A 72089-nucleotide genomic window follows, 5' to 3' on the forward strand; every position below is an offset into this window, starting at 1 on the left:
ATTTGAACATGTCAAGGAACTCGCAGTCAGTGACTAATTTAGAAATATTTCGTACGTATGTCGAATGTGGAATGTTAACAGCGTCCTTTCAGAGCTATACTACTGGCCATTAAAACTGCTACACCAAGAAGAAATGCAGATGATAAACGGATATCCATTGGACAAATATATTATACTAGAACAGAAATGTGATTACATTTTCACGTAATTTGGGTGCATAGATCCTGAAAAATCGGTACCCTGATCAACCACCTCTGGCCGTAATAACGGCTTTGATACGCCTGGGCATTGAGTCAAACAGAACTTGGATGGCGTGTACAGGTACAGCTTCCCATGCAGCTTCAACACGATACCACAGTTCATCGAGAGTAGTGACTGGGGTATTGTAACGAGCCAGTTGCTCGGCCGCCATTGACCAAACGTTTTCAATTGGCGAGAGATCTGGAGAATGTGCTGGCCAGGACAGCAGTCGAACATTTTCTGTATCCACAAAGGCCCGTACAGGACCTGCAACATGCGCTCGTGCATTATCCTGCTGAAATGTAGGATTTCGCAAGAATCGAATGAAGGGTAGAGCCACGGGTCGTAACTTATCTGAAATGTAACGTCCACTGTTCAAAGTACCGTTAATGCGAACAAGAGGTGACCGATACGTGTAATCAATGGCACCCATACCATCACGCCGGGTGATACGCCAGTATGGCGATGACGAATACGCGCTTCCAATGTGCATTCACCGCGATGTCGCCAAACACGGATGCGACTATCATGGTGCTGTAAACAGAACCTGGATTCATCCGACAAAATGACGTTTTGCCATTCGTGCACCCAGGTTCGTCGTTGAGTACACCATCGCAGGCACTCCTGTATGTGATGCAGCGTCAAGGGTAACCGCAGCCATGGTCTCCGAGCTGATAGTCCCTGCTGCTGCAAACGTCGTCGAACTGTTCGTGCAGACGGTTGTTGCCTTGCAAACGTCCCCATCTGGTGACTCAGGGATCGAGACGTGGCTGCACGATCCGTTACAGCCATGCGGATAAGATGTCTGTCATCGCGACTGCTAGTGATACGAGGCCGGCTTCCGTATAAATCTCCTGAACCCACCGATTCTATATTCTGCTAACAGTCATTGAATCTCGACCAACGCGAGCAGCAATGTCGCGATACGATAAACTGCAAACGCGATAGGCTACAATCCGACCTTTATCAAAGTCAGAAACGCGATGATACGCATTTCTCCTCCTTACACGAGGCATCACAACAACGTTTCACCAGGCAACGCCGGTCAGCTTCTGTTTGTGTATGAGAAATCAGTTGGAAACTTTCCTCATGTCACCACGTTGTAGGTGTGAATGCTCTGAAAAGCTGATCATTTGCAAATCACAGCATCTTCTTCCTGTCGGTTAAATTTCGCGTCTGTAGCACGTCATCTTCACGGTGTAGCATTTTTAATAGCCAGTAGTGAATTTCCAAGTCCGTGACCTCTGTCAGCTCTCGCCGCTGCAGCGTACTGTGGGACCATCAGATTTGGCGGCAGCAGCCGCTGACGTGGCTTAGCTGTTGTCCCCTGTGTGCGGGGCGGGACACAGCCGGCCTGAGCAGCGGTCGGTGGCGGTGTGTGCTGTTCAGTGCTGCGCCGTGCTGGCCACGCAACCCGCCATTCATCACGCCGCCGCTTCCGGTAATTACGAGCGCTACCGCAGCGCGGCGTCGATGAGGAAGGTGGCGTGGGGTCGGACAGGGTAGCGTAGCATGGGATAGGATGGAATAGGATAGGACTGGATAGCAGGGCGAGGCCAGCCACTGTTGCCGACGCGGAGCGTCGTTAAAATTTCACGGTTCCGGGACATCCGCGTGTCGGCTCGGCGCTCGTTACGTCGCCCCGAGCAGTAGGCTGTGGAGGGTCGGTGGGGTGGGGTAGAGAGGAGGGAGGGGTAGGGGGAGGGGGGAACTCACGCGTCGGCGTCGTTCCCGTACTCATCTATCGAGAGGTTTGCGATGCGTGCCCGCACATACACACTTGAGGGTGCGTATCGTTCCACAATCAACGATGGCTCTCGAAATAATGGCCTCATCTGTCTTCTGAATATAGGGGTAAAGTGCGTTATAGCATAAGGTGAGAATGATAATTTCTGAAAATGATGTTAGGTAAGACAGTTGTGCGTACATAATGCTCGTAGTACGCTGAAGCGCCAAAGAAACTGATATAGACATGTGTTTTCAAATACAGAGACGTATAAACAGACAGAATATCGCACTGTAGCGCCTGTAAAACAACAAGTGTCTGGTGCAGATGTTAGATCGGTTACTGCTGTTACAATGACAGATTATCAAGATTTACGTGGGTTTGAACTTGGTCTTATGGTCGACGCACGAGAGATCGGACACAGCATCTCCGAAGTAACGATGAAGTGGGCATTTTCCCCTACGACCATTTCACGAATGTACCGTGAATATTAGGAATCCGGTAAAACATCAGATCTACATCGCTGCGGCCGGAAAAAAAATCCTTCAAGAACGGGACCAACGACGAATGAAGACAATCGTCCGAAGTGACAGAAGTGCAACCCTTCCGAAAATTGCTGCACATTTCAATGCTGGGCCTTCAACATGTGTCAGCGTGCGAACCATTCAACGAAACATCAACGATATGGGCTTTAGGAGCCGAAGGCACACTCGTGTACACTAGATGACTGCACGACACAAGGCTTTACGCCTCGCCTGGGCTAGTCAACACCGACAATGACTGGAAACATGTCGCCTGAGTCTCGTTTCAAATTGCATCGAGCTGATGCACGTGTACGGGTATGGATCCTGAATGCCAGAATGGGAGTGTTCAAGCTGGTGAAGGTTCTGTAATGGTGTGAGGCGTGCGCAGTTGGAGTTATATTGGACCCCTGATACGTCTAGATACGACTCTGAGAGGTGAAACGTACGTAAACATCCTGTCTGATCACGTGCATCAATTCATGTCCACTGTGCATTCCGACAGACTTGGGCAATTCCAACAGGACAATGCGACACACCGTACGCCCAGAATTGCTTTAGAGCGGCTCCAGGAACACTCTTCTGAGTTTAGACACTTCCGCTGGCCACCAAATTACACAGTCGTGTACAGTATTGATCATGAAACTTCCTGGCAGATTAAAACTGTGTGCCCGACCGAGACTCGAACTCGGGACCTTTGCCTTTCGCGGGCAAGTGCTCTACCAACTGAGCTACCGAAGCACGACTCACGTCCGGTACTCACAGCTTTACTTCTGCCAGTACCTCGTCTCCTACCTCTATGTTTAATAGTCATTCCAGGTTTGTTTTTCACATTGACAGTGACAGGACGACCTTCAACAATTCGTTTCAATATAGAAGCATACGGACGCCAACGTAACCAATCAAACTCCTCGAATAATATTACGTGATGGATACGGGCATCATAGCCACCAAATCCGAATTCGGAACAGAAGGGCATATACATATGCTGCTTCCGAGACAAGACTTTCTCAATCAAAGTGGATTTGCCAATGTTTGTGTCTCCATACAGGTAGAGCTGTTTCATACGTACCACTTTGGACCGAAAGGCTTCATTATACCACCGGACCACGCGACCCGCCCAACCATTATACGTAAGATGGCACTCGGTTAAGCTACGTGCTACACACTTCTTAGCCTGAAACGATTCAAAGTATTTTTCTATAAAACGAACACGTGACCAATTATTTACAAGAAAAGGATCGGTATAGGAATATAATCAGTGCGCTCGGCCCAACGGCGGATACGTACATTAAATGAAAATGCCGATTCATTACAGTTCGTTATTGGTACAGCATCCGACTTTGTTATATAAATTAATGCATTCTTTCTACTTTTGCATTTCTGAACATCAAACACGCCATTTATAGACCCAAACATAAATTCTAAACCTGTACGCACTTCCGACAACAATTTACTTTCAGCCAATTTAAGATACGCATGAATATGCGACGAATTACCTTTCGCAAAAAGTTCTTCTGCAACACAATATTCCAAAATATTCCAAATAGACAGAACAGTGTTGATGAAATGTTGCTTGCCACCAACAGAACCAGAATCAACTGTAATATCCTTTCTTTCAGGAGTGCTAGTTCTGCAAGTTTCGCAGGAGAGCTTCTGTAAAGTTTGGAAGGTAGGAGACGAGGTACTGGCAGAAGTAAAGCTGTGAGTACCGGACGTGAGTCGTGCTTCGGTAGCTCAGTTGGTAGAGCACTTGCCCGCGAATGGCAAAGGTCCCGAGTTCGAGTCTCGGTCAGGCACACAGTTTTAATCTGCCAGGAAGTTTCATATCAGCGCACACTCCGCTGCAGAGTGAAAATCTCATTCTGGAGTATTGAGCATATCTGGGATGCCTTGTAACGTGCTGTTCAGAAGAGAGCTCCACACCTTCGTACTCTATGAGAGGGGAGCAATATCCGGATCGGTGGATTGGAAGGAACGGTCCAACACCCTGGCCACCCCGCTCTCCAGACATTAGGCCCACTGACTTTCTTCTGCGGCTACATCAAGGACAGTGTCTTCGCTGCACCAGTTGCTGACGTCGACGAACTGAAGACTCGGATACAAGCTGTTGGGGGTACTGTGACGGAATAACTTCTACGAGACAAAACGTGGCGGGAACTGGAATACCGGCTCGACATGCTCCGAGGTACCAAGGGAACACACGTTGAGGTTTACTGACGTAAGTGGTCTTAAAAAAAAAGCTAGTAACACTAACCTATGTAACGGCATCAAATGTAACTTATTATCTCAAATGGTTATTCTGTTATAAATTTTTATAATCAGGGCAAAAACTGAATCACACACATGCGGAAAGGTGCGGGAGTGGTCATTCCGTCCTTCTACCATCGTTTTTGACATGCGTCTAAACATGCAAGACTGTATAGGGTGAAGCTGTCGCATGCATTTAAGCTGATGCCAACTACCCTGGTTACACTATGGCGCGTAATCACATGATTTCGTATATAGGCCTGCATTTGGCGAGCAGAAAACACCGGGGGTTCTATCAGTAAGTCAGCTGCTCCGGGAGAGTTAAACTCAATTTTGATTCTTTTCCGGATCCAGCCCACCAACGACGTTTCCTGTACGTCCTTCCACATATATATATATATACATAAAGGGCCAATGTCACTGTGTTGAAACGGTTATTTTTATTCACTAAGTAAGCTGACCAACCGAGAACGGCACTGTTTGAATCACGAGACGGTGTAACAATGGAAGAACTTTGCAAGTGTAGATTCCGATTCAGGGATGGGTCTACTGCTGCGGAGCTCTCTAATGGCGAAGACTTATCTACGCACTACTGCGATAAGCTGGCTACTGCCCTTCTTTGGTTTTCGTACTACTCTACGGCGAGTGCTGCTCGTTTGTCGCTCTTCTGTTATACCTCATGCTCCAAGGTCCGTCTCTGTACGTCACCAGAAGCACCGTTGCCGGATGAGTTCATGGTGTCATAACTGGGATACTCACTGAGAACTTCTATGGCCTCCACGACCACTGAGTGTGTGTGTGAAATAACGCAAGGCTCCCGACAAAGCTGCCCGGTAGCCGCCTTCGCCGTACGCCCCACACTCCACGCTTAGAATAAGTTTACGTAGCTCCTTCGCCAACTATTGCACCCTGTTCCCATATCGCAACAACAAGAATTTAGGTCTTCCTCATACACGTAGCACAAACACAAGCAACGGTGTGACACTAGTTACGGAAATTGAAGTAAACAACGCTTCGCGACTACAAGGAGTTAACGTCTCAGGGTCTTGGCACAGAATGTGAGTCAGAATTTTGCCATATACACTCATAAGCCTAAACCAGTGCCCTGCGCGACGCTCGATGCTACTTGGTTGCGTTACAGGCACGTGACGTGGTAGCAAAGGTATGTAAGCGGAGCAGACGTGGACGGCGCTATCACCCTAGCGAAAATGTGAGCTGCAAATGGGGAAATCCATTGAGATAAGTGACTTTAACAAAGGGGAGATTATTGTTAGGCAGATCCTGTGAACGAATATCTCGAAACGGCGAAACCATCGAATTTCATGTGCTAGTATCGTGAGCATCTACGGAAAGAGGTAGGAGGACGGTGGAACTACCACTAGGAGCTAAACCGCTGTTCACAATCTTGTCTCCTTTGTAATGTCGGATAGATCTTGATCTGTGGCAACTCTGCCGAAAGAGCATAATGCTGGTGCACGCACAAGTGTTTCAGAGCACACCGTTCATCGTACACGGTTGAGCATGGAGCTCCGCAACAGACCGCCCCTACCTGTTCACCTGTTGACCCAACGACATCATCAAATAGGTGGGTCACTCCAAAAGAAATGCACACTATTTTTTTATAAATCCATCTTTTATTCTACATGTTTGAAAGTTTTACAGTGTGTACATACATCCTTTAGGAACAATATTTTCATTTCTCCACATAATTTGCATCCCTCTCAACTGCCTTACGCCATCTTGGAACTAGCGCCTGTATATCCGCAAGGTAAAATTCTGGACAACCTGTTGGAGCCACTGTTTGGCAGCGTGCACTAGGGAGTCATCATCTTCAAACCTTGTTCCACGAAGAGAGTCTTTCAGTTTCGCAAAGCGACGATAGTCACATGAAGCCAGGTCAGGACTGTAAGGCGGGTGTTTCAGTGTTGTCCATCCGAGTTTTGTGATCGCTTCCATGGTTTCTTGACTTACATGTGGCCGTGTACTGTCGTGCAACGGCAAAACATGTGTTTTTGCGGATGCGGTCGAACACGACTCAGTTGAGCTTGAAGTTTCTTCAGTGTCGTCACATATGCATCAGAATTTAGGGTGGTTCCACTTGACATGATGTCCACAAGCAAGAGTCCTTCGGAATCGAAAAACACCGTAGCCATAACTTTTCCAGCAGAAGGTGTAGTTTTGAATTTTTTTTTCTTGGGTGAATTTGCATGATGTCACTCCATTGATTGCCTCTTCGTCTGTGGTGAAAAATGATGGAGCCATGTTTCATCACCTGTCACAATTCTTCCAAGAAATTCATCTCCACCATTCTCGTACTGTTCCAAAAGTTCGCTGCATACCGTTTCTCTTGTTTCTTTGTGAGCCACTGTCAACATCCTGGGAACCCACCTGGTACAAATCTTTTTTAACGCCAGCACTTTCAGTATGCTGCAAACACTTCTTTCCCCTCCCAACGTAGCATGACAATTCGTTCACTGTGATGCGTCTGTGAGCAGTCACCAATTCGTTAACTCTCTGCACATTGTCTGTAGTGTGTGCAGTACGAGGCCTGCCGCTGCGAGGACAATCCTCAATATTGTTGTGCCCGCTTTCATCACGTAACCTGCTTGCCCACCGACTAATTGTACTGTGATCGACAGCAGCATCTCCATGCACCTTTTGCAACCTCTTGTGGATGTTTCCCACTGTCTCGTTTTCACAGAACAGGAATTCTATGACAGCACATTGCTTTTGAAGAACGTCAAGTGTAGCAGCCATTTTGAAGACATGCTGTGACGGCGCCACTCACGGGAACAGGTTGAACTAAGTTTGAAAACAAGCGGAAAGGATGTATTTACACGCTGTAAAACTTCCACACGTGCAGAATGAAAACTGTATTTTTACAAAAAGAGTGTGCATTTCTCTTGGAGTGACCCTCGTACGATTACAGTTTGCACGGGACCACCGGGATTCGACCGTCGGTCAATGGAAACATGTCAGCTCTAGGGTCAATCACATTTTTGTTACACTAGATCTGTGGTAGTCTCCACAAATGGCGTCATCGATGTGATCAGCGGATGGAAAACGTGCAGCGCGCCACGGGCGCACTAATGTGCTATGGGACACATTCTCCTGCGCTTGCATGGAACCTGTGATATTAATAGGAGACAAACTGACAGTTGGAAACCATTTCAAATGAGAATAGCTCGAGGTTGTACCGAGACCTTCTAATCTTAAATAGGTAGAAATAGACCATTATTAACCAACGTGCTACTTAGACTGTATTACACGTCCAAATACAGCATATCACTTCCCTCTACATACTGCAAATTATTTTCATCACGCTCATTGTGTTACATTTCCTTTTTCTTAATTTTTCTTAGACATTTCCATTATATAAACTATATTCTCATCAACTAGGTAGTAACAAATTATATGGATCCATTTTAACAATTGTTAAGCATTCAATTCGCTGTAACCTCAGAGAAATCTTTATATATTATGTTACTTATATATAATTTAAAAAAAAAAGCATTAACAATTGTATACCAATAAGATTGTAACAATGAGAAGCCTTTGGTGTTAGATCCACAAGAATCTGACCCACCTAACATTTCAAGGCGGTGGGGGCTACTCTGTACTGTAAATGAAATAAATAAATAAAATAAATAAAGTTGCGAAAGACCTGCATCCCCGACAGCGGTTTCATTTTTCAGCAGTACAACTGCCCTTGTCTAAGTGCCAGAAACGTGACACAGTGGTTTTAGGAGAATTATAGTAAACTCACGTTTATATCTCGGCAACCAAATTCGCCTCATCTCAATCCTATGGAATCCATCTGGGTCGCTATCGACCACTAATCACCGCGCACACAAATCAGCGCCCCGTTATATGCGCCAATTACATCATCCTGGCGTAGCCATCTAATGCCATAAGCATCCACAAACTCACCAACAAATTGTCGGATCTCTGATACTCAGAATCTGTGATGTATTTCGTTCCAAAGACGGACAAACAAGCTATTAAGTAGATGGTCATTATGTTTTAGCTCAACAGTATACATACTGTATGCATACAGGTAAACTGATTTCAAACAACAGTGAGGTGCTTCCGACCATTACCAACTAATATATCAGTTCTCCTTCATCTTTGAAACATATCAAATTTAAAACTACGTATGAGTTTTTAAATACAAGCAACATTTCCTCTAAAACCCTACAAAATTTCGAAACCACTAAGAGATCTTGAGGCTGAATAATCTTGAAGCTACAAAAGAAACCGGTTCTTAGTTATCAACACTTTCCTTCAGGCGGAAAGAGATCTATTCTAACAGCACCGTGTTAACTCTCGCTAGCCTGAATGGGAATCCACCAGACTTTTAAGCATCGCGCTCAGAAACCATACGCCGGAAAGGCACGACTACACTCTGAATACGGAAATCTTTGTTTCAGCTCGCAGATCTGGTTCTTTATTTTGTTTTGTGGATCTTCGGATGTCCGCTTAATATAAATTATATAGCAATCGGAGGATAATTGCGCCTTCGGCTATTCCTGCGCCCCATATGAACGCAAAAGTTTTTATTTTGTTACTTCAACGGCCGGCCGCTGGTGGCCGAGTGGTTCTAGGCGCTTCAGTCTGGAACCGCTCGACCGCTACGGTCGCAGGTTCGAATCCTGCCTCGGGAGTGGATGTGTGTGATGTCCTTAGGTTAGATAGGTTTAATTAGTTCTAAGTCTAGGGGACTGATGACCTCAGAAGTTAAGTCCCATAGATCTCAGAGCCATTTTTTACTTCAATGCTTTTGACTGTCCTTGTAATTGTGGGCACTACGAGACAAGTGAGTTATGTGTAAAAAAAAAAATCAAATGCAAGCGTAAATTGGAACTTCTCTTAACCTCTGATCTGTATACTCTTACACGGCAAATGAGGAGCAGTGTAGTTTGATGAGCATCGCCGGGGCACTATCACAATTATTAAAGAAACCAAAGACGTAATTTTAAACAGTAACTTCTCATACGGTTTTAATAAGTGTTGTGAGGAACTTAAAATAGACAATGATTGTTATAATGCGGAAATACGTTGACTCCACTAAACTGTTCAAGGGACTTCAGATTTTATAAAAGTATCTCTAAACTAATAACTTACCGATGGTCATAAATAATGTCGCTTTTCCGTTCTCATATTAGCAAATGTTGCGCAAACGAAGAAATTTTGTGGAATCATGTGGTCTGAACATACACAGATCCCAACTTACAGTATATCGTATTCGTGCTGAAATTTTTCTAATAGTCAATGGCTTTTAGTTAGTTAATATTTGTATGCAACTTCAATTCTTAGCTACAGAATTCTATTTTGGGCGAGAAATCCAAAAAAAAATATGACAACAGTTTTCAAAACGCAGAAACAATTAAGAATATTAACAAAAAATTCAGTCAAATTGCAACGACGTGCTCAAAATATTTCAGGCTTTAACTACGTCATGTAAGTACATTTGACGGTCATTCATGCACATAGACATTAACGATTACTTAGAAAGTAAATCTGTCCATAACCATGGATCAAGATACAGCACTCTACCATTAAAAACTAAACAAGTGACTCGTATCTCCTGCGAGGGAATATAATTGTAAAGCACCTTATCTAATGTTATTAAAGAAACTACTACAACAAACATATCTAAAATGGCAGTGAAAGGACACATTTCAAGTAATACATTCCACAGAGTTATGGGTTATATAGATAACACACAGCAGAGACACGGAAAACAAATTAAGTCAACACCTTCAAAACTTTTCTCTCACAACATTTCTGCCACATTACATCTACATCTACATTTATACTCCGCAAGCCACCCAACGGTGTTTGGCGGAGGGCACTTTACGTGCCACTGTCATTACCTCCCTTTTCTGTTCCAGTCGCGTATGGTTCGCGGGAAGAACGACTGTCTGAAAGCCTCCGTGTGCGCTCGAATCTCTCTAATTTTACATTCGTCATCTCCTCGGAAGGTATAAGTAGGGGGAAGCAATATATTCGATACCTCATCCAGAAACGCACCCTCTCGAAACCTGGCGAGTAAGCTACACCGCGATGCAGAGCGCCTGTCTTACAGCGTCTGCCACTTGAGTTTGCTAAACATCTCCGTAACGCTATCACGCTTACCAAATAATCTTGTGACGAAACGCGCCGTTCTTCCACGGATCTTCTCTATCTCCTTTGTCAACCCGACCTGGTACCGATCCCACACTGATGAGCAATACTCAAGTATAGGTCGAACGAGTGTTTTGTAAGCCACCTCCTTTGTTGATGGACTACATTTTCTAAGGACTCTCCCAATGTCTTTCGTTCTGGAAAATCTTACAGTGAAGCACCATAATGGATTATACTTAGACTCTACAATCTTCTCTCAGTATGGTCAACATATCATTCACTATGGAGAGATTGTAACTCCAATTCTCACCAAACCAATGGTAAGTTGCGATATACGAAATAGGAAAAAATCACCTTAATCATGATTCTGGTGTAAGCTTATAGTGTGGGTAGTGTATGGACCGGTTGGTGTTGAGAAGTAAATGGTGTAGCATCTGATTTCACTTCCCGGAATAACATTTTTCCAAGAATGCATAAACAAAACGTATCGTAAACAATGGGATAATCAACATGCTGTCGCGCCGATTTTAACGGACTCATCTTCGAGATGATCGAGGCTATGCTGATTTAGGTTTCCCGTTGCCCTCCTAAATCACTTTAGAAAATGTCGGTATAGTTCCTGTCACAAAGCCACGGCAACTATCTGATACATCGTTGTCAAACTAGACCTGACAGTATGTAACTGTAAGTGTATTTGATTTTTTTGTTCTTAATCTATAATATCATGACATGTATAGTATCCCGGTAAAAGTAATCTATGGATGAATAAAACTATTACTTTCTTCCTTTGTGTTGCAATAGTGTACATAATTACTTTACAATTACTAAATCCGTCTGTGCAACTACAAGAAACTACGTATTTATCACCAAACCCGTTTCGTTTTACTGACAGAAAACATAGCCAGTAATCTTTAAAGAAATATATTTACTTTTGATTTGCATTCTAAATACGAAAACAGTTCATTATAAGAAAATATTGAGGTGTGAATTTACTTACAGTATTTTATGTTTAGTTTTTGATAACGCTTACATAACTGAAAATTATGTGATCACCATAAAGATCAGTAAAAACAGACGTCTCATTTTCCATGAAAACTGGGATGTACACGATGCACGAAGACACAATAAACAACTACTTAAAAATGGAAGCCAAGACACTAAAATTCACTGAACAAATCACAATAAAAATTTAAAAATATTACTTATTCCTCCCCATTCACCCCCCACTTTCTCTCTCTCTCTCTCTCTCTCTTTCTCTCTGTTTCCCCTCCATCTCTACCTGCTACATCAACCCTCCTTTCTTTTCCTCGATCTCATTAGGAAGTCACTCTCCTTTCCTTTACTTTGCACTTATCACTGATCACTACCCCTTTATTGGCCCGCCCTGTTGGCCATGCGGTCTAACGCACGGCTTTCCGGGCGGGAAGGAGCGCCTGGTCCCCGGCACGAATCCGCCCGGCGGATTTGTGACGAGGTCCGGTGAATCGGCCAGTCTGTGGATGGTTTTTGGGCGGTTTTCCATCTGCCTCGGCGAATGTGGGCTGGTTCCCCTTATTCCGCCGCAGTTACACTATGTCGGCGATTGCTGCGCAAACAAGTTCTCCACGTACGCGTACACCACCATTACTCTACCACGCAAACATAGAGGTTACACTCGTCTGGTGTGAGACGTTCCCTGGGATGGAGGGGGGGGGGGCACCGGGGGCCGAACCCACAATACCCGTGGGTTCGGTGTGGGGCGGCGGAGGAGTGAAGTGGACTGCGGTAGTCGTCGTGGGGTTGTGGACCACTGCGGTTGCGGCGGGGACGGAGCCTCTCCGTCGTTTCTAGGTCCCCGGTTAACATACAATACAATACCCCTTTATTCATTCCCCGTCCCCTCTCTTCTCCACCACCAGTCTATTCTCCATTTCTATCTTTCACACACTATTCCTAGTTTCGCTTACAGGTTAAATAAATACATTTTAACGTAATTAAACGACGCAGTACACATAAGACAAACCACAGGTGAAGAGAACATTTTTATATAAAGTGGTCTGCAGCATTACTCACGCAAAAACACACAAAAACAGGTTTAGCGAAAAGTAGACGAAGAAACAGTAGTGATGGTACACAACATCGCACTACACACAAAGAAAAGTATAGTGCTGCAAACCAACAGGGACAACAACGCCAAACGAAGGAATACCTCAAAAATGTTTTAGCAGACGGCGCTTCTTAATGTACGCACAAATCGGACGTGAAATACCGTAAGTAAAATCTCACTTCAAAATCTTTTGTAATGGACCTTTTTTAGATCCAAGATAGGAGAAAGGACAGCATTAGTTGTAACCCTTAATCTCTTTACTGCAGATCGACTTCAGTTAATGTGTAGCTATCTCCAGTGCAATTATATCCTAATCATAGTAATTTGGATCTCATTAATACCATTCCTAATGCATGCCAACCTGAACTGTTTTTATATCTAGAAAGCATTGTAAGAAATGTTTCGTTACAGTCCATCCACGTTCTATTATAATCAATGAAACGAAATGCTTATGTGGTTGCACATACGGTCTTTAAATTCATTTAATGAAACTATTACTAATCTTACTGATTGCATTACCAGATTTCTGAGGTTTCCATTCCGCTGAGGGGCCTCAAATGATCACCCATCAAGAATAGTGTCGCCGACGGCAACTCCACTTATTGGAATACGTGCACGACGTCCCAAGTCAATACTGCTTCAAGTTTAGTTGGTACATATTAAACAGTGGAAAATTAATGCTCCGGAAACGTTCCACAACTGCAGAAACTGCAGTGTGTTCAGTCGTGTCGCAGCTGCACCGTTGAGTGGCGACTCGCGCACAAAGTGCCGGCCACCGTTGCCGCAGTCCTCAGGAAAATGGCCACCCGTTGAGTTAGACACGACCCTGGCAGTCCGCCCAGTGCAGCCGAGGGTCCAGTGCCCTAATCGCTCTCTGTGCTTCACTCGATTGCGGAGCGACTGCTGCTACGGCTTATGTAAGTCAGATGCAATGTCGACTACAGTACTAGGGCGCCGCTGTCTTGGATTAAGTTAAACCTTGATGCTTTTGGGGCGAGCTACGGTTTATCTTCATTCTTTGTGATGGCCTTGTTTGCGCTCCTCTGTCAGCGTCTTGTTTTTAGTTTCTCGCGTCGATTATTCTACTTGACAATGCCTTTTCTCGCGGAAGAGATGTCTGTCGTAAGTGTCTTCCGGCTAAAACAGTGCGAGTAAACTAATGCATCACAACGTTGCACCACATTTGAAAAAGTCAAGTATGTCATTCATGAGTCTGCTTCCATTCACCCGTTTCAAGTGGTCAGCAAATCGTGCTTGCCGTTTGTTGATAGTTCCGTGATTCGCTCTAAGTAAATTTTATCTTGGACTTTTTCTTAGAATTCTTTGAATAGTTTGACACTATTTTTTCCCTCCAGCTCAAGAACACTTTTGTGGAACACATCACAGGGATAATATTTCAGCTGCGTAGAAAACTGCATATCCTCAAGGGTAAAATTATTTTCGGTGTTATTTGTAAGAACTCAGGAAAAATCATAAGTAAGGCACTTCAAAGAGCGTGCTAGTCGCATTTGAGCGTTGTAGATGATGTCATATGGTTGTGTGACCCTACATCATTGCCGAAAGTCATGACAGTGAAGTCGTAGCTGTGTACTACATGTTTGTATGAGATCAAAACAGTAAGAATGGAAAGAAAAACTGAGGATGTGTTAGATGACGACCAGTGCGGCTTATTGGATTTAGAAAAGGTAAAGACACCAGAGAGGCAATTATCACATTACTGTTGATAATGGGTAAAGAAAAATCAAGACATATTTATAGGATTTGTCGACCAGAAAAAATCGTCCAACGATACAATATTTACAAGAGGCAAAAGGGAACAATAAGAGTGCAAGACCAAGAACGAAATGCTCGGATTTAAAACGGTGTAAGGCAGGGATGTAGTCTTCAGCCTCTACTGCTCAATCTGTACATAGAAGAAGCAATGACGTAAATAAAAGATAGGTTCAAGAATGGAATGAAATCTCAAGATGAAAGGATATAGATAACAAGATTCGCTGATGACGTTGCTATCCTCAGTGAAACAGAAGAAGGATTACAAGATCTGCTGAATGGAATGAACAGTCCAGTGAATACAGAGTTTGGAATGAGAGTAAATCGAAGGAAGATAAAAGAAATGAGAAGTTGCAGAAGTGAGAACAGCGAGATTGATAATAGTAGACTTCTGCTGCGTGATCACCAAACACAGGTCTTAATATGAGGAGGAAATTTTTGTGAATGCACGGTACGTCTAGAACACTGCATTCTATGCTAGTGAAACATGGACTTACGGAAAAACCAAAAAGAAGAGATTTCTGCTACAGAAGAATGTTAATTAGGTGGAATGATAAAATAAGAAGGTTCTCCAGAGAATTGGCGAGGAAAGGAATATATGAAAACACTACATAAGGAGGACAGGATGGGACATTACTTCTGAGGTCATCAGTCCCCTAGAACTTAGAACTACTTAAACCTAACTAACCTAAGTATATCACATATATCCATGTCCGAGGCAGGATTCTAACCTGCGACCGTAGCGGTCACGCGGTTCCAGACTGTAGCGCCTAGAACCGCTCGTCCACCCCGGCCGGCCATTTCGAAGGGAACTGCATGTAATGGACCTCTAGACTCGGGTGCCTGCCACTACTCAAAGTGGCACAGAAATACGCACGTCTTCAATGGGCCAAACACTGACACTGGGTAGTAGCTGACTGCAGGCTAATGATGTGGGCCGATGAGTTGCGATTTTGCCTCTTCTCATATGATCAAAGTGTCGAGCCATCAACGGAAGTACGCGGTACTTAACCACTGTATGTACAGTGTGTCTTTTCGATAAGCGGTTCAATAAGCAACGTAACATTTTTTATTTATATTTATTTATTTTTGCTGAAGGCAAGTTGGTTTTATTCAGGAGTCTTATATACTACATTATTCCCCACGCTTTTGGCTGTTTTTAACTTAATTTCCGTTCAATGTGACAGCCTTACGTCACCATACTGGGAAGACGTGCACGCCCGCATGATGCCATTCTATTGGTTGACATTGGAGCCAACTGCATCGATAACCTCCACATTGCCCACTTACTGTTTCCCGTGGAATCGCTTCTTCATTGGGCTAAACAAATGGAAACCTGGAGGTGTGTAGGTGGCTAGCAACCCAGCGGTTACGCAACTTCGCGTACCCCAACTGGTGGACGATTTTTCAGCTCTATCAACAGCGACACTTAGTTGTGCAGCGAGATTTTTGATACTGATCCTTATATCACCTCGAACGAGAGTGTAGGACTTTTCCAACATTATGTGAGTCAAAGTTGTGTGCGGCCAGCCGGCATGCGGGAAATCGGACAGGTTTGCGGGACCTTGTTGTGATGATGACAGACGCCTCGCCCAAAGACTCGCCGTGATTTTGCTCACTGCCAGGTCTCCGTAGACATTCTGCAAGCGCCCATGAGGTCTAGGATACTCTACTTTTCCCAACACAAGAAACAATGACAGCCCTCTGCTAGGAACGCGCCTCCGTTACAATCGCCATTTTGGAGACTACGTATAGCGCCACCACGTATCGGAACTTCATGAAATCACAGGCGCTGCGGAGGGAATGTTCCATGACGTCCCACAACAAATTATTCAATTATTCAACCGAAATTTGCTGAGAAAAAGTCTGTTAAATTACTTATTGAATGCCCCTCATAAGTGCGGACATTGTGCGGTGATGTTTTAGCCATGTGTTTCGTACCATGGCATGGTCCACTATTTCATACTAACATGGAAGTGATGTTAATTCCAGTGCTCTAGGTGTCAGATGTAATCCTCCGTTCTACGTTTTCATTAAGAGTATTCTGCGGACACTCAGTACAATAACAGTTGTGTTCACAGGCCTCACACATAGGTTCCTGATTAACATACACCCAGGCACACTATCGCATCTCGACTGGCCTGCTAAATCCGATCTTCACCTCACTGAAGATATCTGGGTCTATTTGAGACAATCGACAGATTACAGTTCGGTAGATCTATGGTAACTAAAAATGAACGACTGGATTGAGCTGGATATGGCATACCTGAAGAAACTAGTCGACTCACATCCTCGCCGAATTAAGGCCATTTTCAAGGCCAGAGGTGGTAGAACAAGTTTCCAACATGATCACTCTGACGAAAGATGGCTGTTGTGACCTTGTTTTATCTATATGTATATCTGCATTTATACAGCTAATCTACAAATCTATTTAAGTTCGTGGCAGAGGGATCACTGAACTACCTTCACAATTAATATCTATTATTCCATTTTCGAACAGTCGGCGGGAAAAGAAAACATATATCATTCCGGGCGAGCTCTGATTTTTCATATTTTATTATGATGATCGACTTCCCTAAGATGTCGGCATCAACGAAATACTTCCACATTCGGAGGAGAAAGTTGGTGATTGTAATTTCGTGAGAAGTTCCCGCTACAACGAGAAATGCCCTTGTTTTTAATCATGTCCACCCCTAATCCTGTATGACTTCAGTGACACTCTCTCCCCTATTTCTCGATAATACAAAACCTGCTGCCCTTCTCTGAACTTTCTCGATGTGCTCTGTTATCCTATCTGGTATGGATCCCATACCGCGCATCAGTATTCCAAAATAGGACACAAAAGGGTAGTGTAGGCAGTCTCTTTAGTAGATGTGTTGCATTTTCTACGTGTCCTGCCAAGAAAACGCATTCGATGATTTGCATTCCACACAAGATTATCCATGTGCTCTTTCCAGTTTAAGTTGTTCGTAATTGTAATTCCGGGTATTTAGTTCAATTTACGCCCCTTAAATGTAACTGATTTATCGTGTAACCTAAATTTAAAGGAATCCTTTAAGCACTCTTGTGGATGATGTCATACTTTTAATTATATAGGGACAGCTGACCATTTTCTAACCACGCAGATATCTTATCTAAACCGTTTTGATAATTGTTTTTAATTTCTGATGACTTTACCAGACGACAAACGACAGCATCATCCGCAAACAGCCTAGGGCGACTGCTCCGATTGTTCAAATGGTTCAAATTGCTCTGAGCATTATGGGACTTAACATCTTAGGTCATCAGTCCCCTATACCTTAGAACTACTCAAACCTAACTAACCTAAGGACATCACACACATCCATGCCCGAGGCAGGATTCGACCTGCGACCGTAGCAGTCCCACGGTTACGGACTGTAGCGCCTAGAACCGCACGGCCACAGGCTTCGATTGTCTGCTACATCGCTTGTACAGATAAGAAACAGCAGAGGGCCTAGAAATTACTTCTATCCTACTCGATGACTTTCCTGTGATCTCTCCGACGGGAAATCATGAATCCGTCGCATAAATGAGACGATATACCATAAGCATGCAAGTTGATTACAAGTCGTTTGCGAGGTATGGTGTCGAAAGCCTTCTGGAAATCAAGAAATAGGGAATCAATACGAAATCCCTTCTCGCTAGGACTCAATACTTCATGTGTGTAAAGAGCTAGTTGTTTTTCACAAGAGCTAGGATCAATACCGTTTCTTCCAAATCCACCAGCGACAAACGCAAAGTAATTTTATTTTAAAAAGCGGATAAAGTGTCACTAGAAGCCTTCCTAAGAGACAATCTCCATTCCTTCCAAACTGACTATGCAAATGTAGACGAGATGTGGCTCAAATTCAAAGATATAGTAGCAACAGCAATTGAGAGATTCATACCTCATAAATTGGTAAGAGATGGAACTGATTCCCCATGGTACACAAAACAGGTCAGAACGCTGTTGCAGAGGCAAACGAAAAAAGCATGCGATGTTCAGAAGAACGCGAAATCCCGAAGATTGGCTAAAATTTACAGACGCGCGAAATTTGGCACGGGCTTCAATGCGAGATGCCTTTAATAGGTTCCACAACGGAACATTGTCTCGAAATTTGGTAGAAAATCAAAAGAAATTCTGGTCATATGTAAAGTACACAAGCGGCAAGACGCAGTCAATACCTTCGCTGCGCAGTGCCGATGGTACTGTTACCGACGACTGTGCCGCTAAAGCGGAGTTATTGAACGCAGTTTTCCGAAATTCCTTCACCAGGGAAGACGAATGGAATATTACAGAATTTGAAACACGAACAGCTGCTAGCATGAGTTTCTTAGAAGTAGATACCTTAGGGGTTGCGAAGCAACTCAAATCGCTTGATACGGGCAAGTCTTCAGGTCCAGATTGTATACCGATTAGGTTCCTTTCAGATTACGCTGATACAATAGCTCCCTACTTAGCAATCATACACAACCGCTCTCTCACCGATAGATCTGTACCTACAGATTGGAAAATTGTGCAGGTCGCACCAGTGTTTAATAAGGGTAGTAGGAGTAATCCATCGAACTGCAGACCTATATCATTGACGTCGGTTTGCAATAGGGTTTTGGAGCATATACTGTATTCAAACGTTATGAATCACCTCGAAGGGAACCATCTATTTATACGTAATCAGCATGGTTTCAGAAAACATCGTTCTTGTGCAACGCAGCCAGCTCTTTATTCGCAAGAAGTAATGGCCTCTATCGACAGGGGATCTCAAGTTGATTCCGTATTTCTGGATTTCCAGAAGGCTTTTGACACCGTTCCTGACAAGCGACTTCTAATCAAGCTGCGGGCGTATGGGGTATCGTCTCAGTTGTGCGACTGGATTCGTGATTTCCTGTCAGGAAGGTCGCAGTTCGTAGTAATAGACGGCAAATCATCGAGTAAAACTGAAGTGATATCAGGTGTTCCCCAGGGAAGCGTCCTGGGACCTCTGCTCCTCTTGATCTATATAAATGACCTGGGTGACAATCTGAGCAGTTCTCTTAGGTTGTTCGCAGATGATGCTGTAATTTACCGTCTAGTAAGGTCATCCGAAGACCAGTATCAGTTGCAAAGCGATTTAGAAAAGATTGCTGTATGGTGTGGCAGGTGGCAGTTGACGCTAAATAACGAAACGTGTGAGGTGGTCCACATGAGTTCCAAAAGAAATCCGTTAGAATTCGATTACTCGATAAATAGTACAATTCTCAAGGCTGTCAATTCAACTAAGTACCTGGGTGTAAAAATTACGAACAACTTCAGTTGGAAAGACCAAATAGATAATACTGTGGGGAAGGCGAGCCAAAGGTTGTGTTTCATTGGCAGGACACTTAGAAGATGCAACAAGTCCACTAAAGAGACAGCTTACACTACACTCGTTCGTCCTCTGTTAGAATATTGCTGCGCGGTGTGGGATCCTTACCGGGTGGGATTGACGGAGGACATCGAAAGGGTGCATAAAAGGGCAGCTCGTTTTGTATTATCACGTAATAGGGGAGAGAGTGTGGCAGATATGATACGTGAGTTGAGATGGAAGTCATTGAAGCAAAGACGTTTTTCGTCGCGGCGAGATCTATTTACGAAATTTCAGTCACCAACTTTCTCTTCCTAATGCGAAAATATTTGCTGAGCCCAACCTACATAGGTAGGAATGATCATCAAAATAAAATAATAGAAATCAGAGCTCGAACAGAAAGGTTTAGGTGTTCGTTTTCCCCGCGCGCTGTTCGGGAGTGGAATGGTAGGGAGATAGTATGATTGTGGTTCGATGAACCCTCTGCCAAGCACTTAAATGTGAATTGCAGATTAATCATGTAGATGTAGAACAACGTTTTCTGAATCAGACTATGTCTCAATAGACCTTTCTCTTTGAGGTTGTTCTTAAAGTTCGAACACGGTATATGCTCCAAAATGCTGCTGAATATCGATGTTATTGATATGGACCTGTAATTAGAGTAGTTTACTCCTATTGCCTTTCATGGAGATTGGTGTGACCTGTGAAACTTTCCAGTCTTTGCTTAGTGATCTTTCGCCGAGCCAGCGGTTCTATATGATAGTTAAGTATGGTAAACAAAATTTACGCCCGTATTGTCAATTTTGGTCACCTAAAGTGACCAAGACCCCTGTAAAAACGTTAAGACTTCATGTGGTTTACAGGAAATTTACTGTACAGGTGCTTCTGATTACAAATATAAATCCAAAATGAAAACATAAAATCAAATAAGAATTGTATTATGTTTTACTGAAGGTCAGTATATGTAACTTTATAATTAAAATAACTCAATGTGAAATTATAAGAAACTTATGAAACGTGAATGTAAAAACAGGATTTAAAAACAGGATTTAAAAACAGGATTTTATTGATCGATAAAGTTGTTAATTAATTTTATGTGATTAACACGGATTAAATAAAAAAGTGTATCTTTCCTTCCCCCCTATTCTCTTTGGGAATTTCTCGCAACCTTAAAATATAGGGATTCATTGAAGTTAGAAGTGTTCGGAAAATTTCCGTAACTGTTCTAGTGCGTGAATTTACTGTAACAAACCCTTGCAATGCCTTCTAAACTTTTGCGCAGCAGCCGTCCAAAAGGCTTTAACTCTGAACCGCTACTACTTTTCAAACGTTTGTGGAAAGACGTTGGCGCGTAGCATCAAGCTTATAACTTTACAAATTTAGCTTTCTTGGGTGAGAAATTAGTTAAAATTGAGGTCACATAAATACTAAATTATTAAGAAAACAGCTTGAAAACCTTTGACCAAATCGTGGTCTATCCCAGTTATGAAGCACGTGTCAGAAGAATGTCCAATGTCACAGCTTTAGTTTTTGTCTGTTGACTAACTACCCCTTGAATTTCTTTCTTCCGTGCTGTTGTAGACTATTTATCATAAACTTCATGTATTGTTATTGATTTGTATTGTATTTGTGTGACAGGTACATAATCAGTGTATGGGACTTTAGGAATCCACACTGTAAATTAAACACATTCTGAAGCATCTATACAATCACGTCGATATCGTTTATGTAATTGAATACCAAAGCCGAAATAATACATAAATATTTACTTACATGTATAAAGCACTTCCAGGAAAATGTTTTTTTTTTCAAATAATGACGGCTAGATCTGCATTTCTTAATATGAAAGGGGCTACCTATGAATTTTTGCGGAAGATATTTGTGCAACCTTCAAATGTTTGATACCCTTCCCACACTCATTTAGATTGGATGCAATAGATGGTCATGTGAGTTTCAAGCGTTCTGATTACATAATCTGATTTCTAATCAGTGATGTCCTCACTACCTCCCTTCACGGTTCAAATACCCATTATTATAGGTGCAATATCAGATAGGTCAGCACATGGACTGTAACTTTGCTGATACTAATTCTTTCTCCATATTCTTTTTCACGTCAGCTATGCAGCTATGGAGTAAGTTAGCTTGTAACCTGCATCTGATCTTACCCTGTTATTTCTAAGCGTTTCCTTTATTAAGCAACTTACTGCCCCACTTTGGCTCCTCCTCTGTTTGTTACATGTTCCTTAACAGGTGTTCAATCATCCTGCCCCTTCTTCTTGTTAGTGCTCTCCATATATTTCTGCCCTCGCCGATTCTGTGTAGAACCTCGTCATTCCTTACGATACCAGTTCACCTAATTTTCAACGTTCTTCTGTTCTGCTTTTCCCACAGTCATTGCAGAAATTTCTTCCTCAAATTAAAGCCTATGTTTGACACCAGTAGACTTCTCTTGATCAGGAACGTCCTTTTTGCCAGTGCTAGTCTGCTATTGATGTCCCTCCTCCGTCCGTCATGGGTTATTATTCTGCCTAGGTAGCAGAATTCCTTAACTTCATCTACTTCTTGACAATTAATCCCGATGTTAAATTTCTCACTGTTCTCATTTCTGCTACCTCTCATTACTTTCCACTTTCTTCCATTTACTCTCACTATTCTCTACCTGTTGGACTACTCGTTTCATTTAGCAGATGCTGTAATTCTTATTCGGTTTCACTGAAGATAGCACTTTCCTCAGCAAATCTTATCGTTGATATCCTTTCACCCTGAATTTTACTTCCACTCCTGAACATTTCTTTCATTTTCATCATTTCTTCCTCGAAGTATAGATTGAACAGTAGGGGTGAAATACTACATCGTGTGTTACACCATTTTCAATTGGAGCACTTAGATGTTGGTCTTTCACCCTTATTATTCCCTCTTTGCTCTTGTACATGTCCCTCCCAATAGCTTACCCGTTTTTTCCTCAGAATTTCGAACATCTTACACCATTATGAAACACATTTTCCCGGTCAACAAAACAAGAACATAACGAGTAAATTTCTTAATTAGTTGTTAATAGTACTGATATTCATTGAATACAATATATTTGTTACTATTGCTGGTATTATTATTATTATTATTATTACTATCATGGGGATCCAGCGGACGTCCAGCACGTCCGAGTCCTCCGGTCGGTCCTCATCGGTGGCCAGCCCAATTACTGTTCGCACTGAGGTTGACCCTTCGCCTGTGGTCGAGTGGGAGGTCGCCCAGGGGCGTAGCGGCGGCGAAAGACATCCCAGGAGGCAGCATGCAAGGCCTCCCTGGTTTGTCTGGCAAACGAGTTCCAGGTGCTATCTGTGGCTGATACTGTCGCTGAGCCAGATGCTGTCGCCTGTCTTGTTTCAGAGAAAACTTTTCAGCCGGCAAGATCCCGACAGTCACAGTGGGTGGGATTATTAATAGTTGGAAGCTCCAACATTAGGAGCGTTATGGGGCCCCTTAGGGACATGGCTGCTAAGTAGGGAAAGAAAACCAATGTGCACACCGTGTGCACACCGGGAGGAGTCATTCCAGATATGGAAAGAGTCCTCCTGGTTGCCATGAAGAGATCAGGGTGCAGCCAACTGCAGGTGGTTGCTCACGTCGTTACTAATAATGTGCGTGGATCAGAAGAGATTCTCTCTGGTTTCGAGCGGTTAACAGAAGTGGTAAAAGCTGCCAGTCTTGCTTGCAAGATGAAAGCAGAGCAGACCATTTGCAACATAGTCGACAGGACCGATTGCGGACCACTGGTAAAGAGCCCAGTGGAGGGTCTCAAACAGAGGCTCAGACGGTTCTGCGGCCGTGTAGGCTGCAGATTCCTCGACTTGCGCCAAAGAGTGGTTGGGTTTCTGGTTTGGCTGAATAGGTCAGGTGTTCACTATACGCAGGAAGCCGATACACGGGTATCAAGGGCTGTGTTGCGTGGACTGGGCGGTTTTTTTAGGTTAGAGGATCTCTGGAAGACACAAGAAGAGCTTCAGTCACAAAGGGTGCAGGCCTAACACAGGAAGAACGTAGATACAGAGTCCATTCGTATAACAGTTGTAAATTGTTGTAACTGTTGGGAAAGTACCAGAGCTCTAAGCGCTAATGGAAAGCATTGAAGCTCCAATCGTTATAGGCAATGAAAGCTGGCTAAAACTAAATATAAGCTCAGCTAAATTTTTTGCGAAGAACCTAACGGTGTTCCGAAACGATAGGCTACACACGGTTAGCGGTGGCGTGATTGTTTCTGTTAGAAGTAGTTTACCTTGTCGCGAAATTGAATTAGATACTTCCTGTGAGTTAGTATGGCGGAATAAAACAGTAATTGTACCCTTTTACCAACCTCCCAATTCAGATGACACAGTTGTTGAAAACTTCAAAGAAAGCTTGAGTTTGATTTCAGACAAGTACCCGACACATACTCTTATAGTTTGTGGTGACTTTAATTTACCCTCGATATGTTGGAGAAAATACATGTTTAATTCCGGAGGTACACATAAAATATCATCCGAAATTGTGCTAAAGGCATTCTCTGAAAATTATTTCGAGCAGTTAGTTCATGAGCACACGCGAATAGTAAACGGTTGTGAAAACACACTAGATGTCTTAGCAATAAATAATCCTGAGTTAATAAAAAAATGGTTCAAATGGCTCTGAGCACTATGGGACTCAACATCTTAGGTCATAAGTCCCCTAGAACTTAGAACTACTTAAACCTAACTAACCTAAGGACATCACACACACCCATGCCCGAGGCAGGATTCGAACCTGCGACCGTAGCAGTCCCGCGGTTCCGGACTGCAGCGCCAGAACCGCTAGACCACCGCGGCCGGCCCTGAGTTAATAACGAGTATCAAAACAGATACAAGGATTAGTGAACACAGTGTTGTCGTAGCGACAATGAATGTTTTAACCCCTAATTCCTCCAAAAATTAACGAAAAGTATACCTATTCAAAAAAGCAGATAACAATTCACTTGACGGTTTCCTGAAAGACAATCTCCACTCTTCTAAGTTAATAATATAAGTGTAGACCAGATATGGCTTCAATTGAAAGAAATAGTATCGGCAGCAATTGAGAGATTCATACCAAATAAATTAACAAACGACGGAGCTGATCCTCCTGGGTACACAAAACGGATCAGAATAGTGTTGCAGAAACAACGAAACAAACATGCCAAATTTAAACAGACGCAAAATCCCCAAGATTGGTGATCTTTTACAGAAGCTCGAAATTTCTGGCGGACTTCAATGCGAGATGCTTATAACAGTTTCCACAATGAAACCTTGTCTCGAAATCTGGCAGAAAATCCAAAAAGATTCTGGCTATATGTGAAGTATGTTAGCGGCAAGAAACAATCAATGCCTTTTCTGCTCGATAGCAATGGAGATATTATCGAAAACAGTGCTGGCAAAGCACAGTTGCTAAACACAGCCTTCCAAAATGCCTTCACAAAAGGAAACCAAGTAAATATTCCAGAATTCGAATCAAGAACAGCTGCCAACAGGAGTAACGCAGAAGTAAATATCCTCGGAGTAGTGAAGCTACTTACATCACTTAATAAAAGCAAGTCTTCTTGTCCAGACTGTATACCTATTAGGTTCCTTTCAGAGGATGCTGATGCATTAGCTTCATACTTAACAATCATATACAACTGTTCACTAGGTGACAGCAAAATTGAGATTAGCAATAAACTTAACATCAAAATTGGGATCATGAAGAACTTGAAATGAAATATTCCTGCAACCTTGGAAGAAAAATAACACCTGGAGGCCGAGACAAGGATGAGATAAAAAGCAGACTAACACAACCGTAGTGGGTATTTATGTTCCAAACGACTCTAGTAGTGTGAAACATCGGCCGCAATTTGAGGAGAGAATTTTAAAGAGGGTACGTTTAGAGCACAGAACTGTAGCTACATGAATAGTGGAGTACGGTAAAATCGGAAAAGAAAATCTAACCATTCCACATGTGTTTCTAGAACCATGTAGAAAATCTGGGGGACTGGAATATGTAAAGGACTTCAATATCACAGATAAAATTGGACGCTTGCTCGCCCTGCGCCCCCCCCCCCCCCCCTCCTTCCCGTAAAAGAACTTATTTTCGTTATAATCTCGTGATATTACCTATATAAAACTAGTAGTTTTAATTATTAAGAAAATACAAAGCTGGAGTCTTTAAGGGGGGTAGGACGTCAAACGGGCTGACTTTTAGCAAGAGAGTCACCACAGGACATTTTAATTTCCACTGTCTATACTTTTACAAATAAATTCGTAAGACTTTGTCAGCATGACCAGGAATGATTCAGAATTCACACTCATAGCAGCGGAAGTTCGAAAACATAACGAAATGATTTTTTTACATGTAAAATTTCATCATTTTTTTCACTTAGTAATGGCAGTATTTGTTGCTATAGATACACTTTTCTTCATAAATAAGAGAGATTCTTCTATGAATTTTGCACAGCATACAAGCCATACTTAAAGATGTATGAAACTCTAGAGTTTTCCAAATATATTAAAACCTGTGGTAAAAATTTAGGTAATTAATACAAAATTTGTGTATTTTCTGAACATGAAGTTTAAAATATAACAGTTCATTCGTTTTTTCATAAATTAAATAAATTCTAGAGTTTCATACACCTGTGAGTATGGTATGTACGCTGTGCACAATTCATCGAGGAATCTCTGCAACTTATGAACAAAAGTATACCTATAGCAACAAATGCAGCCATTAGTAAGTGAAAAAATGAAGAAATTTCACACCCAAAAAAATTTATTTTGTTATGTTTTCGAATTTCCACTGCAATGAGTGTGAATCCTGAATCTTTCCTGCTGATGCTGACAAAGTTTTATGAATTTACATGTAAAAGTCCTGTGATGCCTCTCCTGCTCCAAGTCGGCCACTTTGACGTCCTACCCCCCGTAAGTCATTAACTGTTCGACTAATTGTCTCATCCATACGCTATGTCCTGAGTTATAGCAAATATAAAAAAGGAATTCATAACTGGCGTGATATTGAACCTCGGTGTAGACGAAGTTGCTGTGTGAATATCTATAAATTTATAACATCTTTTGTGCATTTAAAACGTCGGTAAACACGTGGAAATCTCATTCAAGAATTTAAAGTGAACTAATGCTTTGTGAACATTCCATTTCATGAGGGACAAAGATTATCTCCAGTGGGTATTAAATGGTACAAGGGAAAAACCTGGTAAGTATAAGCATGTGCAGGCGAAAAACATTATAAGTCCATTCACAACAGGGGAATATCCGGACAAGTCCAGACAATACAACGATAAAATTTTATTACTTAATGGTTCCCAACCGGCGTAGGTCTGTTTTCACTAATGTTATCGTTGTTTTATCATTGTTGCCACAGTCATTGTTGTGTATAAGTTGACCATTGTTGTTAGCTTTGTGGAGTTTGTGAAGAAAGTTAGATTTAGCAATGTATTCTGTCAGTGTAAAATGAATAAAGAATACAATGACTCATCTACTTGCGAAGAAAACTATGCAATGTCATCAAAGAAGCTGGCAAAGAAGAGGAAGAAGTATGGTCGCGTTAGAGATGCCTCTTAACGTTTAAGATTGCAGTCACATGGAACAGGAGAACCATGTAAGTGCAAAAACAATTGTTTTGATGTTGTCAGTGGTGAAAATAAAAGGAATATTACTAATAACATGAACCACTTTGAAAATCATTATGAAATAAACCTCTGTTTAAGTGGTTTAATCGAAGTGGTCCCTGTACAGTGCAGGAGTCCTAGAAGAGAAGAGCAGGAAGTAAACTTTCGTGATGCATCATATAAATTCAGTGTTTGTATTACCATTAATGGAAGTGTCCAAGAAATATGTGTGTGCAAGCAAGAACAGTATGACGAAGTCAGAAAAAATTTACCTACCAAAGTCTTTGAATATTAAAAAAATGTTCCATATGTTCAAGAAGAAGTTTCGGGATCAGAAGTGTCGTATGAAACATACCGCACTATATTCAATTCAGAATTCAATATAAGTTTTAATATCCACAATCTGATGCTTGTGGCTCCTGCGATGAGTATCTAGCCAAGAAGAAAAATGTGGAGAAGGAACTGACTTTAACATCATCTGTTGAAAATAAAGTAAGGCTTCATTCAGAACTTCGATCCAATGAAATAGCCCATGAATTGCATCTCAGAAAACAAAAAGTATTCGATGACAGGAAAAGAAAGGCAAAGATGGAATGTTCAAAAAATTCATCAAAGGTTGCAATTACAATGGACCATAGCAAAAACTTTCCTTGTCCAAATATAAAGACAAATGGAGTTTATTATAAACGACAGCTTTCTGTATTTATATTCATTGTTCATGTTTTGGCAACAGGAGACAGCTATTTTTTCATGTATCCAGAGAGCACAGGCCGAAAAGCAGCAGACGAAGTTCCACCGTTCCTTCATCATTTTGTGCACAATTTTCTAAATCCAGAAGGCAGACATCTAGAGAACTTCTGTGACTCCTGCGGAGTGCAAAACAAGAATGCCACTGTGTTCAGATTCCTTCACCACCTGTTCCATACAGAAAAAGGATTGGACTATGTAAAGATGACATTCCCCCTAAGAGGTCATTCGTACCTCGAATGTGATAAAAATATTGGTATGATAGACCAAACTCAGGAATGTCAAATTCCAAAGGACTAGTGTCAGCTTTTTCAGAATTCGCGCACACACCCTTCGCCTTTTGTCATCATTGATGTTGAGGAGCAAGCACAGATAATCAAATGCTGGACAGAGCATCTGGATAATACAATATACAAGAAGAAACTTCCTTTTCATTCCAGGCCAGTAAGAGAATTGGAAGTCACACGACACCATGCAGCACTGGTTTGGTATAGAGGAAGCTACAATAGAGCATATGAGCAAGCTCCATTACATCTTCGTGGAAAGAGAGGGCAAGATTCCAGCCTGAAAAAAGACAAGTTCAGCCTACCCTCTGCTAAATATGAAGCTATAGTAATTCTTTTACAGCAATATGATATGAGAGTTTTTCTATTTATTGAAATAAGTATTTTTTAGTATCAGGCATACAGCTATTTAAATTAAGGGATTCTGATTTTTTGCAGGTTATCTTAAAATATCTGCTGAGAAATACAGAGATTTACTTGAAAAGAATTTGCCATAGTGAATTGCAAGTGTATTTTGATCGTCTTTTGCATTAATCCACTATCGAAAAAGCACAGGACCTTTTGTAGAAGATTATTAAATGATTACATGAGATAATTTGTTGTAACATGAATTTGAAATCTTGTAATTACCTGCAATATGTTATGGACTTGTCATATTTTTCCTCTGTACGACCGGCCCTCATAATAAAAATGCATCATATTATTGTAAATCCTATTCAGTTGTTGTTGTGGTCTTCAGTCCTGAGACTGGTTTGATGCAGGTCTCCATACTACATACAGTAAAGCTGCATGCCCTCGGGAAAAATTACGGCCGTAGTTTCCCCTTGCTTTCAGCCGTTCGCAGTACCAGCACAGCAAGGCCGATTTGGTTACTGTTACAAGGCCAGATCAGCCAATCATCCAGACTGTTGCCCTTGCAGCTACTGAAAAGGCTGCTGCCCCTCTTCAGGAACCACACGTTTGTCTGGCCTCTCAACAGATACCCCTCCGTTGTGGTTGTATCTATGGTACGGCTATCTGTATCGCTGAGGCACGCAATCCTCCTCACCAACGGCAAGGTCTATGGTTCATGGGGGTATGATCCTATTCAGATGTGCATAATTTCAGCAGTACTCTTTCTGTGAAACATATCTTATGGTGTAAAACAAATATGAAGAATATAACTTGAAAAACTAAAATTTTATGAGTCTTGATGCTTTAAATTTCGTCTCCTGAAATGTGACTTATCAGGTTTTTCCCTGGACTCTTCATTTGTGTATAATTCCGACCACTCTCTTACTTAACAGACTGTATTTCCGACGTCTTCAGTTCAAATATCGCCATAGTGTTTCGTACGTCGCTCGTACACCTATATCGATCAAGAACAGTCAAAACCTGAAGATTATTCACAAAGTTGGAGACTCTTTTTAGGCATCATTTTTATTATGTGGTAACTAGACATGCTACCGAATGTAATGTAATTCATTATTCACTTGAAAATGACCACAGAGATGAAACTGCAACAGCATCCGAAAGCATGTAAAAGAATGCTGAACGTTTTATCAATCAGACAGATCAGTCGGTGTCCACAAAGGTTTTGCAGCGAATGTGGTCTGTTCTTGTAATGCGAAGTGGTCCTGTATCGATTTTTTAAAGATCAGTTCAGTATGCTACGCTTGAAGTTCAAGTCTACAGCCTTAAGCATAACTGAGCCAATCAGAGACTTCTGAATTTTTACCTAGCAATACGTAGGTCGATTTTGGTCATATCTGAATACGCAGGGAAGTTCTGTCAGGTGCAGAATGAGTGAAACTGGGAACAGGAAATACACGTCGTCCCACAAGGAATGGTCAACATTCCGGTCTATCATAACGATCATTCATTGCAAATGATATTAGTATGGGCACTGGAATGTATACTTATGGGCACTTGTACAGTAGAAGGAATGTGTTCCACAGTAGCGAAGGTGAAAAAGTGCAATTAGCTACCAATGTGTGCACTCTAGGGGCCTTGTTTACTGGATTATTTTCTTGTTAATGTCCGTACTACCACCTCTAAAAATATTGAGAGCAAAGAGCTTTCAGTGTAAGATTTGGTTAACAGTATCGAATATGAAGATGTACTCATATCTCTTAAGTTATGCATTTTCAAGTCGGTGTTCACAACAATTTTTTTATCTTGAATCGTCCCTTCATATACCTGATCATTTCTCCAGCGACACCACGATTATCCAGGGATTCCGTTGTTAATATTGTCCTCTGCAATATGGAATCTTCTGCTTACACGTAATTCTTAAGCCAAGAATAGTTTTCGTAGAGAAATAAACAAGAACTAGGAATTTATATCTGACAACGCTTATAGTAGTGAAAGCCTGGTACCGCGCGCCGCGGAATTTGAATCCGCGCCAGGCGTCATGGACGTCGAAGACCCATAGAGGTCTCTGCACCATCGCACCATAGGCTGTGGCGGCGCGCGCCTCCTGGCCCGCTTTTAGTGTGAGGGCGCCACATTGGAACACGTGGTCCCAGCGGCCAATGGCGGCACCCCCGATAGCGTACTTAAGCGCCTGCCTCTCGCTCAGCCTGCTAATACCCAGGCGATCATTGTAGGCAAAACCACCCCTTCCTTCCGCCTCCTCGATTTCTATATTACCATCTATGGCAGTCCTATCACCCTCACCCCCACCCTTAAGTACCTTGGCGTCACTCTCGACCGTCGCCTCTCCTGGACCCCCCACCTCCGGACAATCCAAGCCAAGGCACGCTCCCAACTCCGTCTCCTCAAGCTCCTTTCCAGCCGTACGTGGGGTCTGGACCCTCCACCATACTCCACACCTGTAAATCCCTCATCCGCTCTATCCTCTGCTCCGCCCATCCTGCCTGGATCTCTGCTGCTCCTACCTTTTACCAATCCCTTCAAATCCTTGAACGCCATGCTCTCCGCCTCGCCTATCGTATCCGTCTCCCCTCCCCGACGCGGATCCTGTACGATCTTATTCCGTTCCCCCACCTCCTTCTCTTCCTTGAACACGATACGGATCCTATACATGTCCCGTAAACTAGATCCCCCTCACCCGCTTGTCTCTCATATCCTTCCCCCCCCCCCCCTGTCTACTGCCGCACCTGTATTTCCATGTCCCACCTGCTCTCCATCTCTCCACCCTCCTTACCCTCTCCCGTGGTGGCTTCCGCCAGCTCCCCCTCCCTGATGATGCCCTCCTCCCCACCATTTACCCCTCCTATCAACTTTGACCCTCCCCTCCCACTTCCTGTGTTTTTTACTTAGGGCACCCTCCCTCCTCCCTTTCTCCCCACTCCTCCCCCGGGCTTCTCCCACCCCCTTACTTTCATACCTCCCCCATCCCCTCTGCCATTGGCATCTTTGTTCTCCCATCTCCCCCCCCCCCTTTCTTCACCTCTTGGCAGGTCCCTGGACTCGCACACGTTACGTGAACATTCGCGCGCCAGAGATCATCGCCATCAGTTTCTCGTGTGTGTGCCATCGTATTAGTGTTTAGTGTTCTTCGGCGTCACGCTCGTAAGTTCACATGTGCCGTCAAAGCCGTCAGTGTTTGTGCGCCGTGCCGACAGTTTTTAGTGTGTTTTTTTTTCGAGTGTCAACGGCTTCGTGTTATTTGTTTCTGTGTCTTCTGTTTTTTACCCGCCACTTTGTTCTATCCCGCGTACGTCGTTTGATACCTCGCTTCGCGCTAGACTGCTGACTTCTGCCGGCCGGTGTGGCCGTGCGGTTCTAGGCGCGTCAGTCTGGAGCCGCGTGACCGCTACGGTCGCAGGTTCGAATCCTGTCTCGGGCATGGATGTGTGTGATGTCCTTAGGTTAGTTAGGTTTAAGTAGTTCTAAGTTCTAGGGGACTGATGACCACCCATTTTTTTGCTGACTTCCTTGTTCTGTGTACGAGTGGACGTGTTTGTTTCCTTGTGACTCCGTTGTTCGATCTTGTTGTATTCGTTCTGTCCTTCGTTGGTCGTGTCCGTCGTCTCCCGTTGTGTTGTTGTTCGCGGGCCTCTCCGTCATTGCTAACCCGCGACCGTCCCGGTCGCAGTTATAACAGAAAGTACCTACCGATCTGTCTTCTGAGCAGAAATACGTTTATCAAAAGAACGAGCCTCATGTAACATACAAAAAACCCCCATCTAGTGATTCACGTCTCATCCCCTCCCGGACGATACCATGTTCCTACTTCTGTAGTAGGTATATTAGGCATGTTAGGATACGCAGGACATGAGCTGACGAAAGGAAGAAAGGTAACACTATATCTTTACCTCACGTCAGTGACAGCGTCATTACAAACGAAACAAGTTTACAGTGGAGAAGGATAAGGAAGTAAATCGGCACTGTATTCTAAGAAACTTAAGAAAACCATAATAACTCTAAATTAAGACGGCGAGTGGGTATTGTATCTCTATAAACTCGATTCCAATGACTGACCACAAAGTCATACGCATAATAAGTTTCTTTAACATAAAGAAAACTAATTGCAACGGTAAGAGAATTTTATGTATATCCACACGAATCGTAATGGAATATAAATATATGTCAGTGCCATTTCCAGGAAGTGAGAAAATTAAAGGCTATTCACATTTACCTGTAGATGGGAAAAACTGACAGTCGTAACTCTTTGAGCTCTTTGACCACGAGCTACGTTCAGAACTGTTTAGGAAAGAATTTTATTTATTCGTCTTAATAATCATATATCCTCCAAAACAGTCTTCATTATATACTATGCACTTACGCTAATGTTTTTTCCATCCTCGGCATACTTCCGGATCTCCGTCTTTGGCAAATTTGTTAGTTCTCTCAGTAATGAGTTTTATTTCTTTTTGGGAAATGAAAAATGTCACATGGGGCCACGTCTGGCGAATATGGAGACTGGAGCAACATCATCCTTTCGTGCCAATAACACAAGAACAAAAATGGAAATGTGAGCAGATTGTTATTGTGGTGTAAAGCCATGAATTGTTTCGTCACAAATCCTCGAAATTTCCGTTCTCGGATTGCTTCCCGGAGAAAGTATTACACTAGTTATGCATCGTTCGATCTTGTAGAAAGAACAGTATATAGCTAAAGTACACCTCCGAAGTTTTCGAGAATAGCAGAATAATAGTTTGTATGTATTGTTTTTAGTTCTACCAGCTAGAGATCGCTCATTCCTGGTGACACTATAGAAAATCCCTTAAGATTGGTTAGTCCAATCTTGTAATGATAGCAGCCGTAGTACTAGGATTTCTATGGGTTTTTGCCAATACAAAAATCTCGCAACATTTCGAATAGTAGCACACCTGTGCATACGATAAAAAAATCCCTATTTGTACCCTTAGGGGGTATACGTGGACAACACGAACTGAAAATGAACTTACACATTGATCCAATGTGAGCTGAAACAATTAAACAGAAAGGAATCGTATCAAACATTAAGTGAATGAAGTGGTGTATACGAATGGTGCCGTCAACTAGAGAAGGGGGAAGAAATTCACACCCCAATAAAGTAGCGAATGCAATATTCGATACGATAGGTTGAATGAAACTCATTTTGCGCATGGAAAAATACGGTACCACAATCCAAACGAATCTGGAACTTCGTTACGCAGACTACGAGATAAATATGTTCGCTTTAAAAAAATTAAAATGTATTTTAATAACGACGTATGTTTTAGACATCTTCACGTACACTGGTATTTAATTACTTTTATAAAACAAAAATTTTTCATATGGAGATGTAAATTGTCCGATTCGCTTCGTTTAGAGTGTGATATCAATTTAACCTTGGATGTTGTGCATTTTAGTACGTAAATTATTATTGCGTTTAGAATTTATCTAAAATCATAAAAAACTCTCATTCCTGTTTTTCAAGGTATTTCACAGTGACAAATTTAGTGATTTCCGGAAAGAAGCCAATTATTTTAGTTCTCACAACTTTCGTTACGCTGTCGCTATAATATAGTGCCATAAGGGAATAAAAAAAATGGCTCTGAGCACTATGGGACTCAACTGCTAAGGTCATTAGTCCCCTAGAACTTAGAACTAGTTAAACCTAACTAACCTAAGGACATCACACACATCCATGCCTGAGGCAGGATTCGAACCTGCGACCGTAGCGGTCTCGCGGTTCCAGACTGCAGCGCCAGAACCGCGCGGCCACTTCGGCCGGCTCATAAGGGAATCCCTAGTACCTTTTTGTACACTATGTCTGCTATAACGCATTTATTATGAAATAGCTCTAAGACTTCCTGATTCTTTTCCTACGTTACATATATGTAAAATCCAGTCAATAATCAGAAGCATCAAAAGACGTTCGCAGGATTTATCTCAACCGCAACTGGAGGGAGGGATTAATTTTTTGTAATTGATGCTCACTCTTTACTAGTTTCTTTTTTTAATTCACCACCTTTTAAGGTATTCCACACGTGCAATCTTTCACTTGGGCATTCCGCGAGGAAGCTGTCTTGTGGTTTCAAGAGCATTTGATGATCCGTGAATGTAACAATTTTTATATTAGTGGTCTCGGAAACTGTTTCTGCTGGAAATTCGTTTGCAGTTGTATTGTGAGAACACTACCATTGTACTGACCATTCATATTGTAAGTAGGCTTGTAACACCATAGCTCTAATGCGCAACTGATTTATTTTGCTTTTGTTTCATTTAATATTACATCGTTAAGCTCCTGTAAATGTTTTTGATTGAATAGATAACAAAAAATTGTATACTCTTTTCTTTGTTAAAACTTTGATGTCGTGGTTTGTGTCAATGCAAAGTAGTGTATCTTTCATTTAAACTCTTTGTCCCATTTGGAGGGAACAAAACTTACTGTATATAATTGTAATTTTGTGTGAATAATTTTTTTGTAGAGATGTCAATATGTGTAAATGTTATGTTTTATTTAATGCATTTGGTTGCTGTTATGTAAATTGCTGATTCTCACTTAGGGTTCTTAATTAGTTTGTGTGTAAATGGTGTAGTGGTTCCCCTCGGGAACGGAACTGTGTAGCGCGCGCAAATTGTGGTTGGCTTAGGTGGAAAAGGTGGAAGTGATAGTCAGTCGGGGACGAGCTACGAGTCGGGGACAAGCTAAGAGTCTATGCACTGCCATGTAAAAGATGCATATTGTGCTGGTTCCGGGAGAGGCTTTTCCTGCCGCTTTTCAATGCCTCGGATGGATGGATAAATAGCTGGAACTATTCTGGAATTTGTATCTATCATCGCCACCAAGAAATGACAATCCAGCAATTCTGCCTGCAATTCCACCTACCAACATGCAGTTGCCACCACATTGCGCAACCATTGCATCGGAATGCTATAATGATGTACAGTGAAGGATCAGCTTAATGGGTGTGTTAGTGTGCTCAAATATAAGGTAAATTTTATCTGAATTTATGTACCTACCTTGATTTTTTTCCTCATCATAACACCTCTCAGGTTCCTCTCCGTTTGAGCTAGAGTGATATCCGAGTGTCCTTACTAAAAGAACATTAAAGCCCAATATTTTGCTCATTAATGCCTTTTCAATACAGTAAAAATAAATTTAAAATTAAGGTGGCAAGAGAGTGAATTAAAGTAAATGTTGTTTGCTGAAAATATTCCTATTAAAACTGCTTATTAAAGTGCTGTTGCTAACTTCAAAATTAAAAGTTCTTAAGACTGAGGCTTATAAAACAAATGATCACATTGTTGTCTGTAGTAAATTCTAAAAGGTGAGTCAGTTACTTGCAATTTTGTCAACATTGTGTTTCGATGTAGTAAAAGTGAGAAAGCTGAAGTTGTGAAACGTTATATACTCATGTTTGCTAAGTGTTTGTTTCTCTTGTGTATTAGAAGTGCATATTAATAGTAATATTATAAAAACCATAATTTCTTTAAGCCCTGAAAGTAATAGTGTGTTTCGGTATCCCTTATAATTTTGCAAATAGTTTCTGCTGCTCTAACTGTTAGTTTCAATCTTACCGTAAACATATGTATGTGTCAGAGTTCATTGCACTCGCGTGTGACAAATTGTAGGTTGTGTTTATTCGTTAAAATCACTAATAACTATTTTTTTAAACGAGAATGTTAATCATTCTCTTGCCTAGTTAGGCTGGTGACCGTTTTCTTTATCAGTTGAACAGTACAGATAGGCAAAATTTTGTTTGTTACTGTTCAAACATTTACGTAATTCTGACTTTCATTCCGATAAGCCATTCCCGTTAGGTACAACACGGTCAACCTAGCAAAATTCCTCTCAGAGTGTAACACTGTTCTGTTGCTTTATACCATTATTAATCTAACATAATAATTCTGTTTGCAAACTGCCTCCAATTTCGAGGTTATGGTATAGCAGTAGCAGACAGGAATGTTATAGGCTGTTTATGTTTTCTTACTGGCAACGTTACGTAGCGCTCTGTATGAAAATCACTGGCTGTGCTGTGTGCAGTCTGTGGCTAGTTTGCATTGTTGTCTGCCATTGTAGTGTTGGGCAGCTGAATGTGAACAACGCGTAGCGTTGCGCAGTTGGAGGTGAGCCGCCAGCAGTGGTGGATGTGGGGAGAGAAATGGCGGAGTTTTGTAATTTGTAAGACTGGATGTCATGAACTGCTATGTATATTATGATTTTTCAACACTATTAATGTAAATACATTGTTTGTTCTCTATTAAAATCTTTCATTTTCTAACTATGGCTGTCAGTAGTTAGTGCCTTCCGTAGTTTGAATCTTTTATTTAGCTGGCAGTAGTGGCGCTCGCTGTATTACAGTAGTTCGAGTAACGAAGATTTTGGTGAGGTAAGTGATTTGTGAAAGGTATAGGTTAATGTTAGTCAGGGCCATTCTTTTGTAGGGATTATTGAAAGTCAGATTGCGTTGCGCTAAAAATATTGTGTGTCAGTTTAGTGTTGATCAGAATAAGTAAAGAGAGTAATGTCTGAGTACGTTCAGTTTTGCTCAGCTGTTTGAAAAGCAAATAATGTAAGAGGTTTACCAGCACAGCAATTTATTAATTTTTCCAAGGGGACGTTACAATAACTCCTGTAGATCAAGCTGTATTTCAGAATGGAAATCCCATTACTGTGTGATTTGATGGATTTCGGACCGTTTTGCTTACAGATAGTGGACTGCAGCTTCGTTGTTACTACGTGCGCTACGCAAATACCGCCGATTCTCTCCTCACTCTTGCTCTTTGTGTTGATTGCGTGACAACATTATACATTATGCCCACTATATTTTTAGTGGCATAGTACTGGAAGGTAACTCATCGTTGGAGTTACCCTATAAAAGTGTCACCATCCTCCAGCGAGCTGAACGTCAAAAGCTACTCACTGTTATAGTTACAGTGGCTCTAGCCGTAGGAAGAAAATAACAACTGCATCCGTAGATGGTGGACCCTAAGGGGGGAGTTAGGGGACTGTTTCAGCCATTGATACCTGATGTGATTTCAAAACGCCAAATGTCGTAAAAGTTGTCACTGTGAAGACGGGCCATAGAGTCAGTAAGCAGGAGGGCTCTGTCACGCTGCCTTAAAGCGCAGACTAAAGTTCGCGGGAATGTTTTACATTAAACATGTTAAGTGAGTTGTGCATAACGGCAGAAGAAAAAATGAGTCGTTAACGGGTCTCGATTTCGCCTTTCCCTTGTATTAGTACTCAAAAGAAAATACTCTAACGGAAAAAAAACGCTACTCGAAGAAGGCATTGGGAAGGCGATGTCTATTCAAATTTCGCGGCAGTCGGATAATTGTGGCGCTACTACCTCCACTATGGGGTGCAGATCAGTTCCGATTTAAGCACACGCTGTAAATGTTCTGAGTGTCAGTTTGGTGGCGAGTTGAAGCTAATCAAGAATGCTTTTAAGTAATTTTTTTGTTGATATATAGACGCAATCACATGTTTATGACACAGTCATAACTGGATTCTGCCATACGGTGACCATCTTCAGATATTAAAACAATAGAGCAGAAAATTTATATTAAAACCAAAAAATAGGTGCAATATTTAATCACGCTTATTACTAATGTAACTGAATTTATACGAAATACATATAGTTCCTACCTAAAGGAGGCATACACTGAACACAGGTTCATGCGTTGTTCAAATGGATCTGAGCACAAGGGGACTTAACTTCTGAGGTCTTCAGCCCCCTAGAACTTAGAACTACTTAAACCTAGCTAACCTAAAGACATCACACACATCCATGCCGGAGGCAGGATTCGAACCTACGACCGTAGCGGTAGCGCGGTTCCAGACTGTAGCGTCTAGAACCGCACGGCCACAGCGGCCGGCTCATGCGTTGTCAAACTAGTTATAAAATGTAAAACACCGGTGTTATAGATATAAACCTTGTTATATTTTGTTCACCTTCTTTGCGCTAGATGCGTGCGTCCTCTATAAGACAGTTTTAATTTTTTAAAAGCCTAAAATATACAAATTTACTATTAATATTTAGGTCAAATGTACATAAAATTTAAGATTACAGTACAGATCGTTAAATCAGTAGAATAACGTTTCAGAACAAGGAGAAAACATTGCTATAGGTGAAAATAGTAGTTGCACTTGTAGAGTGTACTTCTGACGACCGATGGCGCTGTATTTCCGGCTATTGCCTGTTTATGCCGTTGTCCATTGGTACGTCAGGGACGACACGGGCAGGACGACGAGTGTAGCGCTCTGCTGCAGGAGGATGGCACGCTCCTCCGCCTTAGAGGTTGTTGACATCTGCACTGTCTAGTGCAGATGTCATCTTATAGAGGATGCGCTCATCTAGTGCAAAGAGGGTGATGAAAATATAACAAAATTTTTATATCTATATATGACCAGTGTTTTACATTTTATACCTAGTTCGACAACACATGAACCTGTGTCCAGTGTATGCCGTCTTTAGATATGAACTATTTGTATTTCGCATAAATTCAGTTACATCACTAATAAGCCTGGTTAAGTATTGCACTTATTTTTAGGTTTTAATATAAATGATCTGCTGAACGGAATGAACAGTCTAATGAGTACACAGTACGGTTTGAGAGTAAATCGGAGAAGGACGAAGGTAATGAGAAGTAGTAGAAATGAGAACAGCGAGAAGCTTAACATCAGGATTGATGGTCACGAAGTCAATGAAGTTAAGGAATTCTGCTACCTAGGCAGTAAAATAATCAATGACGGACGGAGCAAGGAGGACATCAAAAGCAGACTCGCTATGGCAAAAAAGTCATTTCTGGCCAAGAGAAGTCTACTAATATCAAATACCGGCCTTAATTTGAGGAAGAAATTTCTGAGGATGTACGTCTGGAGTACAGCATTGTATGGTGGTGAAACATGGACTGTGGGAAAACCGGAACAGAAGAGAATCGAAGCATTTGAGATGTGGTGCTATAGACGAATGTTGAAAATTAGGTGGACTGATAAGGTAAGGAATGAGGAGGTTCTACGCAGAATAGGAGAGGAAAGGAATATGTGGAAAACACTGATAAGGAGAAGGGACAGGATGATAGGACATCTGCTAAGACATGAGGGAATGACTTCCATGGTACTAGAGGGAGCTGTAGAGGGCAAAAACTGTAGAGGAAGACAGAGATTGGAATAAGTCAAGCAAATAATTGAGGACGTAGGTTGCAAGTGCTACTCTGAGATGAAGAGGTTAGCACAGGAAAGGAATTCGTGGCGTGCCGCATCAAACCAGTCAGTAGACTGATGGCAAAAAAAAAAAAAAAAAAAAAAAAAAAAAAAAAAAATATATATATATATATATATATATATATTTTCTGTTGTATTGTTTTAGTATTTTAGTATCTGAAGATGGTCCTTGTATGGCCGAAACCGGTTATGACTGTGTCATAAACATGTGATTACGTCTATAAATAAACAAAAAAATATTTACAAAAGAATCAATCACGTACTCCATAAACAAAGTGACGTGTTTTCCAAAATGCTTGCAAGGTAACGAAGGTGCCATTACCAACACCTTACCGAGCTCGACCGAGTCTCGTAAGAGATCTACGAGAAGCTGGATGTTCCTTCTGTGATATTGGAGAAAGACTTGGCAGGAAACTGGCCACTGTACGTGATTGCTGGCAGCGGTGGTCATTGAAGCGAACGGTCACAAGAAGACCGGGCTCCGGAGAGCAGAGTGGCACTACGAAGAGCGAAGACCATCGTGTTCGGCGTATAGCTCTGACGTATCATACTGCGTTGCAGCAACAATCTGAGCAGCAGTTGGCAGCACAGTGACAAAACTAACTGTTACAAAACGGTTACTTCATGAAGAGCTCCGAGCCAGACGACCTGTAGCGTGCATTTTTTCACTCACACCACAGCACCGCCATTTGCGACTTCAGCGAGAGCCCACTGGAGTGCAGGGTGGAAGTCTCTTGTGTTCTCTGAGGAAATCTGTTTTTGCCTTAGTGCCAATGATGACCGTATGTTGGTTAGAAGGTGGCCAGTTGAGGGCCTGGAAGCAAACGGTCTGCGTGCTAGATACACGGCGTACACCTGGAGTTACGGTCCGGGGTGCGATTTCGTATGACAGCAGGAGCACTATCATGGTCATCCCATGCACTCTGACTGAAAATTTCTAAGTCAGTTTGGTGATTTGTCCAGCTGTGCAGCCAGTCAAAACCGGGATTCCTGTGGGCGTTTTTCAACAGGAAAACGCTTGCCCACATATGGCTGTTGTAGCCCAAAATGCTCTATAGAGTGTCGTCATTTGCTACAGAGTGTCGTCATTTGTCTTAGCTTGCTCGATCATCAGATGTGTCTCCAATCTACCACACATGGGACATTGTCTGGCGAGAACTCCAGCGTGATGTGAAACCAGCATTAACAATCCTATAATTGACCGACCAAGAGCAACAGGCATGATTTCCATCCCACCGTTCGACATCCGGCACTTGTACAACACAATCTGCTGGTTATACCGGTTGTTAGTGCACTATCATTTCGCATATGGAATGGTTAATCTCTCTCTTACGTCATCCTGTGATCTTGGAATGTTAACCACTTAAATATGTTACCTACACAAATATATTACTGAAATTTCATTGCTCTACGTTAATTACTGTTTGGTGATGCGATTTTTTCCCGTCACTATATTTTTCTTAGTTGGAGAATATCTAACATCACTCTGATTACGACAGAGTCGACGCGCAAGTCGCCGAAGTGGCGCCAAATCGAAAGACTTGCACCCGGCGAACGGTCTACCCGACGGGAGGCCCTCGTCACACATTACAACAGAGGACAAACTGAATCGTTACCGGATTTGATTCTCGCCTTACTCTTGTATCAGTGCTCATGTTAGTAATCAGAAGAAAACATTTGTCCTAGAGAATATCAAACATCACTATGTACAATAAAAGTTTTTGCATCATTTGCATATATTCGAACGCGTTGAGCTCATATTTATAGGACATTAATGCAAGAGTTTTATGAAATTAAAAGAAATAACATCAGTGAGAAATAAAAATGAAACAATTACTTGCAGTGCTTCAAATTGCAAAATAATTTTAGCATACATTTCGCAAAGATACGCTGTAAGGAGAGTAAGAGGGATATAAAACAAGCATGCAGTCTTTCGCCCCTAATGTTGAACCTATATATTGAAAAAGCAATAAAGGAACTAAAAGAAAGATATGAGATTGGGATTAAAATTCACGAATGACATTGCCATCCTTATTGAACGTGAAAAGAATTACAGGATCTGCTGAATGGAATGAATACTCTAATGAATACGGGATATGCAGTGAGTGTAAACCGAATAACTATGAAAATAATGGGAAGTAGACAAAATGAAAACTGCGAGAAGCTTAACATGAAAATTGGTAATCACAAAGTGGATGAAGTTCAGGAATTCTGCTACTTTGGAATAAAAATAACCTTGACAGACATGAAGAGCAGGCTTTCACACGTAAAAAGCAATTTTTACAGCCAATAAAGTCTGCAAGTATCAAATATCTGCCTTAATTTGAGGAATACATTTCTGAAAATGTATGTTGGGAGCACAACATTGTAGAATAGTGAATCAGGGGCTGTGGGAAATCAGAATCAGACGAGGATCCAAGCATTTGAAATGTAATGCTACAGAAGAATGTTGAAAATTAGGTAAACTGATAATGAAAGGAATGAGGTGGTCTTCTACAGAATCGACGAGGAAAGGAACGTATGGAAAACGCTGACAACAAAGACAGAACATCTGTTAAGACATCAGGGAATAACTTCCATGGTACTGGAAGAAGGTTTAGAGGATAAAAACATATACTAAGGAAGACAGCGATTGCAATACATGCACCAAAGAATCCAGGACGTGGGCTGCAAGTCCAACTCTGTGTTGTAGAGGTTAGCAGAAGAGATGAATTTTTTATGGGCCACATCGGTATTGATAGGTCATCGGGCTCGTTGTGCTCACTATTTGTGAAGCAGTGTGGTAGGTGAGTGTTTCATCTTTGGCGAGTTTCGTTTAGTTCCAGCCAATCAAGTGCTAGGTTTGTCGAGGGGCTAGGTGTCCAACTGGGTCACACGTGTCCTGCACGTTGCGGCGATGAAATGTAGACTGTATGGAGGTGGTGATAGCAGTAGGATATCTTGCGAAATCATTACAGTCACTTGAAGTGTTATTAATACGCAACGTGCAAAACACTGTCATTCGGGAGATATTAGTACCCGCACATATAAATGGCCTTAATTTCTCGTCTTATTGGTGATGTACTGCGAGTGTGTTCTCGTATTTCATCACGTGGTTTAACAGAGGTTCAGAGATCCATTGCTTTTCCTAAGTTGGACGCTGATTAGCGGAACGTTTCATAGTTACTCAGTCTAATTCTTTGTACACTTAGTTTCATAATTCTCTCCTGCATTTCAGATTATTTGACGGAAGACGTGTATAAAAATTTTAAATTTCTGTGATTGCTAGAAACTCGATTGATGTGTTTGTTAATAGTGAAACCCACGTAGTGTGTTCCTACTGTTTCATTATTTTGAGCTTAATAGAGAGCACTCTTTCCGTTTTCTGTTTATTCACATACGCTCTCTTCTGTCATTTATTTAATTTCGGTGCTTAATCTTGAAGCACATGTTACACCACACCATTCTGAGCACACCTGTTGCGAGCATCCCACTTTGTCAGTTCAGTGATGGACGATACAGATAATCAAATAATTCAGTAAAATAGTGTCTCCAATGAATGAGTAAGATATCCCGCTCCCCGTACATAAAAATTTTGAAATTGTGAAAGGTGACTTTTGTCGATGACGTCGGGCCGGAGACTTGCTGTGGCAGATTTATGTATTACGGTGTTGTATTGTTGATCTCACGCACTAATTTGTGCACGGCGTGTTAGTGATGGTGTTCCGCTTTCTCAATAGTATATGTAGATGTTTTTCTTTAAATAAATGAGTATTGAATTATTTTCGTGAGGAATTTTACATGCTAGACTGTTTTCGGATTGAAGTATTCTGATTACAGTCAACGGGAATCATTCCGTAGTATCGTATTTACCTAGAATCGAACCACATTTACGCTCAGTAATTTTAAGAGGTTTTTGAAAGTGGTTACACTCTGATTTTCAGTTACATGAGCTGTGAGTACCTGTTGTTCGTTGTGCGCAGTTTCTTGTAACTGTGTGCTGTCGTGACTAATTATTTCATAGTCAGAGAGCGCTATAAAGGTGATTATTAGGTCATGAAAATACATAAAGCAGAGTACAGGTTCAGTCTTTCAGGACTTAGTGTAACCGTTTACGTTAGCTGACCAGTGCTTATAAAAGTACACAACTTACAGCCTATCAGCCATAAATTGTAGCTCACGGTCCTGAGCTGCACTGCTGACGAAGGGTGGCCAGTATGAAGCAGATATCGGTGGTATGCGCCTGACGGCAGCGGTTTACGTTACGTCGGAAGTGGTTGTCGTGTCTGCCAATGCGGTAGGCAGTTTCCCTTGCTTGCAACACCTTGTTGACATAAATTGAGTGGCAGACATTGAAATGGCCCTCTCTGGTGTATACACTGAGTACTCCACTGAGTACTGGAGCCTCATTGTCCGGTTCTCTCTGGGAGAGACAGGGGCCTCTGGCGAAACGCAAGTTGTCCTGCATCTTCATTACTCAGATGTAAAAGGCTATCTACTGTGGGCCAAAGAGTAATTAGAAAAAGAATCCGATCAAAAACTACAAACTCTGTAAATGATTGTGATAGTGCCCAACTGTTTTTCAGCTGTTGAAATTTTCTTCAGAAATCTCTGATACGTTCTTGGATAAATCATATGACAAGTAGATACTTATGTTAAGTGAATAATAGAAAGTGTGTAGGCGCAGACATTCTAATGACGAGACAATCCGCCGGCTCAGATTGGGAACTGTTTTAGTGGCATTAAGTGAAAAAGAAGGAAAAAAAAGTACAGTTACACATTTAAGGAACGGAAACAACAGTCTTCTAAATTGACCTCCACAGACAGTTTTGGAGGACAATTAATACGCTATTTCGTTGACTAGTTAGTCATACATAAAATATTTTATACGTTAGGAATGAAAAGCACACGATACGTATAAATATTCTACAGTTTTTATTATTTTACTAACTGGTTCTCGGCTATTTATTTTAATTCCGTGGTTTCACTTGCCCTGTAATTTTACTTTCTATAATTTCAGTTGTTTCACTTACTATTTTAATAACATCATGTGTCTCATTTGTCATATCGCTCTTGTAAAAGACAATATCACCTTGGTCTGCCATACCGTTCAAACGAATCACCGAAGTGTACTGTATGTTCCACTGTTTATTTTTCTTCCTGAATAATATCTGTAATTTGTCGTATATCGATTAACTCGCGGTGCCATATTTTATGTAAACTAAATAGTTTCGCTTTAAATTTTTATCAAAGTAAATCTTCTGAGTTAAATCTACTTAAACACAATCTGGCTGCACCTACTTCGACATCTTTGTTCTCCCAAAATTTACAGTACATTTATTTGAAACTCATAGCCGAACAATTTAGAGACGGGCTTCAGCCCCAGTGGTTGGGGCAGTTGGACGCCTGCATTTAACACATTCTCCGACAGTCAAAGCATTGTAACCATAAATAAAACAAATTCTTGTGATGTGTCATTTAAAACGATGAAAGAAGCTGCGTTAAGTATTCGTGAGAGGTGAATTATGAAATACTAAAACTAACAGAAAATTTGCCGCCTGAGTGTCTTATTGAAACACTCGGGCATGTAAAGATTTACATTACAATTTGGACACCATCAGGACGTTTTGTTTCAACACCTTTCCTCCTCCTGGCTCTTACCCATAGACGAAAGTCATATGGACACAAAAAAGGGTAACAACACACAGGGTGCTGTACTGGAGTACAGATAGGTCGGAATTCTCTTCCTTGTGCTGTCTGCATGGTTCCTACAGAGGAAGAATCCGCAGTGGCAGCCATGAATTTTTACGCATAGCGCGAACAAAACTCGGGCGCCGAGCGCTTGACTAACTGGTGTTGCACAACTCCTACTCAGATTTCATCCAGAAAGTGGTAAATAATAAATATTGTAGAATGTTCACAAGTGACGGGTGTTCTCCATTCATAATGACAAATATTTTGTGCTGTGATGGTAACAAATTTAAGGGTAATCTTAAAAAATAAGCGAACCAGGAAGACCAACGTGTCTTACGACTTCACCGAAAACACGAGGTACCCCACTTGTGTGTCAGTATGAGCTCTCCTCCGATTGACACTTCAGGAAAAAAAACGCTGACCAGAGAACGGCTATTACTCGTTCCCGGTAAAGTAGTTGGTGGCTATTGTTTGCTAAAAGCAAGTCGTAATTAACATTCTGCTTTAACGTCCAGTAGCATTCAAGGTAGTCACACCTAAATGGCGCCGAAGGGTGTGCCTGCCCTTAGGCGATAGAGAAGCCGCGAGACACCACTCAACTAAAAGAGTGAGGAATTCTCTGACCAGTACATTTCTAACGTGCTCAACATATGTGTGTAGGTGGCACACAGGGTGTTGCCGAACTGTGCGCTCTTGGAAGGACCCATTTGCTGCTTCGAATGGCGTTCATAATTCTCCTACTGGTTTTAAAAGGTCCCTAGTGGTTGTACCCTGTATACCCAGAGCAAATACTGCGGTCATGCTTGCGACGATACCTGCAGCTATTGCTGGTGGGTTGCTCTGCCTTACAGGATCCCATACGAGCAAACCAGTTACGAATTTGCCTGATATTGCTCATACCTTAGGTACTTGGACTATGCACGGCTTTCATTAAGGAAATACTCGGTGTAGTCCTAGGGTTGAGCTCCGCACGTTTACTTTCATGCCCTGCAGCTAATTCACTGCAAATACGAGGTGCATTGAAGTTCTAAGGCCTCCGATTTGTTTTTATAATTAACTACTCACCCGAAATCGATGAAACTGGCGTTACTTCTTGACGTAGTCGCCCTGCAGACGTTAACATTTTTCACAACGCCGACGCCATGATTCCATGGCAGCGGCGAAGGCTTCTTTAGGAGTCTGTTTTGACCACTGGAAAATCGGTGAGGCAATAGCAGCACGGCTGGTGAATGTGCGGCCACGGACAGGGTCTTTCATTGTTGGAAAAAGCCAAAAGTCACTAGGAGCCAGGTCAGTTGCGTAGGGAGCATGAGGAATCACTTTAAAGTTGTTATCACGAAGAAACTGTTGCGTAACGTTAGCTCGATGTGCGGGTGCGTTGTCTTGGTGAAACAGCACACGCGCAGCGCTTCCCGGACGTTTTTGTTGCAGTGCAGCAAGGAATTTGTTCTTCAAAACATTTTCGTAGGATGCACCTGTTACCGTAGTGCCCTTTGGAACGAAGTGGGTAAGGATTACGCCCTCGCTGTCCCAGAACATAGACATCATCATTTTTTCAGCACTGGCGGTTACCCGAAATTTTTTTGGTGGTGGTGAATCTGTGTGCTTCCATTGAGTAGAGTGGCGCTTTGTTTCTGCATTGAAAAATGGCATCCACGTCTCATCCATTGTCACAACCGACGAAAAGAAAGTCCCATTCATGCTGTCGTTGCACGTCAACATTGCTTGGCAACATGCCACACGGGCAGCCGTGTGGTCGTCCGTCAGCATTCGTGGCACCCACCTGGATGACACTTTTCGCATTTTCAGGTCGTCATGCGGGATTGTGTGCACAGAACCCACAGAATGCCAACTCTGGAGGCGATCTGTTCAACAATCGTTCGGCGATCCCCCAAAACAATTCTCTCCACTTTCTCGATCATGTCGTCAGACCGGCTTGTGCGAGCCCGAGGTTGTTTCGGTTTGTTGTCACACGATGTTCTGCCTTCATTAAACTGTCGCACCCACTAACGCACTTTCGACACATCCATAACTCCATCACCACATGTCTCCTTCAACTGTCGATGAATTTCAATTGGTTTCACACCACACAAATTCAGAAAACGAATGATTGCACGCTGATCAAGTAAGGAAAACGTCGCCATTTTAAGTATTTAAAACAGTTCTCATTCTCGCCGTTGGCGGTGAAATTCCATATGCCGTACGGTGCTGCCATCTCTGGCACGTATTGACAATGAACGCGGCCTGATTTTAAAATAATGCGCATGTTTCTATCTCTTTCCAGTCCGGAGAAAAAAATTCGGAGGCCTTAGAACTTGAATGCACCTCGTAATAACCACCAGATGGAATCCTGCAGTCAAATAGCCAATGCACCGGCTAGAATTGCGAGTTAATAAAAAACAAAAAATAAAGCTAAGTGAATAATTTAATAAAAAGGTTCTATCCTAACATCTGTATTTGCTATAGACGGCACAGAAGTATGTTGAATAATTTTTATTCAAGATAGGACATCTCGTGTAAACGGGAAGTGGTACTGTGATGTTCGGTTAAAATAGGGACAGAAAATACACTTATGAAATGCAGTAAAGTTACGTCGAGAGCGTTACGAGAATGGTGGCAAAATCCCCAAACTTGATCACAATACACGATCATTCGCCACCTCAAAACAGTTCCACATAATGGTTCACAAATTAACACACGCGATGCTAAGAACAGTAACTCAGACTCTGTCTGTTCTCAGTTCCGTAACTCAAGCGGTAAAAGTTAGAGTCCTAATCTGGAGCACATGCAAACCTTTCGAAATATAAATTCGTTCAGAAGTTATACTATGGTAGCGGCCGCTCAATGTCCACAATCAATGACCTCCACAATCCAATACCACTCACAACCACAGGCAGTTCTGTCTCCTCCCAGAACTCGCGTGAAAGTGTCCACAATCGCTCCTTTGAGCTCTTCGCTCGAAAAGTTCCAGTCTTAAATTGACTCCAACAGTGTTCCGCCACTGCCCAACTCTCATTGGATGTAGGCCACCTATATCAAAAATGCATCGTTCTCAATATCTACAGACATAATTTGATTCAACATGTCCACTTTCCCATACCAAACTATTACAACAATATTTGAATAAATGAAATATTATAACCATTCGGTTACATTTAGATCATTCACAACTAAAAGTAATTGTTGGTTCATAAGTAAGATAACCAGTATTCTTTCGGAAGTGCGATCACGTTCAATGAATACAGATTATCGCAGAAAATTACATAAACAATTATTCGTGCCTTCTAGACAGAGGCATCTTTCGGTCTCTTTAAATTAGCACAGTTTTAGTGGAGCCGGAACGATGAAAATGACAAAATTAACGTTTTCTTCTTCATTATAAAATTATTTGGAGTTTTATGAATAAAATAAATCAAATTTCACCCTTCTAAGTGAATTCTAAGTGTGTTTTTTATCGCTGCAATGTTGACGCGTCGCGAAAACGGTTGTAGCGACTTGGTGTGTCACCTCTGACGGCGCCGCTCGCTGGCTGCAAGCAGGGTATCTTTGCAGAATTAGGCAGCGTTTTGTTTTGCAACGTTGTATGGCTTTATCTCTGTGACAAGTTACTGTTCATATCGGTAAACATAAACGCTATACCGTGTGTGTTGACACGTGGAATTTGCTTTGTGTTGTTTAGCTGTTCAATTTAGCGTATTTCACGAATTTTGCTCGTATCTGTTTTACGTATTTCGTTTGTGTATCAATATACCCCGTTTCAGCAATCGAGTCTTTAACAAAAGGCACAATGAGAGGAAGAAGAAATCTTTTGTTGTTTCGAAGGGAGACGCTGCTCAGATTGCTTCACCGTCTACTCCAAATGAATGTGACGGAACTTCTTCCAGCAAGAAACTTTCTGACAGCAAGGAAAAATTTGAAAACTATGAAAGTGACAGTAATGATGTGAATGAAATAATTAACCTGGCCTTGCTCTCTAATATTTTGAAACATAACGTATTATGCCAAGTTTGCAAAGAAAGAGGACTGGAATTGAAAATAACTTCACACATTGGTTTGCACGTAAAATGTTATTGAAGTGTAACAAATGTGCTGCAGAAGTTTCATTTTCTAATTCTAACGGTATTCCTCGTAGTGGTAATAGTGGAAAGAAGTTGTATGATATAAATGTTAGGCTAGTGTATGGCTTACGTTGCATTGGCAAGGGTTGCGCTGCAGGGACAATGTTATGTGGAATTAAAACCACCAATCAAGACGTCGAATATAGATACTTAGCTTTCACGAATGATATTTTAGTACAATGCTATCATCTGAGATACTATATACTGAAATTGCATGAAGCAATTAAACGTTGTCGATTCACAGGTTCATTGTGAAAATATTTAGTCACTAGAATTATTAGCATTTGTTGTTTTTAAGATACTGACATACTGTTGTGTCAGTGGAAGTGTCCAATCTTTCTGAGATCGCAAATGTATTCAAATCTGCGTTAATACTTGATGTGAGCTATTGTCGAAACTCAAAGAGCAGTAACTTGGCTATCTTTGAGTTTGACACCCCGCCACTTCCTGAAACATATTCTGCTAAAGGCAATGCGAGAATCAGCAGTCCAAATTCCCAGCCCTGGGATTTACCGTTTCCGGCGATGCACTTATTGTCTCTGCACCTGGTTGGCCGGAAACGCTCAACTGTTTTTTCTGCCTGATGCGCTCCATGAACCTAGGGCCCGCTAGAGTTCAACCATGCATTAAATTCACCTTACCTCGGAGCAATTCTAGGCGACCGATTAGCTCTCCTAGATAAGCTTAACGCTACACACTGCAGTCCAAACGTCTCAGTAAACGTTCAGTGTGACTGCAGCCCAACGATGTCCTTAGGATAAGGCTGAACTGTCCGGGGATGCTAGAAGTGTCGAAAGTCGTCAAGAACGTTTTCACTGTTGCTCATCCAATACCAACTGACTTTTTCGACTACGATATGTACGTCAATCAAAGCCGCAAGGAAAGGTAAGATTTCATGGCGCCCTTTACGCCACCTCCTGATGCCTTTTTGTGTCGATTCTGAGCGAGAGTGTGAGCGAAATGTTTTCCTTGGGCAACCGTAAGGATACCACGTGATTTCAACGCTGGTTGTAGCGGTTTTGACATCTGTCGCGGTGGTATCAAAACAAGGGTAAAATTTTGGGTAAGAGGTGTATGACGACATTTCCATCGCGTCCACAACGAGATGGACAGAATTGTGGCGAAATTCGGTGCCAGTGGGACATCATTACTCACTTTATATCTCACATGCACTTCTGAGCTCTGTTCTTTTTCAACACACGCGATGCTAAGAACAGTAACTCAGACTCTGTCTGTTCTCAGTTCCGTAACTCAAGCGGTAAAAGTTAGAGTCCTAATCTGGAGCACATGCAAACCTCTCGAAAGCTAGCTGTCTGAAGCATCCCCATGTCGCAAGGCGTCTCGCTTTTTCGCCATTACAGATGAAGGTTGAAGGCACTTTGCGCTGCAGTGTTAGACAGCTGAGAGGTTTCGAAAAAATTATCATTCTGACCAGTCTGTATCGTCTATACAACCACCTGCAGCACTGAGCACTGAGAAAAACTGCATATCACTTATGATAGAAGTTCACAATATAGATTACTGGATAGATTATGTAAAAGACTTAACTCTCTTCTCTAGAGCAACGATGTTAGAGTATTTAACTAGTATTCACTTTGATACAAACTTCATGTTAAGTCATACTCCCAAAACAAAATTTAAAATACTTTAGCTGAGTGTTGTATGATGTTCAGTCTCCACTTCGCGGTCGTCGGGCCATGCGGTCTCTTAAATCCTAGGTTGGTGGAAGGATGCTGCAAAGCTGTAATTCCATCCTTGTGACTGGTGCCGCAAAATAATATATCGCATGCGACGTCCTCTGCCTTCCCACTGCACCCTAAGTACGTAGGAACGGAACTATGCTGTAGTCGCACTGCATGCGCCTGCTGTGCAGGCAACCCCGCACGCTCTGTTGTACTGCATGCAGCCTCTTTTCACTGGCATCCGGGTGGCTACCGCAAACTATTTTGCTGCCGAAATCGCAAAAATCATTGACTACGGGACTTTTCTGTCTCATTGTTAGTAACTTAAATTAAAATCCCAACCCGCCAATAACGTAGCACGCCGCGGCTATCCCATACTGCATGCAGCCTCTGTTCTCCGTGGATATAGGAGGGCCACCATAAGTTATTTAGGTGCTCAATAGCGAAACTCATCGGCTACTGTTGTGTACCGAGTTGAAGCTGTGAGTAAAAAGGGTGAGTCTGAGTGGTTTAACTGCTTTAGAGACAAAAAGGACAGGAAGATTAGCCACGTTCGGGTTAACGCACACCTCTCAAACAACAAGTGCGACAAGTGTTTAGAACTCATGTGTTTGTTTTGTTGCGGGCTGTCGATGAGTCAAACCCGGGACTCCAGTTGGCAGATATGAAGTCGGGACCCACCGCGCCGTATTTTGTCAGGAGGCCGACGAAGTTCAACAGCGCCTAAGGGCAGTGCAGAGTGATATAGCAGTATTCGGAAGTATTCCTTTATTCACATAATTTACAGCATTACGATAGGTGCAGCGTAGTGTCGGCCTGCCACTCGCAGCGTTGTCCCGTGAGTCCAGCTAGCTCAGCAACTCCTGGTATGCCGACACCGCTGCTCCGTCATCAAGGCCGCTCAGCTGGAAGTCGGCCGCGCTCTGCCCTGTCGCCGCCCATCGAAGTACCGAATCCTGCGCCGCGTAGCTGCCCGCGATTCCGGAGACTTTTACAGTCCCTGGTCCCCGCCGCCCACCGCCGTGTTTGGTCTGCTCTGTCCGACCATGGGACGAAAATGGATGTACTAGTCACCCGTGACCTTCGGCCGCTGCTGCTCCCAGGACAGGACCAGACTCGAACCCGCACTCTCCTGGATGCGATGCCGCTAATGGTGCTTGCCGGATGGCAACACCCGCCGCCGTCTCCGGCACGGCTCCAGCGCTGCTGCGCCTCCCGCAGCGTACGCCTCGTCAGACCATGGTACGCCAGGTGGGAAGCGAATGTGGCCCGTCCTGGACCCGCTGCAGACTGCTGACACTGCCCTCCTTCAAGCAGATCGTGCAATCGCCAAGTACCCTGCTGCCGTTCCGTCCCGCCCCGGTGTTGTGTCCCCGGAGGCGGAATACAGCCCGAACAAGTACATAGAAATAAAGTACAGGTTTACACAGATTATCTACAACATCGCTGCCAGACTGGCCACTAAAAGCGTACACCAGCACAGGTCCGACCTGACTCTCGACTGACCTGGATCACCCCGTCATGCTAAAAGTTCCTATTTATACTACCTTTCCCCTCGCTTCTGACATGGTGTCAGAGAGAGAGAGAGACAGAAACTATGGCAGGGGTAAATTCCCATAAGTCAGCCACTTACACATCGCCACACTGGGCTCTGGCTTACTGCCTCGCCTCATACATCGCAATAAAAGCAACGCGGCAGTTCCCTGCCTCGCTGTTTCACCACTCCAAACAAATCGTACGTGCTATACGCCGCTGCAGCTCCGTGCCGTGTTTACTCCGCCTGGCCTACTGGCTGCCGACTATAACCACACACTGCCAGTGGCCCGAGACTTCATTGCCCAACCGCGCCCTTACTGAATTTTAACAGAATTCCTCTTTCTTACAACTAAGACTAATACTGGCACAGCAGTTTCAGCAGTTTGTAAATCTTATTTCCTTCATTTTCTGAGAAAATTCACCTAACTTTTCAGAAGCACCTTGTATTCATCGACAATAGGACGTGTTTACTCAATTCAATCTATATCCATCTCTATAATTTTCTTATATGTAAATTTATCCTCGCAGAATGAATGTTTTATAGCTACAGCAGAATGTTCAAGAGGAGCATCATTTCCGACAGCGAGCATTTTGCTCATCCATCACTATCCGAAATCCGCTGTAAAGCGCATCATGGAGGGCATTTCATGTCGATATCAAAGAATTTCCATCATTCTATCTTGGTATATTAAGAGAGATAATTGTTGACTGTATACCTCTGTATAGGGAGATACGCGATAGTGGTAAATGTAAGCTCGCTCTCTACATTCAGTTAAACATTTCTGGATATTTCATCACATCGCAACATAAGCTGTAATGTCGTTGCATAAAATAAATGGCGACGTGATCATATACCCGAAAAAGTTATGTAGAAAATTACAGACAGCGCGCACGTCTTCACTCGCTCTCGAAAACAATGTTGAATTCTTCAAAAAACACACTTCTCAGAGAACCTTTATTAATTGCTACGATTCTAACAGCGGGAGCCTGAATTCGTCGTGCCTGCTGATAAGAAAAATGCATGTTCTTCTTCGCACGGCACCATATGCCACTTTTTAACCGCAATGACAATTTTTTTCCTAGAAATAAGACCTTCTGCGGAGGGGTGGCATTTGATAAGAAAAATGCTTGCCCTTCTTCTTAACACGGCATCACACGCAGTTGTCACACAGCTGCTTTTGCTCCCGGATGAGACGAACTAAGAGTGATGCCGTGAAATTGATGAAATGAATGTCGATACAGTGTACCTTCACTACTGTAACACGAGCATTGTAGATTTTTGGGCTTTGTTACAGGAACGATTTACTCATCTTCAGCACCATCCGTGCTATCGACAATACTATGACAATTTCTTGAGCAGCATGTTCTTGGACCAATACTATCCCAATTTCTTGAGCGGTGTGTTCTTAGACCCTCCCCGCAACTGGGATGTGCCGGGCATCAGAAACTAATTTCATTGTGATCGCACCGTTCTCAACACAGTACCAATGACAGGGACACACGGGATTTTCTTCGAGACGAAGTACACGGACCTCAACTGCAGGACAAGGAAAACAACCTGTAACTAGTCACATACATCCACACCTGTGCCGCCTTCTGCTTGTTCCGTAGGGAGAGTAGCTTTTCGTATTTTTCATTGTTATACATTAAATTGTTGTTGTTTTTCTGGCCACAAGGAAACCACTGTACAAAGCAAGCTTCGACGTTTTCCCGTATTTATCTATTTTTCGTTATTGTAAATTGTGATGCTGTTGGGGAAAAGGTCGATAACGCACGCATGTGTGGTCGCGCCCGACTCTAAGGTAGCCCGGTTCGAATCCCGGAGATACAATAAATTTCCATTGCCAGCATTTGTCCGGCAAGGGGAAGAGGAATGGTCGCATAAAATTCTTCATCACCAGTCTTTGCTCCAATCTCCTGGATTAAATTCCAAACGTAACTACATTGTTTCATGAAGTGAGGGTATGTGACACTGATGACGGTGATCGTTTAGTCGGATGGGGACGTTACGCTCGACGGTTCCCTTGGTTGTCAGAGAGAGGCGTAGGCTATGTGCTGGCATCGGGTTTCACCCTCTCCCTTACCTTCATCCAAGACAACACAAACCCAACAGTACAATGTACAATCACTCATTAGTCTTCCACGCGATACACACATACTCACTTGCCACTTCATAACATCCTGGAGGAAGACAACGGTAAACCACCCCCAATTAGCACTTTACCATTAAACATTGTACAGGATTTCTGCATCTGTTCCCCTACGCTCATTCCCTGAGTATGGGACTATTCATTATTTATTATTATGTCACGACGGTTTCTTCCATGAATATCATCAGATTACGCTGCTAAGAGTCCTCATAACAACCCTTCATAAAATTGTGTCGATCTCAAGACATCTGTCGTCGTAAAGTTGGAGGTAAATCCTGGTACATGACAAGCACATGAAGAGTTTGCCCACCGCCTGACTGGAGCACAGCGAACAGTGAGTGCAAGCATCGTGGCATGGTGTAGGGTAGTATAGTGTAGCCTAGTTTAGTGTAGCGTGTGGCCTTCATTCCGTCCTTCTGGAAGGCAGACGGAGGGGTCTTTGTGTGCTCGTCATGCTTCTGAATGTACTTCCAAATCTACGATACGCAAGATAATTAGTCTTCTTGGGTCACGGTACAAGCAGAATTGAGTGAGGTATTGTTATGAAAACTGTTGGCAGTGTAATCTGATGTACGTTGAACTAAATATCCCTCTGGTGTCAGCGCTACACTCCCCATTGTTACTGGTCTCATACTGAGGGCAATAATGAGCATTCCTTAACATTCATTCCCTAAAATTTCTATTTTGTGATGTCAAAATATTTTGCAATTATCCTTATTTTTCGTAATTAATTATTTCATTAGTAACTGTTTCCTCTTCACAGGTACACAGAAAAGGAGCTAGTTGAACAATTCTCGAAGTATTCAGTGCTTTCATATTTCAGTTGTTACAGACTTCGAGTACGAGAAGAGATTTAACAAAACTTCTTTGCGGTTCAGTGTACGGTACATCCAGCTGAGAAGCTGATTAACTGGTAACTCTGTAAAAAAGTTTCAGTACTTAAACAACTGGTTGGTGCGCTGATAACGATGTCACATCGTTTTTCTGCTGATTAGTTGGACGGAAAGCCACAGGCGGAATAGGAACCTACCAAAAGGACGCTTATTACGCGAAATATAACTTAAGCAGCACCGCGATCGCGACGCCGCGTGACATGTTTTATTCATTCAGCAGCTGCGCTGGCTTAGCCGTCACGTAAGAGTATGGAAAAATCCGCAAGAGGGCAACAGCGCATGGACTTATGCGTGACTTACGTGCGGACTTATTTTTCAGACGTCCTGTTTTTAATTACCAGAACTCTCCTGTATGCATAATAGAATGCAAATTTATGAAAATAAACGAACATTATCGTAACAGGGTCCTCTCACTTGCAAATGGAAAAAGATAAAGTACATGTCATTTCTCGCCTTAAGCCTTATGTATGCTCGGAAATTATGTTAATTAGTTTTTATCACTTCTTGCAGATTTTCAACTGGCCTGCGATTTCCTGTCCTTGACAGATTTCTGTTAGACTAAGTACTATAAAACTTTTACTAAAGATATACTTTATCCTCCTATTGAAATAACTTTTTGTAAATTTTATAATTTTATTTGTGGCTGTAACTTTTTTATTATCTGTGCAACTAACCAGTTTTAAGCGTGGGACATTTTCCAGAAAATTTTGCACCTCTGTTATTTTGAAAATGATCCGCGGTTGAAACTGAGTGGTTGCACACACATTAGATTACAGCCTGATTGGACCATGTATTCATTCTTGAAATAAGTACTGTGATAGTACTATCCATTCAGTGGACGGTGACTGCCGATAGATAGAAATAAAATGTCCGTTGTTTTTCAGAACTCTGAAATTTTTGATTCGCTGCTGCAGAAAAATGCAATGAATGGAACAGCCGCTTCTCATCTAATGACTGCAATAGTGGCCACTCATACGACTCCTCTTGTGATTGAATGGTTTTCACCTTTAACCTTTACGTAGAGTTAGCGCATATCTGCGGCACATTCAGTAAAGTGATATTACGAGCGACTATTTCGCAAAGTGCATGAGCGCTGAATTGGACAGGGTGGTTTATGGCTGGAAAGTGACTGTGGTGTGGCAGGGCTATGAGCCGGGCTTGGGGAGTAGCTGTGTCGTAATAATCAACAGCGGTCAGTGAGATATGTCCCCAGATCGAATAGAGAGTGCAAGAAGCCAAGAAGTGCACTGGCTAAGCGAGCTAAGGTGGTGCCTACAGTGTCTTGCAATATTGATTAAAAATGGTAAATTCACTGAAAATACGTAAAACACCTTAAAGAGACACTTTAAGAAAACTAAATACAGCTTTTGAATCGTGGCGATGAGAAGAGTGCCAATGGCCTTGCCGCAGTGGTAGCACAGGTTCCCGTCAGATCACAGAAGTTAAGCGCTGTCGGGCTGGGCTAGCACTTGGATGAGTGACGATCCGGTCTACCGATCGCTGTAGGCAAGCTGGGTGCATTCAGCCCTTGTGACGCAAACCAAGGAGCTCCTTGATTGAGAAGTAGCGGCACCGGTCTCGTAAATTGACATATGGCCAGGAGAGCGGTGTGCCACGTCCCTCCATATCCGCACCCAGTGGGCTGAGGATGACACGGCGGCCGGTCGGTACCGTTGGGCCTTCATGGCCTGTTCGGGAGGAGTTTAGTTTATATGAGAAGAGTTCGCTGAAAACTGAACCATACTTCTAAATACTTCGTCTATTAAATTATTAACATTACAATTATTATAGCTTACAAAATTCGAAACATCTGAAGTCGACACACAAGATACACATACAAGATGATTCAGCAGCCCCTACCCATGAGTGTTATGGAACTAGCAACGCCTTAAAATACCATGTGCAGTGTTTTCAAATTCTGTTGCTCACTATGCACAAACTGTTGATCCTACAGAAAATATTAACATGACTTTTTTGTAGGAAATCGTATGTAGCTAAATTTTGTACTGGGATACATTTTGGCTAGAGATCGTATTTTTCCAATACTTATGAAAGTGATATTCAAATGCGTTTTTCTTGAATAACTCAAAAACCGTGGCCTCCAGTGAAAATGTGTCTCACTACAGAATTTAAACACATTAAATTTCCTACAAAAAGGTCCTGTTTATTTTTCCTGTAGGATTAATAGTTTATGCATGGCGAACGAGAGTGTATCAAAATCTCGCATGTGGTTTCTGAAGTTGTTGAGGGTTGCATAATACCTATCTACATCTACATCTACATTTATACTCCGCAAGCCACCCAACGGTGTGTGGCGGAGGGCACTTTACGTGCCACTATCATTACCTCCCTTTCCTGTTCCAGTCGCGTATGGTTCGCGGGAAGAACGACTGTCTGAAGGCCTCTGTGCGCGCTCTAATCTCTCTAATTTTACATTCGTGATCTCCTCGGGAGGTATAAGTAGGGGGAAGCAATATATTCGATACCTCATCCAGAAACGCACCCTCTCGAAACCTGGCGAGCAAGCTACACCGCGATGCAGAGCGCCTCTCTTGCAGAGTCTGCCACTTGAGTTTGTTAAACATCTCCGTAACGCTATCACGGTTACCAAATAACCCTGTGACGAAACGCGCCGCTCTTCTTTGAATCTTCTCTATGTCCTCCGTCAACCCGATCTGGTACGGATCCCACACTGATGAGCAATACTCAAGTATAGGTCGAACGAGTGTTTTGTAAGCCACCTCCTTTGTTGATGGACTACATTTTCTAAGGACTCTCCCAATGAATCTCAACCTGGTACCCGCCTTACCAACAATTAATTTTATATGATCATTCCACTTCAAATCGTTCCGCACGCATACTCCCAGATATTTTACAGAAGTAACTGCTACCAGTGTTTGTTCCGCTATCATATAATCATACAATAAAGGATCCTTCTTTCTATGTATTCGCATTACATTACATTTGTCTATGTTAAGGGTCAGTTGCCACTCCCTGCACCAAGTGCCTATCCGCTGCAGATCTTCCTGCATTTCGCTACAATTTTCTAATGCTGCAACTTCTCTGTATACTACAGCATCATCCGCGAAAAGCCGCATGGAACTTCCGACACTATCTACTAGGTCATTTATATATATTGTGAAAAGCAATGGTCCCATAACACTCCCCTGTGGCACACCAGAGGTTACTTTAACGTCTGTAGACGTCTCTCCGTTGAGAACAACATGCTGTGTTCTGTTTGCTAAAAACTCTTCAATCCAGCCACACAGCTGGTCTGATATTCCGTAGGCTCTTACTTTGTTTATCAGGCGACAGTGCGGAACTGTATCGAACGCCTTCCGGAAGTCAAGAAAAATAGCATCTACCTGGGAGCCTGTATCTAATATTTTCTGGGTCTTATGAACAAATAAAGCGAGTTGGCTCTCACACGATCGCTGTTTCCGGAATCCATGTTGATTCCTACATAGTAGATTCTGAGTTTCCAAAAACGACATGATATTCGAGCAAAAAACATGTTCTAAAATTCTACAACAGATCGACGTCAGAGATATAGGTCTATAGTTTTGCGCATCTGCTCGACGACCCTTCTTGAATACTGGGACTACCTGTGCTCTTTTCCAATCATTTGGAACCTTCCGTTCCTCTAGAGACTTGCGGTACACGGCTGTTAGAAGGGGGGCAAGTTCTTTCGCGTACTCTGCGTAGAATCGAATTGGTATCCCGTCAGGTCCAGTGGACTTTCCTCTGTTGAGTGATTCCAGTTGCTTTTCTATTCCTTGGACACTTATTTCGATGTCAGCCATTTTTTCGTTTGTGCGAGGATTTAGAGAAGGAACTGCAGTGCGGTTTTCCTCTGTAAAACTGCTTTGGAAAAGTTGATTAGTATTTCAGCTTTACGCTTGTCATCCTCTGTTTCAATGCCATCATCATCCCGGAGTGTCTGGATATGCTGTTTCCAGCCACTTACTGATTTAACGTAAGACCAGAACTTCCTAGGATTTTCTGTCAAGTCGGTACATAGAATTTTACTTTCGAATTCACTGAACGCTTCACGCATAGCCCTCCTTACGCTAACTTTGACATCGTTTAGCTTCTGTTTGTCTGAGAGGTTTTGGCTGCGTTTGAACTTGCAGTGAAGCTCTCTTTGCTTTCGCAGTAGTTTCCTAACTTTGTTGTTGTACCACGGTGGGTTTTTCCCGTCCCTCACAGTTTTACTCGGCACGTACCTGTCTAAAACGCATTTTACAATTGCCTTGAACTTTTTCCATAAACATTCAACATTGTCAGTGTCAGAACAGAAATTTTCGTTTTGATCTGTTAGGTAGTCTGAAATCTGCCTTCTATTACTCTTGCTAAACAGATAAACCTTCCGCCCTTTTTTTATATTCCTATTAACTTCCATATTCAGGGATGCTGCAACGGCCTTATGATCACTGATTCCCTGTTCTGCACTTACAGAGTCGAAAAGTTCGGGTCTGTTTGTTACCAGTAGGTCCAAGATGTTATCTCCACGAGTCGGTTCTCTGTTTAATTGCTCGAGGTAATTTTCGGATAGTGCACTCAGTATAATGTCACTCGATGCTCTGTCCCTACCACCCGTCCTAAACATCTGAGTGTCCCAGTCTATATCTGGTAAATTGAAATCGCCACCTAAGACTATAACATGCTGAGAAAATTTATGTGAAACGTATTCCAAATTTTCTCTCAGTTGTTCTGCCACTAATGGTGCTGAGTCGGGTGGTCGGTAAAAGGAGCCAATTATTAACCTAGCTCGGTTGTTGAGTGTAACCTCCACCCATAATAATTCACAGGAACTATCCACTTCTATTTCACTACAGGATAAACTACTACTAACAGCGACGAACACTCCACCACCGGTTGCATGCAATCTATCCTTTCTAAACACCGTCTGTACCTTTGTAAAAATTTCGGCAGAATTTATCTCTGGCTTCAGCCAACTTTCTGTACCTATAACGATTTCAGCTTCAGTGCTTTCTATCAGCGCTTGAAATTCCGGTACTTTACCAACGCAGCTTCGACAGTTTACAATTACAATACCGATTGCTGCTTGGTCCCCGCATGTTCTGACTTTGCCCCGCACCCGTTGAGGCTGTTGCCCTTTCTATACTTGCCCGAGGCCATCTAACCTAAAAAACCGCCCAGCCCACGCCACACAACCTCTGCTACCCGTGTAGCCGCTTGTTGCGTGTAGTGGACTCCTGACCTATCCAGCGGAACCCGAAACCCCACCACCCTATGGCGCAAGTCGAGGAATCTGCAGCCCACACGGTCGCAGAACCGTCTCAGCCTCTGATTCAGACCCTCCACTCGGCTCTGTACCAAAGGTCCGCAGTCAGTCCTGTCGACGATGCTGCAGATGGTGAGCTCTGCTTTCATCCCGCTAGCGAGACTGGCAGTCTTCACCAAATCAGATAGCCGCCGGAAGCCAGAGAGGATTTCCTCCGATCCATAGCGACACACATCATTGGTGCCGACATGAGCGACCACCTGCAGATGGGTGCACCCTGTACCCTTCATGGCATCCGGAAGGACCCTTTCCACATCTGGAATGACTCCCCCCGGTATGCACACGGAGTGCACTTTGGTCTTCTTCCCCTCCCTTGCTGTCATGTCCGTAAGGGGCCCCATTACGCGCCTGACGTTGGAGCTCCCAACTACCAGTAAGCCCACCCTCTGCGACCGCCCGGATCTTGCAGACTGAGGGGCAAACTCTGGAACAGGACAAGCAGCCATGTCAGGCCGAAGATCAGTATCAGCCTGAGACAGAGCCTGAAACCGGTTCGTCAGACAAACTGGAGAGGCCTTCCGTTCAGCCCTCCGGAATGTCTTTCGCCCCCCTGCCACACCTTGAGACGACCTCCCACTCTACCACAGGTGAGGGATCAGCCTCAATGCGGGCAGTATCCCGGGCAACCACAGTAGTAGCCCGATCGGGGGATGCGTGGGACGAGCTGGCCGTCCCCGACAAACCCCCATCCGGACCCTCACAGTGATGCCCATTGGCAACAGCCTCAAGCTGTGTGACCGAAGCCAACACTGCCTGAAGCTGGGAGCGAAGGGATGCCAACTCAGCCTGCATCCGAACACAGCAGTTGCAGTCCCTATCCATGCTAAAAGCTGTTGTGCAATGAACGTCTGAACTAATCTACAGAGAGCGCAAACAAATCGACACAAAATTTAAACGGTTATTAAAATACGAGATTGCCTAGTAAATGCAGTAATGCTGCCACTTGTGCACTGCTGACGCACTACTCGGCGGCGGAAGGAGACTACGCGATTTTACACTATTCAGGTACTAAAACGCGATGCTACAACTCTCAAATACTATAATACGCCCGAAATTTATGAATTAAACAATGCAAGTACCAAAAACACGCAAAGAAATTAAGAATTAAACTATGTAACAAATGAGTGAGCTAGGAGTATACGACTTGCTGCTGCAGCTGCTTATCCAACGGCGGCAGGGAGCACACTGACTGTGACCAACCGACACTGGCCGTTCAAAACAAAAACAGAAGACAGACGACTAAGCGAATTTACACTATTCAGGTACTAAAACGCGATGCTACAACTCTCAAATACTATAATATGCCCGAAATTTATGAATTAAACAATGCAAGTACCGAAAACACGCAAAGAAATTAAGAATTAAACTATGTAACAAATGAGTGAGCTAGGAGTATACGACTTGCTGCTGCAGCTGCTTATCCAACGGCGGCAGGGAGCACACTGACTGTGACCAACCGACACTGGCCGTTCAAAACAAAAACAGAAGACAGACGACTAAGCGAATTTACACTATTCAGGTACTAAAACGCGATGCTACAACTCTCAAATACTATAATATGCCCGAAATTTATGAATTAAACAATGCAAGTACCGAAAACACGCAAAGAAATTAAGAATTAAACTATGTAACAAATGAGTGAGCTAGGAGTATACGACTTGCTGCTGCAGCTGCTTATCCAACGGCGGCAGGGAGCACACTGACTGTGACCAACCGACACTGGCCGTTCAAAACAAAAACAGAAGACAGACGACTACGCGAATTTACACTATTCAGGTACTAAAACGCGATGCTACGACTCTCAAATACTATAATATGCCCGAAATTTATGAATTAAACAATGCAAGTACCAAAAACACGCAAAGAAATTAAGAATTAAACTATGTAACAAATGAGTGAGCTAGGAGTATACGACTTGCTGCTGCAGCTACTTATCCAACGGCGGCAGGGAGCACACTGACTGTGACCAACCGACACTGGCCGTTCAAAACAAAAACAGAAGACCGACGACTAAGCGAATTTACACTATTCAGGTATTAAAACGCGATGCTACAACTCTCAAATACTATAATATGCCCGAAATTTATGAATTAAACAATGCAAGTACCAGAAACACGCAAAGAAATTAAGAATTAAACTATGTAACAAATGAGTGAGCTAGGAGTATACGACTTGCTGCTGCAGCTGCTTATCCAACGGCGGCAGGGAGCACACTACCTATCGGTAGGGGCAGTTGAATCATCCTGTATGCCACGTTTTTAAAAGCTGAAAACGTGAGCAATCAGGGCAAGAATTCTTCTTACTACTAAAGAAAATACTTAACAGAATAAAATTATTTCATTACATGCATTACACGCTGTCAGATCAGTGTAAGTATCGTAGTTTCGTACTCAACTGATTACTACACTTAGTCAACTATAACTCGAGATTATAAAGCATTTAAGGTTGGTGCTTTTGTCTAGAACCATGCTCTAGTGCCGATGTATATAAAGTTGGTGTTTTGACTAGATTTAGGGTGCTGCGCTGGCTGTAGCAAGATTTACATAAAATTCTTCACTGTTTAAATGTGTTGTTATGGAGTTACAAACTGACTAAGAACATTTGTTTTGTTATTTAATCTGTCTGCATGTGCAATTTAATATCAGAAGAAGAGAACGAAAGTCATTTTTTAAATACCTGTGTTGAGTCGTGTAGCAGTCACATTAAAGAGCTAGCAGATCGCGGCTCAGGCCCTCCTGGACTGTGTCCGATTGTTTGGTGAGGTGGTTTTTTGGGGTTCGGTGGTCCGACCGTCGACACGGCTTCATACTGTCATAGTGGGACACAATATGTCGGTGATCGTGAGTTAAACACTTAGAAATATTTCAGAACTTTGTGTTCTGTGGCTCATTCATTGATTCTTTTGCATTCGCGCGAACGTTATTGCTATTTAGCTGCTTGTAAGCAGCTGCAAACTTTGGTGATGTTTCCTGAATAACTTTTGATTTTGACTGTGTAAAGAATGTTTTCTGTACCAATCGCAGTAGCCTTGATGATAATGAATTTTAGTTTCTCTGTGTCGAATTTTCGAGATTTTGCTACTGGTTCTTCGTGAATTAACGTGCGGTTTCACGCATTTATTCAGCATTTATTCTACTGTCTGCAAATACTCTGCTGGCACTACGTAATTATATTTGATTTAATATTCTGAATACCGTTTACTTAATTTATCAGTTTGACGTGAGGTCGGCAATCACATGTAGTTGTGTACTCAATTAAATAAACGTCTGGTTAAAATTCAAAACATCGTAATGTAATCAACATCATTATTCTACGTGATCCTTTACGTATATTTAATTTTCCTTTTAATACTATACTGCTCATTTTTTGTTTCTTAAGTTTAGCTGCTGTCTGTGCTAATAAAAGGGTTTCAGAATTTATTTATCTCAGAAATTTTTGCTTAAAAACTGAAATATTAAGTCGTAATCGATTTTCTCAGACCCAGAGAAGCATTTTCCGCTAGTACAACTAGATACATACAGCCAATGTAAATGTAGTAGTGAAAATTGAAGTTTTCCTCTGGTAGAGACACCTGTATTGGACTTCCCTAGTTGAGGAAATCTTCAGAAAAGTGAAATTCAAAGGAACTGATGTGAAAGTTCAGTGAACATACATTTCCTCTCTCTGAGCTTAAGTAACTATACAAGAAGTACGTAGGTGGACGAACGGTCTGCATAAAAGAAAGCCAAGTTCTACGAGAGATACACTACTGACAGCGGACAGGTGAGACTCAAAAAGGTTCAGTTCTATATCATTGGTTGGAAATCAACCGTCACAGGTTCGGAACACATTTAACTAACGCCGAGACAATTCTATGTTAAAAAAATAAAAAAATGGAGTTGTGTAGGCTAGGACCTCTCTTCTCCATCTTCCCCTGTTGGGGACAGGTGGCGTGACGCATTTCCGAGAGCATCATGAAACTATCGGAAATGTACTCCTTTGCCTTCGTGCGTGGTTCAAATGGTTCAAATGGCTCTCAGCACTATGGAACTTAACATCTGAGGTCATCAGCCCCCTTGAACGTAGAACTACGTACACCTAACTAACCTAAGGACGTCACACACACCCATCTGAGGTCATCAGCCCCCTTGAACCTAGAACTACTTACACCTAACTAACCTAAGGACGTCACACACACCCATGCCCGAGGCAGGATTCGAACCTGCGAGCGTAGCGGTCGCGGTTCCAGACTGAATCGCCTAGAACCGCTTTGCCACACCGGCCGGCTTCGTGCGTGGCCGCGAGGAGATCTTCCTTATCCTTTTTGGTACCAGTAACGATAACAGTTTCAAAAAATGTTCAAATGCGTGTGAGATCTTATGGGACTTAACTGATAAGGTCATCAGTCCCTAAGCTTACACACTACTTAACCTAAATTATCCTAGGAACAAACACACACACCCATGCCTGAAGCAGGACTCGAACCTCCGCCGGGACCAACTTCAAAGTCCATGACTGCAGCGCCTGACCGCTCGGCTAATTCCGCGCGGCGATAACAGTTTCATTATATCTCTACCTATATGTCTCAATTTAACTGACAATCTGGATTATTGGTTATTAGTTTGAACATGTCTGTTCACTATCGAATATGTGTGTGAGTGGTTCGACAACTAAAGGACACGTTCGAAAGTAGTCAGTAATGACGCAAATTGCCACTGCAGCTGAGACAAAAAAATAAAGAAATAATAAGACTAAATGCAGTTGCTGATGCTTTTCCTAACGCAATTCATAATTCCACAAATACTTACAAATGTCGCCTCTACGCTGTATAATGCTGACATTCGTCACTTCTCCTTTGCCTGAATGGGTTCCCATGATTTAAAGGGTACAAGAAAGGCAGCTCGTTTTGTATTATCTCGTAATAGGGGAGAGACTGTGGCAGATATGATACGCGAGTTGGGATGGAAGTCATTAAAGCAAAGACGTTTTTCGTCGCGGCGAGATCTATTTACGAAAATTCAGTCACCAATTTTCTCTTCCGAATGCGAAAATATTTTGTTGAGCCCAACCTACATAGGTAGGAATGATCATCAAAATAAAATAAGAGAAATCAGAGCTCGAACAGAAAGGTTTAGGTGTTCGTTCTTCCCGCGCGCTGTTCGGGAGTCGAATGGTAGAGAGAGAGTATGATTGTGGTTCGATGAACCCTCTGCCAAGCATTTAAATGTGAATTGCAGAGTAATCATGTAGATGTATATGTAGAAGCATTGGCTCAGCTTCCCCAAGCCTAGGAGACTGCTGGTTTGTGGTTCACATGAGTGAAAGCTATTAACCACGTGCTTACAGCAGGTCTGAGAAAATTGCGCTGCTGGGAACTTCGACGTGATCAATAGCTCTCTTCGGTGGCTCTAGCTGGGCGGTCCAGGCTGGTGGCTCCAGGAATCACTCGTTGGGCCGCACCCAAGAGCGTTCCTGTGTACTGTTTGTTCACCATTATCGGTTTGCGCTTTTGGCAGCACCTCTCGGTTTCTCTCATACAAACGCTAGCGACTGCTGTTGCAGATCACGACACATCAAGAACCTCTAGTCATCTAATGACTGCAAATATTCGCTGCTCATCCAATGACTGAAACATCTGAGACCCACGCAATGATGCAATAGCCACTTCTCATCTAACAATGGAACAGCTGTTCCTTATATGATGAAGAAACGTTTTCTTCTCTTCTAATGCTTACAACAGCCACTGCTCACTGTGTACAGAGAGCACAGGTGACTCCTATAAATAAGAACGGTGAAAGGAAGGAGCCGCAAAATTACAAACCAATACCCTTAAAATCAGTTTGCTGCAGAAGTCTAGAACATATTCTCAGTTCAAATATAATAAGTTTCCTAGAGATAGAAAAGGTTATGTCACGAATAAGCACGGTTTTAGTAAGCATCGTTCATGTTTAACTGAACTTTTCTTTTCTCACATTATATACAGACGAATTATAACAGACAAGTTCCATATTTTAAGATTTCCGAAAATCATTTGACACGGTATCCCACAGCAAACTACTAACACAGCTAGAAGCTCATGGGAAGGGTTCCCAGACATAGGAGTGGCTCGATTTATTCTTAAGTAATAGAACGCAGTATGTTGTCCTGGACGGCATGTGTTCAACAGAGGCAAAGGTTTCGTCAGGAGTGCCCGAAGGGTGTGTGACAGGACCGCTGTTTTACGTAAATGATGTGTTGGATAGGGTTGATAGCAATCTGCGGTTGTATGCTGATGAAACTGTGGTGGATGGGAAGGTGGCGAAAGTGAATTACTGTAGAATAATATAAGAAGACTTAGGAAACATTTGTTGTAGGTGTGCCTAGTGGCATCTGGCTCTAAATGTAGTACATTGTAAGTTAATGAGGATGAGTAGGAAAACAAACCCCGTAATGTTCGGATACATCATTAGTAATGTCCTGCTTGACACGGCCACAACGTTTAAATATCTGGGCATTACATGCAAAGCGATATGAAACCGAACGTGGATTGTGGTAGGAAAGGCGGATAGCCAACTTCGGTTGTTTGAGAGAATTTTAGGAAACTGGTTCATTTGTAACGGAGACTGCATGTGGGACACTTGTGTGACCTACTCTTGAGTACGTCTCGAGAGTTTGGGATCCACACGAGATCAGATTTAAGGAAGACATCGAAGCAGTTAAGAGGCGAGCTGCTAGATTTGTTACCGGTAGTTTCGAACGACATGCAAGTGTTATGAAGATGCTTCGGGAACTCAAATGACAACCCCGGTAGGGAAGGCGACGATCTTTTCGAGGAGTACTACTGAGAAAATTTAGAGAACCGACGTTTGAAGCTTACTGCAGAACAATCATATTGCCTCATACATACATATCGGGTAAGGAGCACAAAGATAAGCTACGGGAAAATAGGGTTAATACGGAGACATGTGGATAGGCGTTTTTCCCAGGCTCTGCTTCCAAGTGAAACAGGAACGGAAAACATCAGTAGTGGTACAGGGTACCCTCTGCCACGCACCGTACGCTGGCTTGCGGAGTATGTATGTAGACGTACAAACAGAGGTAAAAACATCTGATAGCTTGATTTTTAATAACCCGCGTACCTTCAAATCACTGTAGGAAGAAACTGGGTGTGTTTCTTGCACATCGTATTCTCATATTGTTCAAGTCATCTACGGCTTGATTTCTCATAACCTGAATACCTACTATCCGTTAAATACACTCCTCCATTGTTACCTTGTCTTTCACACGTACGTTAAGTTTCTCGAGCTTCACGCAAGTTGTACTAAATATTTCTCAGTCGTGTCATATAGCTGCCGTGTCAATGGCAGTGACAAAAGCGCTCACAAAGCTTCATTATTCGCGTTCAGAGTGGGAAACGATACGTGTTGCTGTTTTGCGCCCACAGCTGGAGTTCGGCCAGGACCGGTGTTTTCGCAAGCCGTCTGTCAACAGGATGCTGGCTGTGTCCACACCCGCCTCCCACCACTAACTCGTTCCATTCGAACCTCCATGTCGCATTCGCATTTCGCAAAATACAAACAAACACAGTAAAAACGCAGGCAGGAAACTTTGACGGTCGATCAGTGACAGCCACTCGTCACGATAAAACACCAGACATTTCATACACCTCATAAAGTCACCGTTGTGTCCTGAATGTTACCACTTGCATTCACAAAAGATATATCAGGCTTAAACAAAATTCTGTAACCTACGTACAGCGACTATAATTTTACAGGCAAGCTTGCTAAAAACAAGGCACTGTTTTAGGGGAAATTTTATATTGCTGTTTGTGAAAATAAACATTAGTAGAAAGATCATATCATTTTTGTTACTGACAACACTGTTACTGCCAAAGTTGATTCCTCCCTATTAACAGTTAAATGACACCATTTAGGCTAAACTGACAACATTTCATCTTGTAATTTCATATTGAAGTCAATACGAGCCGAATGACAATGTATGAGCTGCCGAATAATGTGATGCGATATGGCTCTTACGTAGAGAACTATGTACATTACGAATGCTCCGACCTTGTCAATTAGTTTTGGGACTGGATAGATGAATTCCTATCAAATATAACAAATATCTAGGTTCAAGTGGCTCTGAGCACTATGGGATTTAACACCTGAGGTCATCAGTCCCCTAGAACCTAGAACTACTTAAACCTAACTAAACTGAGGACATCACACACATCCATGCCGGAGGCAGGATTCGAACATGCGACCGTAGCAGTCGCACGTTTCCAGACTGAAGCGCCCACAACCGCTCGGACACCGCGGCTGGAAAATATCTAGGGATAGCGTTAGTAACTACTAATGAAAATGTCCTGGATCCCGCGTTCGATCGTATCTACCGCTTGTATTTTGAATAATAAAGATAAAAAATGACCTGAAGACTTACGGTAGAATAATTCACTGTAGTTCTGCCAACGGCCTTCCTATAGAGGGTGGAACAGCGAACAGAATTTCAGGGCACCTCCAGTCCATTGTAGGGGGCAAGACCATAAAGGTGGAAAAACCAGCAATGATCAACGATGGGTGAAGTAGGAGGTAAATCAAAGCACTACATTAAAGACATATAATGTGCACCGACAGGGAAAGTAGCCTCAACCATCATGATGATCTCTCCTAAATTCTGGTTCATTGCCCCACTTGGACCTCCGGAAGATACGTGACAGGGGGGCGGTGGCTACAACGATTGAGAAACCACGAAACGGTAACATTCTATGAGCGGGAGTGTAGTGTCAGAAGCGTGAATGTGGAAATGCTAGGGCTCATTCTAGGTGCAGCAAGAGGCAATGACAAATGGAAGGAAAATAAGGATTTCTGGCCACTTCAAAATGGCTCTGAGCACTATGGGACTTAACATCTGTGGTCATCAGTCCCCTAGAACTTAGAACTACTTAAACCTAACTAACCTAAGGACATCACACACATCCATGCCCGAGGCAGGATTCGAACCTGCAACCGTAGCGGTCGGGTGGTTCCAGACTGAAGCGCCGAGAACCTCTCGCCACTGCGGCCGCACGGTTCAAATCTCCGAGATATATCGCGAGATGCTGTGACCTAAGATGGCCAAGATATAGATAGAGGTTTGAGTATTTTAGTTAATGTTAGATCTCTAGATTTTACTGTAACTTCGTGGATGTCACCGAGATCATATACAGACCACTGATGTTAATGCTTGACTGACGATCCGACATGAGTTGCCACTCCATAAACACAATGGTACATTGCCAAGAATTTGTCTTCTCTCATTCATTTGATCTTCATCTGCAGTATGGGTTTCCTCATCTGCGAAGACGTCAAGGTTTTATTTTGATAAAATTTTTGTAAGACCTGGCACTTTGATTTACTTATCCGCTCAAAGAAACGTGTGAGTAATGTCTTGTGACAAATTTATTTTAGCCTGTAGATCTTTGAGATGGGTGGGCAGACAACATTTTAAAATATGAACTTCATAGCAGAAGACCAGAGTGCGTATGTTTAGAAAAGATATTCGTCCAGGAAAGAAATAAATGGCTGAAAATTATAATGACGACGATGATTTTTTATTGTGTAGCTCTTGCCTCCTTATTTCGGACCGATTGCACTGTAAGTAAATCTCAGATCTTCGACTTTCTTTGGCTTTAACACTGTAGATAAATGTTTACTTTACGAAATATCGTGTAGAAGCCGCAGGGACAGTTTTTATTGCCCCATGTTTTAAATATAGGATCCGTCCACTGTAATGTTGTAAGGAACATAGGAATGCAAACAAAGTCGGAATGAAATCTGCCTCGAAAAAAACTGACAGTCGTTAAAGCAAGTAGAAATACGTTAAATGGACTGACATATAGTGTAGCTTTGAAATTATTTGAAATAACGAAATGTAAATCTCAAAATTTGTACTCCACAAGCCACAACACAGTCAGTTACAGTGGTCTATAATATAAAATTATACAGCCCTTCTGACATCGCCATATACACCACGAAAATTACCACAGAAAAATGTTCTAGCTTCATACAAATTAATGAAACTAATACGAATACATACGACACACACACACACACAAACACACACACACACACACTTTTATCAAGAGCATAAAACATTAATTCTCTCTTCCTGGTTCCGTAATGAATCATGACTTTCAGTAAGCAATAACACAAGAAGGTAGAACGAATTTATTCACGCGAACTATTACAGCGTGCAGCAGGCTTATAGCATAATACTGCAACGGGCTACGTGAACTGTCTTTTTTTTGTATAAGAATCAACCAGATTTCACTCCCTAAGAACCGGTGGGTGTGGAATCCAGTATTCTCACAGGTGAGGCCTCTATTGCTTTGTATTCCATCTGATTCTCCAGTTTCTGAAATATTTCTATGACTGCGATAGAGAGTACTGAAGTTGCTGGAACTGAGCGGCAAAACAGAGCAATGATTTACTAATTT

Source organism: Schistocerca cancellata, chromosome 8 (assembly GCF_023864275.1).
Source record: "Schistocerca cancellata isolate TAMUIC-IGC-003103 chromosome 8, iqSchCanc2.1, whole genome shotgun sequence".
NCBI classification, from domain to species: domain Eukaryota; kingdom Metazoa; phylum Arthropoda; class Insecta; order Orthoptera; family Acrididae; genus Schistocerca; species Schistocerca cancellata.